Here is a 71,859-nt window from a genome sequence, read left to right as displayed (position 1 = left end):
AACTTTGCATCTTTTGGCTTCAATATTATGCAATATTATGAAAATGTGTATCGCCATGATCGAGATCCAACAAACCATTTTCGTTGGGTGTATGACCATAGAAGGTTTTATTCATGTAAACAGAACAACAATTATTCTCTAACTTACATGAATAACCGTATTGTAATAAACATGATCCAATCATATTTATGCTCAACGCAAACACTAAATAACACTTATTTAGGTTCAACACTAATCCCGAAAGTATAGGAAGTGTGCGATGATGATCATATCAATCTTGGAACTACTTCCAATACACATCGTCACTTCACCTTTAACTAGTCTCTGTTCATTCTGCAACTCCCGTTTCGAGTTACTACTCTTAGCAACTGAACCAGTATCAAATATCTAGGGGTTGCCATAAACACTAGTAAAGTACACATCAATAACATGTATATCAAATATAGCTTTGTTCACTTTGCCATCCTTCTTATCCACCAAATACTTAGGGCAGTTCTGCTTCCAGTGACCAGTCGCACTTAGTCTCAGGCTTAGGATCAGACTTGGGCTTCTTCACTTGAGTAGCAACTTGCTTGCCGTTCTTCTTGAAGTTCCCCTTCTTCCCTTTGCCCTTTTCCTTGAAACTAGTGGTCTTGTCAACCATCAACACTTGATGCTCTTTCTTGATTTCTACCTTCATCGATTTTTGCATCATGAAAAGCTTGGGAATTGTTTTCGTCATCCCTTGCATATTATAGTTCATCACTAAGTTTCTACTAACTTGGTGATGGTGACTAGAGAATTCTGTCAATCACTATTTTATCTGGATATTTTATCTAGAAGATTAACTTCCACTTGATTCAAGTGATTGTAGTACCCAGACAATCTGAGCACATGCTCACTGCTTGAGCTATTCTCCTCCATCTTTTAGCTATAGAACCTGTTGGAGACTTCATATCTCTCAACTCGGGTATTTGCTTGAAATATTAACTTCAACTCCTGGAACATCTCATATGGTCCATGACGTTCACAACGTCTTTGAAGTCCTGATTCTAAGCCGTATACAATCTGAGGAGGGGGCGGCGGCCAGGGGGTTTTCCTTGCCCCCCAAGGCAAGGGGGCGCCCCCCCTTTAGGGTTCCCCTTCAACCCTAGGCGCATGGGCCCTAGGGGGAGGCGCCCAGCCCACTAAGGGGCTGGTCCCTCTCCACACACAGCCCATAGGGCCCTCCGGGGCAGGTGGACCCTCCCGGTGGACCCCCGGAACCCCTTCGGTGGTCCCGGTACAATACCGGTAACCCCCCAAATTATTCCGGTGACCGTATTATGACTTCCCATATATAAATCTTTACCTCCGGACCATTCCAGAACTCCTCGTGACGTCCGGGATCTCATCCGAGACTCCGAACAACATTCGGTGACCACGTACATCTATTCCCTATAACCCTAGCGTCATCGAACCTTAAGTGTGTAGACCCTACGAGCTCGGGAGTCATGCAGACATGGCCGAGACAACTCTCCGGTCAATAACCAACAGCGGGATCTGGATACCCATGTTGGTTCCCACATGCTCCACGATGATCTCATCGGATGAACCACGATGTCAAGGATTCAATCAATCCCGTATACAATTCCCTTTGTCTATGGTACAATACTTGCCCGAGATTCGATCGTCGGTATCCCGATACCTTGTTCAATCTCGTTATCGGCAAGTCTCTTTACTCGTTCCGTAACACATCATCCCGTGATCAACTCCTTGGTCACATTGTGCACATTATGATGATGTCCTACCGAGTGGGCCCAGAGATACCTCTCCGTTACACGGAGTGACAAATCCCAGTCTCGATTCGTGCCAACCCAACAGACACTTTCGGAGATACCCGTAGTGCACCTTTATAGCCACCCAGTTATGTTGTGACGTTTGGCACACCCAAAGCACTCCTACGGTATCCGGGAGTTGCACAATCTCATGGTCTAAGGACAGGATACTTGACATTAGAAAAGCTTTAGCATACGAACTACACGATCTTGTGCTAGGCTTAGGATTGGGTCTTGTCCATCACATCATTCTCCTAATGATGTGATCCCATTATCAATGACATCCAATGTCCATGGTCAGGAAACCGTAACCATCTATTGATCAACGAGCTAGTCAACCAGAGGCATACTAGGGACATGGTGTTGTCTATGTATCCACACATGTATATGAGTTTCCTATCAATACAATTCTAGCATGGATAATAAACGATTATCATGAACAAGGAAATATAATAATAACCAATTTATTATTGCCTGTAGGGCATATTTCCAACAATAGGTCTGTCACCTAGCGGTGCATCAAGGACATAATTCTTCTGTGCAGCAATGAGGATAATCCTCAAGTTACGGACCCAGTCCGTGTAATTGCTACCATCATCTTTCAACTTTGCTTTCTCAAAGAACGCATTAAAATTCAACGGAACAACAGCACGGGCCATCTATCTACAATCAACATAGACAAGCAAGATACTATCAGGTACTAAGTTAATGATAAATTTAAGTTCAATTAATCATATTACCTAAGAACTCCAACTTAGATAGACATCCCTCTAATCCTCGAAGTGATCACGTGATCCAAATCAACTAAACCATGTCCGATCATCATGTGAGATTGAGTAGTTTCAATGGTGAACATCACTATGTTGATCATATCTACTATATGATTCACGCTCGACCTTTCGGTCTCCGTGTTCCGAGGCCATATCTGTTATATGCTAGGCTCGTCAAGTTTAACCTGAGTATTCCACGTGTGCAACTGTTTTGCACCCGTTGTATTTGAACATAGAGCCTATCACACCCGATCATCACGTGGTGTCTCAGCACGAAGAACTTTTGCAATGGTGCATACTCAGGGAGAGCACTTGTACCTTGATAATTTAGTGAGAGATCATCTTATAATGCTACTGTCAATCAAAGCAAGATAAGATGCATAAAAGATAAACATCACATGCAATCAATATAAGTGATATGATATGGCCATCATCATCTTGTGCTTGTGATCTCCATCTCCGAAGCACCTTCATGATCACCATTGTCACCGGCGCGGCACCTTGATCTCCATCGTAGCATCGTTGTCGTCTCGCCAACTTATGCTTCTACGACTATCGCTACCGCTTAGTGATAAAGTAAAGCATTACAGGGCGATTGCATTGCATACAATAAAGCGACAACCATATGGCTCCTGCCAGTTGCCGATAACTCGGTTACAAAACATGATCATCTCATACAATAAAATTTAGCATCATGTCTTGACCATATCACATCACAACATGCCCTGCAAAAACAAGTTAGACGTCCTCTACTTTATTGTTGCAAGTTTTACGTGGCTGCTACGGGCTTAGCAAGAACCATTCTTACCTACGCATCAAAACCACAACGATAGTTTGTCAAGTTGGTGCTGTTTTAACCTTCGCAAGGACCGGGCGTAGCCACACTCGGTTCAACTAAAGTTGGAGAAACTGACACCCACCAGCCACCTGTGTGCAAAGCACGTCGGTAGAACCAGTCTCGCGTAAGCGTACACGTAATGTCGGTCCGGGCCGCTTCATCCAACAATACCGCCGAACCAAAGTATGACATGCTGGTAAGAAGTATGACTTATATCGCCCACAACTCACTTGTGTTCTACTCGTGCACATAACATCAACGCATAAAACCTGGCTCGGATGCCACTGTTGGGGAACGTAGTAATTTCAAAAAATTTCCTACGCGCACGCAAGATCATGGTGGTGCATAGCAACGAGAGGGGAGAGTGTTATCTATGTACCCTCGTAGACCGAAAGCGGAAGCGTTAGCACAACGCGGTTGATGTAGTCGTACGTCTTCATGATCCGACCGATCAAGTACCGAACGTACGGCACCTCCGATTCAGCACACGTTCAACACGATGACGTCCCTCGAACTCCGATCTAGCCAAGTGTTGAGGGAGAGTTTCGTCAGCACGACGGCGTGGTGACAATGTTGATGTTCTACCGACGCAGGGCTTCGCCTAAGCACCGCTACAGTATTATCGAGGTGGACTATGGTGGAGGGGGGCACCGCACATGGCTAAGAGATCAATGATCAATTGTTGTATATCTAGGGTGCCCCTGCCCCCGTATATAAAGGAGCAAGGGGGAGGCCGGCCGGCCCTCTATGGCGCGCCCCCAAGAGGGGAATCCTACTAGGACTCCAAGTCCTAGTAGGTTTCCACCAAAAGGGAGGGGGGGGGGGGAGGAAGGAGAGGGAGAGGGAGAAAGAAAGGGGGCCCCGCCCCCCCTTCCTTGTCCAATTCGGACTCAAGGAGGAGGGGGCGCGCGGCCTGCCCTAGCCACCCCTCTCTCTATCCACTAAGGCCCATCGAGGCCCATTAGTTCCCCCGGGGTTTCCGATAACCCTCCGGCACTCCGGTTTTATCCGAAACTTCTCCGGAACACTTTCGGTGTCCGAATATAGTCGTCCAATATATCAATCTTTATGTCTCGACCATTTCGAGACTCCTCGTCATGTCCGTGTTCACATCCGGGACTCCGAACAACCTTCGGTACATCAAAACACATAAACTCATAATAAAATTGTCATCGTAACGTTAAGCGTGCGGACCCTATGGGTTCGAGAACTATGTAGACATGACCGAGACACGTCTCCGGTCAATAACCAATAGCGGAACCTAGATGCTCATATTGGCTCCCACATATTCTACGAAGATCTTTATTGGTCAGACCGCATAACAACATACATTGTTCCCTTTGTCATCGGTATGTTACTTGCCTGAGATTCGATCGTCGGTATCTCAATACCTAGTTCAATCTCGTTATCGGCAAGTCTCTTTACTCGTTCCGTAATACATCATCCCGCAACTAACTCATTAGTTGCAATGCTTGCAAGGCTTAAGTGATGTGCATTACCGAGAGGGCCCAGAGATACCTCTCCGATAATCGGAGTGACAAATCCTAATCTCGAAATACGCCAACCCAACAAGTACCTTTGGAGACACCTGTAGAGCACCTTTATAATCACCCAGTTATGTTGTGACGTTTGGTAGCACACAAAGTGTTCCTCCGGTAAATGGGAGTTGCATAATCTCATAGTCACAGGAACATGTATAAGTCATGAAGAAAGCAATAGCAACAAACTATACGATCAAGTGCTAAGCTAACGGAATGGGTCAAGTCAATCACATCATTCTCCTAATGATGTGATCCCGTTAATCAAATGACAACCCATGTCAATGGTTAGGAAACTTAACCATCTTTGATCAACGAGCTAGTCAAGTAGAGGCATACTAGTGACACTCTGTTTGTCTATGTATTCACACATGTATTATGTTTCCGGTTAATACAATTCTAGCATGAATAATAAAAATTTATCATGATATAAGGAAATAAATAATAACTTTATTTTTGCCTCTAGGGCATATTTCCTTCAAACTTAGCAGGAACAATATAAGGGAAATTCGTAGACATTGGATCGGTGGATTCGTTGGATGATATTCATCATATAACAGTCATAACCTAGGGCTATACAACACTAGCTCCAGTTTATAAATATAATGTAGGCATGAATTCCATAAATAGTCATACATGCTTATGGAAAGAACTTGCATGACATCTTTTGTCCTACCCTCTCGTGACAGTGGGTCCTTATGGAAACTAAGGGATATTAAGGCCTCCTTTTAATAGAGAACCGGAACAAAGCATTACCACATAGTGAATACATGAACTCCTCAAACTACGGTCATCACCAGAAAGTATCCCGACTACTGCCACTCCGGGGTTTACGGATCATAACACGTAATAGGTGAATATAACTTGCAAGATCGGATTTAGAACATAGATATAATGGCGATAACATAAACGGTTCAGATATGAAATCATGGCACCCGGGCCCAAAGTGACAAGAATTAAGCATGGCAAAGTCATATCAACATCAATCTCAGAACATAATGGATACTAGGGATCAAGCCCTAACAAAACTAACTCGATTACATGATGAATCTCATCCAACTCCTCACCGACCAGCGAACCTACGAAGGAATTACTCACTCCCGGTGGGGAGCATCATGGAATTGGCGATGGATAAGGGTTGGTGATGACGAAGATCGAAGATCCCCCTCTCTGGAGCCCCAAACGGACTCCAGATATGGCCTCCCGATGAAGAACAAGAGGTGGCGGCGGCTCCGTCTCGCGAAACACGATAATTCTTTCTCCCTTATTTTTCTCCAAAAATATGATTTTATAGCGTTGGAATCAGGGTCTACGGGGCCACCAGGTGGGGACAACCCACCTGGGCGCGCCAGGAGGGGGGGCACTCTGGTGGGTTGTGCTCACCCAGGCCCCCCCCTCCGGTGGTTCTTGGCTCTAGTATTATTCTTTTATTTCATAAAAAATCTCCAAAAAGTTTCGTGCCATTTCGAGAACTTTCATTCTGCACAAAAACAACACCATGGTAGTTCTGCTGAAAACAGCGTCAGTCCGGGTTAGTTTCATTCAAATAATGCAAATTAGAGTCCAAAACAAGAGGAAAAGCGTTAGGAAAAGTAGATACGACGGAGACGTATCACCCTCCTCCATGGCTGGTGCCCCGAATAAACCCGCAGTCGGCGACCCGGCCGCCACCACCGCCCGTCCTGTGACGAAGAAGAAGAAGCCACGGTCGGAGCTCATGCCGGCGAAGGGTCGCGCGGCTCGGCATTGAATCGGCCAAGATGAGGGAGCTTGACATGGAGGAGGCCGTCCAAATGAAGATTGACGAGAAGCGTGATGCGACATCTATCACCTTGCAAGAAACTTTGCATGGCATGATGACTCAAAAGGAAGTGAGGGACGAGAGGAAACACCAAGGAAAGGAGGAGCAAATGAAGATATACTTGGAGCTCCAAACGAAGAAGCTCGACATGGAGGATGCCGCCAAGAGGAGGAAGCTCGACATGGAGGAGGCTGTCCAAACGAAGAAGCTCGCGATCGAGGTCACCAATCACTAGTGCAGAACTGGGCAATAGCGCTGGTCCGTAAGGCCCTTTAGTGCTGGTTCGGTAACCGGCACTAAATTGTGGGCACTAAAGCCCCCCCCCCCTTTAGTACCGGTTCAGCACGAACCGGTGCTAAAGGGCAACCACGTGGCACGAGCCAGCTTCGGGGGCAGAGAGCCCTTTAGTACCGGTTGGGAAACCAACCGGCATTAAAATTTTGGGGGGGGGGGGGTTGGGTTTATGATTTCTTTTTCATTTAATTTTGTGTTTTCCATTTAATTCTTTTTCATTTACTAGTATTTTACGATACTACATATTGTACACGTTATGCATATATATATAAATATAATTTTTAGTAGAACCGATCATAATATATATATATATATCATTGAATGTCTCACAACCACCATTAATTAGTTCACACATATACACACACATGTATATATATATATACAATTAGCTAGCTATCTACAATTTCTCCTAATTGGTGCCTTCGGAGCCAGTGGCATTAGCCTAATTGGTGCCTTTGGAGCACGATAACAATTGGAAGTGGTTCATGGGGGCGGTAGCAGGTAATAGTATTCTCCTTTGGGATCTATGACCTGGTCGAGCAAAAATCCTGCTATTTCCTCTTGAATTGCTTCTATGCGGTCCTCTGCTAGGAGCTTCTCCCGCACCTCTTTGAACTGTTAAGAAGGAGATCAATATGCATGTGTATTAGTTGTGTGACTAGATATCGATAATGGTGTAAAAATTGTGAATAGTGTTCTGAAAAACGTACCCACTCCTGTCTTTGAGATCTGCTCCTTTCGGACGCCATCATGCGAATGTTCTCGCAAACGTAGTGTGCACACAGATTATTCCCCGGCGCCTGCTTCAGGGCCTTTACGAGAATGGAATTTGATCAGATAATAATTAATCAAGCATGATAATTAAAGAGATGGCAGCTAGCTAGTACTACTTAATTACTTACCTGGGGTCGATACCATTTCAGATTTTGTTTCCATGGGCCTGGAGTGGCCCTGATGAACTTTGCCCAAGCCCTGCCCGCCGACAAAGAAAATGAATAAATGGGTTATTGAATAGTTGTTATCAGGAAATGACGAACTAATTAAATAGGCCGAGATATAGTTAATAATGATTGAAATTACCTGTTGACTATCCCCTTCACAATGGTGTAGTCACTTGCTTTCTTAAGTAGTGAGTCTAGTACTTCAACTGTTCCTTCATCAACTTTAATGATTAACAAGATCCAGTGAAATCTGCATGCACACACGTTTGCATGTCTTAATTAAGCGGGCATATGTAAGCAAAAACATGTAGCTAGCTAGTAGGCAAAAACAGAATTTGTAGTACAAGACAGTGTGACTCACTCGAAGTTGTAAGGAAGTAGTATATCTTCATTGTATTTGAGGCGCTTGAAGAACTCTAGCATGCTTTCCTCTACACTTTTTTCGTAATATGAATCTAATTTCCATGTGTATTCATTAATGGTATTTGGGTCAACGAACCCAATGCCATAGCGTCCACCTTTTTTCATTTCATAAATCTTCATCCTGCATAATACCACAGAAAATAATATAGTGAGGATAATTACAGGTAATGATCGATCAAAATGATCACTACAGCTAGCTTGAGACTTAAATTACAGAAAGAAATCACTTACAGACAATAGCAACTGACGATATATTTGTCGAGTGCGTCTTGATTGTATAGCTGAAATAGTTCTGAATACTCAACGGTCACAGCTTTCTCATGGTAGTAATGATCCTTCTTGACATTCACCATGAGGGACTCTCGATTGGAAATCTTGGTAATGTCCATGTACCATTGATGCAATTCATACATTCTCGTTGGGAGCTTCTTGACCTCGTCTGGCTCGACCAAAGGTTGGCCCCGGACATATTTCCGTTTTATTTCCTCCTCTCTAGTCGGAGACATGGGCTCGATCGAGGAGTTGTCCAACAGTGATCATGAGCGTTTCAGCCTGCTCAATATGCTCCTCGGTTATTACCACATTGCCCAGCCCGGGAACGTTAACAGTTTGCCCACAATAATATTGGGCGCGCCTACTCTCATGTGTTGTTGGCACAACAAGCGGGGGGATTGATTGCGCCGCTTGTTCTCCCAGCTGGGGAATGGTTTTACTGCTCCTTTTGCCAGCTGGTTTGCTCGAGCTCGAGCTCGCCTCTTTCTGTAGACGTGCTCGATTTAACTTATTGATGTGGCGCTCATAGTCTGTGTCAACAGGCTTGGGAGCTGGTGCTCTAGCCATACGAATGAAGTGGTCAATCTTTTCCACAGGCACTTTCTCCCTTGGCGGCGGTGGCGGTTTCGGTGCAAAATGGGCTTCCACCTCGGCCTTCGATATGGCTACGTTTCCTCCTTGGACTTGTCGTAAGGCCTCTGCGAAAGAGGCGCGAGGCTTGGACCATATTGAAATCGCTTGCCTCCGCCTGTACCTCCAGTACTACCTCGACTTGTACCGCTACGCACCATAGCTGAGGCGGCTCTCTTCCGTGATTGCTGAGGCAGCGAAGACGGCTGATGTGGCTGAGTTGGAGGAGGAGGAGTGGCCTGAAGCTGTGCCGGACTTGGAGGAGGAGTGGCCTGAAGCTGTGCCGGACTTGGAGGAGGAGTGGCCTGACGCTTTGCCGGACTTGGAGGAGGAGGAGTGGCCTGAAGCTGTGCCGGACTTGGAGGAGGAGTGTCCTGACGCGTTGGTGGACTTGGAGGAGCGGGAGTCTGCTGACTCGGTGGCGGACTTCGACGAGGAGTCGAATGACGCGGTGTCGGTGGCCTTCGAAAGATGATGCAATCCTTTCTCCATAGGATGATATGATGGTTGGCCTCTCCCAGTGTGTGCTCATCGTCACCTCCAGGAATGTCAAGCTCTAGCCCCGAATATTGGTCCACCACCTCATCAACCAAGACACGAGCATAGCCCGCTGGAATCGGGTTGCAATGGAAGGTTGCCTCGGGGGGATTTGTAAAAGGAAGGGCGTCCACCACCTTCATGGATATGTTCTTCATTTTGAAGTGTAGCTCGCAGTTAGTGTTCTCCATGATGTCATCCACTGGGTAGCTATCCAGCAATGCATCGCCCGGGGCGGAACCCATGCTGCTTCTCGGCATGGATGAGACGATGCTATCCAATGGTGGATCATCCGCTAGCTGCTGAGACCCCCTTTGCTGGCTAAGTGAGTCGATCTGCTCCTGCTGCCGCTGGAATTTGACTGCCAAGTCCGCGTGCGCTGATTCTAGGCCTTGAAGGCGTTGATAGTCTAGCTTCCTCTACTCCTCCTCCATCTTCCTCTTCTTCTCCTCCGCAATCTTCTTTCTCGCACGGGTTCTGTAGTCGGCGTTCCAGTCCAAAAACCCCTCATACCACGGAATAGCGCCCATGCCTCATGTTCTTCCTGGGTGTTCAGGATTTCCCAGGGCACGCGTAAACTCGTCGTTCTCTCTGTTGGGCTGGAACACCCCCGATCGAGCCTCTTCTATTGCAACAAGTAGCTTATCTTCGGCTCCGTCCAGACATGCCTTCTTCGAAACTTTGCCTGTCTTCGGGTCCAACTCCCCCCATGCGCATAGAACCAGGTCCTGCACTTGGGGGGGCAGCTCAATGTTTCTGGAGTGACACCTGCATCATCCATCTCTTTCTCAGACTTATCCCACTTAGGCATTCCCACCGCATAGCCACCTGGCCCCAGCTTATGGAACTTATCCTTTTTTGCGGCATTGTCCTTGTTTATTCTCGACCGTTCCTTAGATAATTCCGAATCCTTGAATTTCATGAAATCGTCCCAATGAGCACTTTGCTTCTCTAGTGTTCCCTCGAATACTGGAGTCTTCCTTCCTCCCTTGACGTACTTGGCCCATTCATGATTCTTGTGGTTCTTAAATGCAACCGCCATCTTCCTAAGAGCAGCGTCCTTGACTTTCTCCACATCTGCATCTGTGAAATGATCTGGTAGGGTGAAATGTTCCATGAGCGTTTCCCAAAGCAGAAGTTTTTGTCTGTCGTCGACAAAAGTAACTCCTGGACGTGGCTTTGCTGGCTCTCTCCATTCTTGAAGGGACATCGGGAGTTGGTCCTTCACAAGAACTCCGCACTGATGAATGAACTTGTCCGCAATCTTCTTAGGTGCTAATGGTTCGCCATTAGGTTTGATGGCCTCGATATTGTACTTTACGCCCTCCTTCAACTTTTTGTTCAGGCCTTGTTTCCTGTTGCCTGAAGATTTGCTCGATCCAGATGGCTGAAAGAAGAAAGATCGATTCGTTAATATATCTTCAAGTCATTTAAAACATGTGATGATCACCAGATGCATGCTTATATAAATATATATACCTCGCCGGTCTTTGTTGTTTCAAGATCGACATTTTCTTCTTCATGTTCATAGTTCATGACTTCATCAATTCGGTCGTCGCGGTCGAATATCATATCACCCTCCCCGGTGTTGTTTAGATATTCGGAACCGTCATAATCTTCTTCATTCTGATCATCATCTGGCCCGCGAGGATTGCATATGATATTGAACAGGGCCTCTTCTCCCTCTCTGCCAGTATTGTCCGCCATAGGTTTTGTTTAACTAATCCAAAAGAAATATATTCAAATTACAATGCATGGATGCAATCAATTAATAAGGAAAAACTGAATCAATCATAGTACATAATAAGCATCATCGAATATAATCTCGAATACGTCGTCTCGAATAATAGACATAATCTCGAATACATCGTCTCGAATAATATATATAATCTCGAATAAATCATCTCGAATATTATATATCGAATACATCACTAGCTAGCTAGCTATCTAATAAAGATCGAATACTAGAGAGTAATCTAGGCGGTGGACAACCAAAGTGAAGGAACCATCACTGGATCATAGCTCGGGTGATCTCCCCAAAGAACCCGCCAAGTATTGGAGAACCTGACGTCCATAGCAGCCATGTAGCGATGGACGTGCTCGTCCTCCTCCCTGACACAGCGACGTACCACCTCCGGCGGGGCCGGCTCCCTCCGCACTGAAAGTGGCCCACGCGAACGCCACCAAAGGAGATGAGGGTCGACGACGGGACCCGGGGCCGGGTTCCTCACCAAGCGTCGCGCCCCTGAAGGTAGCACCTCCCAGTGCCAGCCCAGCGGAGCCCAGTCCCGGACATGGGTCCTCTGAAGCAGGACGTCGTCGCGAACGGGTCGACGGCGAGGATGCGGGCCGGGCATCGTCGACAACAAATACTATATGCCGCAAAAGTAAAGTAACATTTTTTAAATGATGGATTGTGGTTTCATATATGCAAATTCTAAATTTTATAACTAAAAATATAATAAACTAAAAAAACATCGATCATCGTCTAACAATTTGAAATTAATCTAATTCATCTAGCTAAAACTAACATTTCCAAAATTTCTAATGTTTCTATGTAACTAACATTTGTATAAAAAACAGAAAAAACCTTTGACATTATATATATTATAACTAACATTTCTATATACTATTTGACATTAATCTAATCTAATTAATTAATTCATCTAAAACTTTGTACGAAAAACAAAAAACAGAAAAAACTAAAAACTAAAAACAGAAAAATTGTGTGTGTGTGTGTGTGTGCGTGTTGTGTGTGTGTGTGCATGTAGTGTGTGTGTGTGTGTGCGCGCGCATGTGTGTGTGCTACGGCCGGCGTCGGCGCGCGGTGGCTTTGATCGATTGGAGGGAGGAGAGGGGCCGGGGGAGGGGCTCACAGCGCGCGCGGGCGAGGTCGAGGCGACGGCGACGGCGAGGCGAGGTCGCGATCCAAGGCGACGACGGCGAGGCGAGGTCGCGATCCAAGGCGACGACGGCGAGGCGAGGGGACGGCGACGGGCCGGTGCGGCGACTGGGACAGGCCGGCGACGGGGGCGCAGCGGAGTTGACGGGGACGATGCGACGAGGACGGGGGCGTCACGGAGTCGACGGGGACGGCGGGATAGGGGCGGCGACGGCGCGGGACGGGGCGGCGACAGAGAGAAGTGGGAGATGAGAAACTGAAACTTTTCGAAGTGTTTTCTTATATAGGGGACACCTTTAGTACCGGTTGGAGCCACCATCCGGTACTAAAGGTCTGTTTTGGCCAGGCCAAGCGGCGGGAAGCGCACCCCTTTAGTACCGGTTGGTGGCACCAACCGGTACTAAAGACCCCCTTTAGTACCGGTTGGAGCCACCAACCGGTACTAAAGGTGGTGCCCTGGCGCAGGTGCGGTGCGGCAATTTTAGTCCCACCTCGCTAGCCGAGGGGCGCCCGCACTGGTTTATAAGCCCCAGTGCGATAGCTCTCTCGAGCTCCTCTCTTAAGCAGGCCTTCCGGGCCTACGTCTGCTGCTATGCCCTGATGGGCCTATTGGGCTAGCGGGCCTGCATCCTGGCCCAATTACAATTTGGGTTTCTAGTCGTATGCAGGCCGCTGTGGCCCAGTAGGTGGGCTTTTTTCATTTAGTTTTTTCTTTTCTGTTTTATTTATTTTTAGTTGTTTTTTTTTCTGATTTAGAGTTTCTTTGTGAATATTTTCGCTTTAGGTACAAAAATTAGAAACTTTCTGTTAGTGCCGGTAGTTTTCAAATTTGAATAGTTTAAATTTTGAATTATTTGAAGTTTGTGTGAATCACTAGTTTATGAATAACTTAACTTTAAAAATACATTTTTCAGTGATTCTTTTTTATTATGTTTAATATTAGTGTATTTTATCATTGTATTCAATTTAGCTGAAAAAATTAGTAAAGGCATGAAAGAATTTGTTTGCACATAAAATTTCTTCGCGTTTCAAATGCCAAAACACATAACTACCCTAACTATTACAGAGATTCCCTCCTGGGTGTGAAACACAGAAGAAAGTGATGATAGTGAAGCCGATCACATCCCAGATCTTTGGGTGTGAAACTTTTTCTTCGCGTGTGTCCCTTTGCGCCGTAACCATGAAAAATCTTCATTATTTAACGGGATGCTCAGGTCAATATTCACTGTGAATGGAGCAATTTCATCAAACTTTTCATAATCTCCTGACATGTCTGTCTTGTCATCCACTCCCACGATGTTTCTCTTCCCAGAAAGAACTATGTGCCGCTTTGGCTCATCGTACGATGCATTTGCTTCCTTATCTTTTCTTTTTCTCGGCTTGGTAGACATGTCCTTCACATAGAAAACCTGTGCCACATCATTGGCTAGGACGAATGGTTCGTCTGCATACGCAAGATTGTTGAGATCCATATTGTCATTCCGTACTGCGGGTCTTCTGTTACCCCGCCTCGTGTCATATTGACCCATTTGCACCGAAACAAAGGGACCTTCAAACCACGTCGATAGTCAAGTTCCCATATGTCCTGTATATAACCATAATATGTTTCCTTTCCCGTCTTGGTTTCTGCATTAAAGCGGACACCACTGTTTTGGTTGGTGCTCTTCTTATCTTGGGCGATCGTGTAAAATGTATTACCATTTATCTCGTACCCTTTAAAAGTCATTATATTCGAAGATGGTAACTGGGACAGCAAGTACAGATCATCTTCAATAGAGGCGTCATGCATGGTACGTGTCTGCAACCAGCTGGCGAAACTCCTGGTTTGTTCACGTGTAATCCAGTCATCAGACCGCTCCGGGTGTTTGGAGCGTAGCAAATTCTTGTGTTCATCCATATACGGAGCCACCAAGGCGGAATTCTGTAGAACTGTGTAGTGTGCTTCAGTGAGAGAATGTTCGTCCATACATATTATTTGTTCCCCTCCTAGCGTGTCTTTTCCATCCAGTCTGCCCTTATGCCGCGATTCAGGAACACCAATCGGCTTAAGGTCAGGAATAAAGTCAATACAAAACTCAATGACCTCCTCATTTTCATGGCCCTTGGAGATGCTTCCTTCTGGCCTAGCACGGTTATGAACATATGTTTTAAGACTCCCATGAACCTCTCAAAGGGGAACATATTGTGTAGAAATACAGGACCCAAAACGTTAATCTCTTCACATAGGTGAACTAGGACGTGCGTCATGATGTTGAAGAAGGATGGTGGGAACACCAACTCGAAACTGACAAGACATTGCACCAAATCATTCTCTAACCTTGGTATGATTTCTGGATCGATTACCTTCTGAGAGATTGCATTAAGGAATGCACATAGCTTCACAATGGCTAATCGAACGTTTTCCGGTAGAAGCCCCCTCAATGCAACCGGAAGCAGTTGCGTCATAATCATGTGGCAGTCATGAGACTTTAGGTTCTGAAACTTTTTCTCTGTCATGTTTATTATTCCCTTTATATTCGACGAGAAGCCATACGGTACCTTAATACTGAGCAGGCATTCAAAGAAGATTTCCTTCTCTTCTTTGGTAAGAGCGTAGCTTGCATGACCCTGATGTATGCTGTCTTTTCCGTGCATACGTTGCTGGTCCTCCCGTGCCTCAGGTGTATCTTTTGTCTTCCCATACACGCCCAAGAAGCCAAGCAGGGTCACACAAAGATTCTTCGTCACGTGCATCACGTCGATTGCGAAGCGGACCTCTAGGTCTTTCCAATAGGGCAGGTCCCAAAATATAGATTTCTTCTTCCACATGGGTGCGTGTCCGTCAGCGTCATTCGGAACAGGTTGTCCACCAGGACCCTTTCCAAAGACCACCTTCAAATCCCTGACCATATCATGTACATCAGCACCAGTACGGTGGCGAGGCTTCGTCCGGTGATCCACCTCACCTTTGAAATTCTTGCCTTTCTTTCTTACGGGATGCCTGCTCGAAAGAAATCGACGATGTCCCAGGTACACATTCTTCTTACAATTAGCCAAATATATACTGTCGGTATCGTCCAAACAGTGCGTGCATGCGCGGTATCCCTTATTTATCTGTCCTGAAAGGTTACTGAGAGCAGGCCAATCATTGATGGTCATGAACAACAACGCCTTTAGGTCAAATTCTTCCCCCATGTGCTCATCCCACGCACGTACACCTGTTCCATTCCACAGTTGTAAGAGTTCTTCAACTAATGGCCTTAGGTACACATCAATGCCGTTGCCGTGTTGCTTAGGGCCTTGGATGAGCACTGGCATCATAATGAACTTCCGCTTCATGCACAACCAAGGAGGAAGGTTATACAAACATAGAGTCACAAGCCAGGTGCTATGGTTGCTGCTCTGCTCCCCAAAAGGATTAATGCCATCTGCGCTTAGACCAAACCATACGTTCCTTGCGTCATATGCAAACTCCTTCCCGTACTTTCTTTCGATTTTTCTCCACTGTGACCCGTCAGCGGGTACTCTTAACTTTCCGTCTTTCTTACGGTCTTCTCTGTGCCATCGCATCGCCTTGGCATGCTCTTTGTTTTGGAACAAACGTTTCAACCGTGGTATTATAGGAGCATACCACATCACCTTGGCAGGAATCTTCTTCCTGGGGCGCTCACCCTCGACATCACCAGGGTCATCGCGGCTGATCTTATAGCGCAATGCACCGCATACTGGGCAAGCGTTCAAATCCTCGTACTCACCGCGGTAGAGGATGCAATCATTAGGGCATGCATGTATCTTCTGCACCTCTAACCCTAGAGGGCAGACAGCCTTCTTTGCTTCGTACGTACTCTCGGGCAATTCGTTGTCCTTTGGAAGCATATTCTTTATCATTACCAGCAACTTTCCAAATCCCTTGTCAGATACACCATTCTCTACCTTTCATTGTAGCAATTCCAGTGTGGTGCCCAGCTTTCTCTTGTCACCTACGCAATTCGGGTACAACAATTTTTTGTGATCCTCTAACATGCGCTGCAACTTCTTCTTCTCCAAATCACGTGCGCAGTTTCTCTTTGCATCGGCAATGGCCCGACTTAGATCATCAACGGGCTCATCCGATGCCTCTTCTTCAACTTCTTCCCGCATTACCGGCTCAGCTTCTTCCCTCATTGTTGTATCATCGTATTCAGGAAACTCATGGCCAGGATAGCTGTCGTCGTCCTCTTCTTCTTCATTGTCTTCCATCATAACCCCTCTTTCTCCATGCTTGGTCCAAACATTATAGTGGGGCATGAAACTGGACTCAAACAGGTGGACGTGAATGGTTCTTGACATAGAGTAATTGTGACCATTCTTACAGCCAGCACATGGACAAGACATAAAACCATCCGCCCGCTTGTTTGCCTCAGCCGCAAGTAGAAAAGTATGCACGCCATTAATGAACTCGGGAGAGTATCGGTCATCATACATCCATTGCCGGCTCATCTTCAATACACAGCACCGAAAACACCAAATTAATACAATACATAAAGTTCATACATAAAGATCATACAACACTTAAATGCAACAAACAAATAACTCTCTAGCTAAAGAATTTAAATGCAACAACAAATGCGATCAAGATCGCAACTAAGGTAACAATTGATCCAACAGCATAATGATACCAAGCCTCACTATGAATGGCATATTTTCTAATCTTTCTAATCTTCAAGCGCATTTTCTCCATCTTAATCTTGTGATCATCGACGACATCGGCAACATGCAACTCCAATTCCATCTTCTCCCCCTCAATTCTTTTTAATTTTTCCTTCAAATCCTCGTTTTCTCTTTCAACTAAATTTAACCTCTCGACAATAGGGTCGGTTGGAATTTCCGGTTCAACTACCTCCTACATACAAATATCTATGTCAACTTGATGGGCATAATTTGTCATAAACACGAAATGCAATGAATAGTTTTAAAAGAGAATATACCACATCCGAACCATAACCCGGACGAGGGCCGACGGGGACGGATATCAAAACCATGGCACTATGTATAACAAACAGCGTATGGGTAAGATAATTATACGAGTAACTATATATCCAAATCACACAAACATCAATTTTTTTATATAAAACTTCATGAACAAGAGGCTCACCACAAGGTGGTGCCGGCGACGGGACGTTGCGAGCGATCGACGGTGGTTACGACGGAGATTTAGAAGGTACTAAGTAAACCACACCTACATATGCAAACTAAGTGTTATTTTTGACCTCAAATTGCATATAAATCAAATACTAGCACATATATATAATTCCTCCCAAATTACTAAACTCAAAAATCAATCACTATATAAAGCATTGCACGAGCTAATCTAGCAATGAGAGATGAAAGGACAAAGTTGCTAACCTTTGTGATCATTTGAATGGATGGGGGCCTTCAAATCTTGACAAATTTTGGGCAAAATGTGTGATGAGCTTGAGAGTAAGAGGGAAAAGAACAGAGAGGAGAGGGGAAAGGGGAAGAACAGAGCAAGCTCAGGTGGACGAAGGGTCTATGTAGGACGACCTTTAGTACCGGTTCGTGATACGACCCGGTACTAAAGGTGCTGGAGGGGCCCCGGACTGACAACATCCTGCCACCACTCACTTTAGTACCGGTTCATGGCACGAACCGGTGCTAAAGGTTCGCCACGAACCGGTACTAATGAGAGCGGCCGGCTAGCCGTTGGAACCGGCACTAATGCACACATTAGTGCCAGCTCAAATTCAAACCAGCACTAATGTGCTTCACATTTGACCCTTTTTCTACTAGTGAATGCTAACACCAAGGCAAAAGAGGTGGCGCTAGCAATCATGAGCGTGGTTCGAGAGCTGACAAAAGGAGATGTTTGACCAAGATGACATGAACTAGGCAGGAATCGGTCGTGGACTATGGCCGTTCTTTTTGAACGTTGGCAAGTGTGCCAGCCGCTGCCTTTGTTTCCGGCGAGAAAACTTGGGGGTTGTTCATTTTGAAGGCTGGCAACGGGTGTCGACCGTTGGCTTTGTTGCCGGCGAGAGAACTTGGGGGGTTGATCATTCTATAGGCTGGCAAGCATGCCAGCCGCTGGTTTTTTTTGCCGGCGTGAGAACTCGGGGGGAGGGGGGTTGATCATTTTGTAGGCTGGCATATGTATGCCGGCCGCTGGCGGTCTGGCTAGCATGAACTATGGCTGCTAGCATGAACTACGACCCTGGTGACAAAATTTCATTTCCATTGATCCATAGTTCCACACGAAACAAATATTGCCACAATACTTGTCAAAAGAAATGCTCATGTCCCTTACTAAAAACATCACACCAATACTTTGCAAAAGAATATGATATAACATCACACCACACGTATAGACATATGTAGAACCTGTTTTGCACTTACCGAAACAAAAACTCTCGCGTTTGCACCAGAAATCAAGATCTAGATGACAAAGCCACCACACTTAGTTCTCTCAGACCACATTGCATTCACTTCAAACATTATAGTAACCCAAACATAGGTTTCGAAGCATAATGTAATGATCCACAATTTCATGGGAAACTTACACCATAGAAGACTCCCCTACTTGTAAAAGCAAAGCATAACGCATGATCCGGGCATGCGTACATCGTTTGTGCATTTGGATTGGTCAATTGTTATTATCAAGTTCCACCACTGGCATAGCTTTTTTAGCCACATTGATAGGCATGCACCTTTCGACGTGCTACAATGGGTATTAACTGCTCGTCACGAGGATGGAGCATGCATGACACACACAGATGATGAAACAAATTAATTGTGCTTGTGAAATTGGAAGAATGAAAGATATTTGTTGTTGTAACTTCTTCTCTGCCTAATGGAGTGGGAGAATGAAGATATCAAGGGGGAGTGGGCGGTTCTAAAAAGAGCGAAGGGTCAAACATAGGAATACCCCATCTATTTTAGAGGAACTTGATGATTTCCCCGCGCGTTGCTACGGGATTTTAAATATTAATTTTGGATAAATTCTGTATAAATGAAATGATCTAAATCAAAAACTATTATTTTCAGAAGTAATTGTCTGTGGACAAAGAGTATGCATGTACGTTGAGTCATCGGAGATGGAAAAATTAAATTGGGGTACGCATGTGCCATAATTGTTTTAGTGGATGATGAAATGACACATTTGGTGACATGGAGGGTTGTATGTTGAGATAATTAGAGTTAGCGGGAAACAACTATTTAGATATAATAGATGAGGGAGTATGCTAGAATGTGCTTGGCTCGCGGGTGTATTGAGTTGCTGCTTGTCCTGCTTTTCAGGGCACTTGATGTAGGAAGGTGTTGTGGTGACGTGCCATAGTACAAGTCACATGTGTAATCAACACAGCAGCGAAGATGCAATAATTGTAAGCCTACCTTTCTCTTTTATAAAAGACTTGAGAGATACATAGCACAGAAATGACGTCATGTATCCTATGATAAGTGAATAGCCCAGAAACCTTTGATTATGAGATTGGTCCTCCTGTAGGCCACATGCTATGAGTACTTTGGACGAAGATTTCCCTGACCCTTTTCCTCTTCTAATTACTAGCACAAATGTTCGTGTGTTGTACAAAAATATATTTAATCACACTCCTCTATCTGAATAAGTATGACCTAAAACATAAGTGATTATTTGATTTATGATCCACATCTATTTCTAGTATGAAGAAAAAAAATATGATTTCAGCCTAAGAAATGTGTTCGGGTTGTGGCTTTCCTAGTTTTATCCCGCCTCCCTATTTCAGGTGCTATCCACCCACACTGGTATACTAATTGTATGTTTGTGCATCGCTATGGAGAAAAAAAGTATCCCCACATCTTTCTTGATAACAACCACCATGCACCAAAACACCCACTAGAACACCGTAGTTGCGGCACCACATCATCTTGATGGTGCCGTCTGACGAGGAGGTGGACGTGTCTTCTTATCTGACTGCCATCCATCCCGATGATGATGTATCAGAATTGCGCTACAGCGTGATATTATAAGATAGAGACATAGATATTAGATAGACATTCTTGCAATCCAAAAGTCAATGTGTCCTCCTGAATTGTTGGCCCATGTGCCTACGTACAAGCCCAGCTTCTCTCCCTCTCTCTCTCTCTCGCGCGCGCGCACACACTCCTTGCCGCTGCTTCCAATCTGAGGCACATCACCACATGTGTGCACATCGGCAGCGTAAATCCCCGCCCCACCGCCGCTGCATAATTCCCCGTGGCCACCAACTACATCTTCCTAGAGGACTCACTACCTGTGATACCATGTTTTCTCCTCTCGTCAGCCCACAATCACTATCTCTATCTCTACTACTTAAAAAAAATGTAAGGTTTCCGTTTCACCCTCTCCTTCGTCTAAACTCTCTATATATGGTCCCGTTTTCCCTTCTCATGTTTGATTTTTTGTCCCATCTTTGATTTTTCTCCCAAATAATAATATTCTTCTTTGGTAAGTTAACAAAGTCTTACCAAATATGTGCTCAACAATAAGATGGCGTTTTTCTTCCCACCTTTTATCTTTCTCCTAAATAATATTTTCTTTGGCAAATTAATAAATTCTTATCAAGTGCTTAACAATAATATGACATGTAAATCATAGCAATTGCATACAAAAACTTGCTAAGATTTTAGCGCACCAATTTAATAATTGACATTCAATCACGGCCTAATCTATTAGAATATTTTTTTCCAGGGATAATCTACTAGAATGTTTATACTCCTATTGCAACGCATAGACAATTATCTACTCGAGTTATAATCCGTCATTAAATTATCATGCACGTATGAGTGTCATGCAACGTGCAACCCATCTCTCCTTGCATGTGAGAATATATCCTTTGCAGTATGCGCATGCGCGCTCATTGCCAAGGGATCCGGCTTGCCTGCTCCCTCTCCATGCTCCCATCCGTACTCCCACTTAATCCTACAACTGTCTTTTTTCCTTTTTTCTTTCTAATCTAATCATCTCCCTCCTGATTTTAAGGGGGTGGGGGCGAGACTTATTTTGTTGCAATCAAATCAAGCCACATGGACGGGAGCACAAATGGGCATACGACGGGGGAGCAGGCAAGTCTCATCCATTGCCAAGTCCCTCGTCCATTCTCACAGTCCTTTTTAGGTGTCTTGATTGATGATATCCTAGGTAACTTGTGTATATGAGTTGGTGTGAATCGGTCTAAATGAGCGAGGTAGGACTATTTTTAACATGAAAATATCGATGCTGAGTTGGTTGCTTGAGCCACATTTCTTCGACCGGGCCGAAGGTCATGAGTTCAATTTTTCTCAGGTGACTCAGCGGCCCATAAGAAAAGGCCCAACGGTGGAACAACATGATCCAATACGGGTGATGTCTGTGTGTGCGGACGAAAACGCTACTTATGAACAGACTGCGGGTTGATATCTCACAAGTGTGAGGGTGTTTTCGGCAAAAGTGTATGACGGACCAAGAGTATCACCTTTCTTTATTAGTATGTATAAATATAAATTGTTCAAATCTCATGGAAAATAAAGTCAAGACAACCAATGTTCCATCCTTGAGAAAATGCAAGCTAAGTAGAACCAGCATTGCCAGTCCAAATGTCATGTTGCATTGTAGTACATACCAACGCCTCCTTTAGCCATGTGATACCTTCCTCATAGCCTTCCCCGCACGTGTTTCAAAATGGAATATGATGATGCATATTTGCACAGGAAAATATATACTACGACAACATTTCAACAGCTAGCAAAAAGAAACTCCAATTCATGTTTCCATATGTTTCGAAGTAGTGTCAGAGACATTCACAAAGGCTGGAACATCAATCAATCAATGTGATCACAATGGCACTGCGTGAGTACATCTAAATTCTCCAGATGATGATCAAGAGGATTAAGGGTCACACAATGGCCACACTCGTGGAATGAAGTTCACAACTCGCCACCAGGAGCAGTAGTAGTGGATAGATAACCGAACAAGTGGTTTTGCGAGTCTACGAAGCTGAAGGAGCATCTGAGTATTAGGTTCAATGACGACGATTGCATTTTTAGGGCGTTGGTCCCTAGGAGTACCTTCACAAAGACTTGCTAACTCACCAACATGGTTAGGCCAACACCGTTAGAAGAGCAACGATAGCAGCGCGTCGACGACTCATTCTGGTGGTGCTAGTGGTCGTTCGGTGGTCTGGGGACCTTGGTGGATTTTATTATTATTTTTTGTGTGCTTTGTACTTCTAGTGAACTTTTATAATAGGTCTGAATCTTTTGTTGCAAAAATAAAATGAAATAAAAGATGACACTACTACTATTCTCTAGATGACATGAGATGGCGTATAAAACAACCAAAACAAGGTGCGCAATGCTTACTAGGTGGACGATATGGAAAACACCCTCTCAGTAGCATAACAAGGAGTTCATGGCGGTTTCCAGCATGAAGGAGTGGATGTTGTGGTTTTGGGGATCCATGGGTAGTTCTTGGTGCCTTCCATGCCTCCACTATCAACTTTGGATCCCTATTGTGGGGATACAACAAATAAGGCACCCATAAGATTGGATAGTACTAAGAAAAGAAGTAATATGAGGAACATGCTATTCATCTTTTGCTCAGGGAAGCCTAGCTTGCTCCTTATGTAGGACTTGGTGGTAGCATTGAATCATAGTCATGGATCCTTCGGGTTCTGGTAGGTCAATAGTAAAGCATCCCTTGATTATGGGAATTTAAGCAAATGACAAATGACCTATATTTTTTTCCTTTTGAAAAGGAATTACTTTATTTAACTTTTAACATCCACATTAAGATGATGCACCTAGCCAGCACACAACTTGTTTGTTACAAAGTTCATGGAAAATAAAGGTTGTCGACTAATATTTCGTCCCCTAAGAAAGGATGCTAAGTAGAACCAACGCCACATTATCCAAATGTCACGTTGCATTGTGCAGACCCATGCCATCCTTGAGTCGCATGAGACCTGCTCAATGGTCTTCCCTTCATGGATTTTGAGATGGACACAGTTTCACATGGAACAAATATCATGACAATATTTGGCAAAAGAAAGGCCCTTTTGGTTGTTCCCCAACAAAAAGCCATTATGATAATACTTAGAAAAATGACATTGGAACTACTCCCTCCGAGCAAAAATGCAGGTGAGTTTTGGATTTGAAAGGTAAAAAATAATAAGTTTCACCATTACTATAGACCTAGTTAAATACCGTGCATTGCCATGGAATATGAGATAAAATATACAATATACATGTTGTTGAATGAATTCATATGCTTTGTTGCGATGAAACATTTGCCATCTAGTGTTGCCCCCCTTCGCCATTTTGTGTTGCTCCTCAATTCAAGTGATTATCCATCGGCGTTCCATTGACTTCAACGATAGTACGAAAGTACGTGGCCAATCTCATAAAATACAGATTGCTTTGCTCGTCAAATTCATCTCCGCCCCAACAGTTATGCTCATGGTCATCTAACATGAACACATTATTACAGAACCACAATAATAGGTTGCCCCCGACTAATAAGCTCATGGTCATCCAACATTTTTTTTTGCGAAATCATGGTCATCCAACATGAACACAGTATTATAGAACCACAATAATAGACTTGAAATTAGCTATCAACATTTCCACTTTGTTATAAAGAAGATCTTTTCAAACTCATGAACATTTTTTGAATTCCTGAAAAGTTTTTGAATTCATGAACATTTTTTGACTTTTCTGATATTGTTTTTTTAAATTTAATGTTTAAAAGAAAATCATGAACACTTTTAAGAAATCCCATTTTTTTAAAATTCAAGCACATTTTTTTGAAATTCGTGAACATTTTTTCAGAATCACAAACATTTTTAAAAATCGAGAATTTTTTTAAAGTCACAGTTTTTTGGAATTCATGTTTTTTTCTATTCACGAATATTTTTCCATAGTTGTGAATATTTATTGTTATTTGAATTTAAAATAAAAAAATAAAAAAGGAAACTTAAAAAATGAAGAAAAGAAGGGACGGCCCGCACCCCCGCACTGGTCGGGGAATAGGAGCTCCTCGAGCCCCGTCCGGCCTCTTCCTCCGGCGGTACCAGTAAACCCTCGCCCGTCTTCCTCCGTTCGCCGGCACCACCTCACGTCGCCATGGCCGGCGGCGGCGGCCCCCCGGGCTCCAAAAAGCGGAAGCGCGTGGCGGCGAGGAGGTCCAAGGCCAAGCGGGCCAAGGGGAAGAAGCCCTACGAAGCCTCCGCGGCGCGCGGCGGCGGCGGCGGCAGCTCCAAGGAGGAGCCGCAGCCCGTCACCGCCATGGACGAGCGGGTCGCAGCCGAGGTATGGACATGGTTGGAGCATGGGAATTGGTTTAGAGCATGGGCTGCTTGACTTTGAGCTGAAACCGGAGTCTTGACTCTCTGGCAGGAGATGTCCGAGTCGAGGGAGCCCGATTGCAACCTCGATAAGGTAATTTTTGCTTTCATCATGTTTAAAGTAGCATCAATTCCTGTATGTGATGCCATAATTTGATCCCAGCAGACGAATTGCAATTCCTGCTTCTGCTTGAATCGCCAACTCTGTTCATGATGATTCAGTACCATATTTTGGGCAACTCTAAGTTTGACTGCTCACGGCACCTAAATTTTAACAGGAACTGAAAGTACTATGTGTGAAGTTGAGATACCATAACATGAGCACGAACAGGAGAGGCAGGTAAGTGTCACTATCAAAGTCTTGTGAGTTGTGACATATGTTCAAGTTCTTATGCACATGGATTTGTCATCTGTGCAGGCTAGTTACCGAGGCTCTCCGTAAAATGGATGGGAAATATTTGGAAATTGCTAGATCCCCTACCGCATGTGTTCTTCAAGTGAGTTGATGATATTCATTCTCTATGAACTCGTTGCTTATGGTGTTTTGTTACTTATCCTGATAGCCACCATTTTTTGCCAGTTATGTGTGAAGTGGTGCTCACATTCAGAGAGGGATCCTGTTTTTGTTGCTCTGCAGCCACATTTGCTCGATCTTTCTCTTAATGAACACACTGTTTTCCTTGTGCATAATATCATAAAAATGGGTAAATTTCTCTACGATTCGCTAATAACTCATATGGGTTCATATGTGAGAATGTTGCTTGTTTGTTTGATTACCCTTAGCTTCACTAACACACCTCTTGTTTGTGACTGCAGCCACTAGAAAACAGTTTGCCTCGTTCATCTATTCCCTTCGTGGGCATGTCGCTTCCCTTCTTTGTCACACAATAGGGGCGGCAGGTATGTGTTATTGTCACAAATGGGTAGGAAATCGTCATGTATAGGAGCGGCATGAGTTAATTGTCGAATGCCATTGTATGCATCCGTTTTTATTTGCTATACAAATGGGGTACATGGTAATCTCACATTGAGATGCACTCTTTCTTGCAGTTCTTGACCATGCCTTTTGTCAGGCAACGCGACCTCATAAAAGAAGTTTGTTGTTGGAATTGTACTCCACTGAGCTTCAGCTGTCCAATGACCTGAAAGAAGAAAAACCATGCAGGTTCAGGTTGGCACGCTATAATGTCTTGCCATACATCTGCTTTGAAGTTTCCCCTTAACATTTGTTACTTTTCTGTACAAAACTTAAACTTGGGCGGAGGGAAATATTATTGTGGTCATCCAGTTATCCTGCCACAGGTGGCTGAAGTTATTTGTTTAGTTCAATATACTAAAATTCAACTCTCTTTTTCAGTTTGCTAAACATAATTTCCAAGCTTGGACTACAGAAATCATCTGTCCTGCAGCATATGACTACTGTTGTCCAGCCAGTTCTGGAAAAGGGTATTGTTGAGTATTCCATAGTACACACGGTCATATTGGAGTACTTAACAATTGCAGATAAGGTAAATGTATTTTATTGACGTGATTGACCTATCTTTATAATATAGCTTTCCTTTGTTGGTGAAATGTTTCTTCAGCTTATTGCAGTATCTAATATATGCATGTTCTACGTAGACATCAGCCTTGGACGTGATTCGTCAATTAATCCCCCATCTTACTCAAGGGACATACGCCGTAGATGAACTATCAGGTGTCGCCAGATTTCTAGGGAAATCAGAAGTGGAGAAGAAAAGATCTTCAAAACCACTTCTCATTCAGATCATGCAGACGAAGGAAGGATTAAAATTAGGGCTTGCTTGCCTCAAGCATGGCCTTGCGGAGGTACATTGTCTGTTTTTTTTTCTCTTTCTGTTTTCTTATTGTATATTAAGAGACAGATTTCAGACGGATCACTTGCTTTAACTTTGCCCACTCATCTGTTTTATCCTATGTTTATTTATTAACTTCTGTAGATTCCAGAGACACTAAATAGTCATGCAAATTGAACTGTGCATTACTTAGTGCCTCACGCTGCATATTCTGTAGTATATTTCTTCTCGCTTATTTCCATTGTGCTTTTGCCATTTAACATTGTAATGCATTTCAGGATAGGAAGAGGATTATCAAAAGCTTGAAGGGGAGGATTATGAAGCTTGCTCTCAGTGATTATGGATGCCTTGTAAGTGATGTCTATATATGTAATATATTTTAGTGTTTAAATAGGATCGTACTGTGTGAATTGTATGCTTTAACCTATACAAACATCCTCCCAGTGCACAGTAACTTCAGATGGTTTTATGCTTCCAAGCGATTAATCCTCAACTGAACTAACATGCTTTTTTCCTCCAGTTCGTTATTTGTCTTCTCTCCATTGTTGACAACACAGAACTTGTTACTGAGGTTAGTCAGCACCAATCGTTTGCTTGAAGCAATTGTTATGCTGCCATTACAAGCAATCTGAAGAGACAATGCTTATAGCTTGCTTTCAATATTTATAGGTTGTAATTGATGTGTTGAAAAAGCAGTTAAAGGAACTCATATTCGACAAGGTAAAAGCAATTCCAAGCTTCTGATGTGCTTACTTTTATTTGTCAGTTATATGCACATGAGACTATTTATGATGGAGCTCCTTGTTGGAACAGAACGGGAGACACCCATTGCTGCAGCTCTTTCACCCACTTTGTTCACGTTATCTGACTCTGGGTGAATTGTTTTATCTGAATTACAACGTGCCTTCCCTTGTTTCAAAGGCAAGTTACCTATTCTATTAACTCGTAAGTACTTTGAAGAGAAACAGCCCCCCTGAAATTTGCTTATTTTTGTTCAGGTTAACTTTGGTAGTAAGTTGGATGATGTAGCTGACAAAGAACATGGGGGTTCAGAAGACACACTGATTGCATCTGATAGCAAGGAGGACCCGATTAAACGGCGGCAAGAACTGTTGGTGAAAAGTGAGCTTTATGAGGTGATACTCAAAACATGTACTCCCTCCGATCTAAATTAATTGTCACAACTTTAGTACAAAGTTGTACTGAAGCTGCGACAATTGATTTGGATCTGAGGGAGTATTTAACTTTTGATTTATTTATTGAACGGCATTTCTCTTGGAGCATGTACTTCTCCCCCTCAAGGGATCTACATTTATTCTCGCAGCAGTGTAGTATATAGTGTAAAAAATGATCTTATATTTTGGGACGGAGGGAGTATATATAGTCGCAACCTTACCATGCCCCCATCAGTCACATAACACCCCTGATCCCAACATTACCATGCTCCCGTCAGACGCGTAACCCCTAATCCCAGCATTAATGTAGGTGTTCTTTTTTCCTTTGCAGGTTCTCATCGAGACTTGCATTGAAAATGTTGGACAGTTACTTCGAACAAACTTTGGCAAAGATGTACTATATGAGGTAATCTCCTTTGTTTTTGGTGTACACTTAATACAAATGACTCTTAATACGAATGAGTAGTCGACTATTGAAGAGCGTCATGATTGCACATAATTTTGCTTTATAAGAGGTACTGCTGTTATGCTTATGGAGGTTCTGTATTGCCATTTTCCAAGGTTGCTGTAGGTGGAAAAAATAACTTCTTGGAGGGGGTCACTGACAGGATCCACGTACTTCACAATGCTATAGCTTGTGACGCAGCACGCCCGAGGACAGATGACGGTGATGAGCACGCCTTTGATAACTACCACTCCAGCCGCACAATCAGGAGAATGATACTTGATTGTCCTGCATTTGCTGCTACCCTCTGGAAAACAGCCCTCGAAGGGAAATGCAAGTTATATGCAGATGGATTCAGGTACTTCAAAATGACTCATCATCGATATGTCAGTTCTTTAATCTGTTCATCAAATTTGTGAACCATGCAAATGCAACAACAACAAAGTCTTTCAGTCCCAAACAAGTAGGGGTAGGCTAGTGTTGAAACCCATAAGATGTTGAAACCAAGTCATGGTTCTGGCACGTGAACCATGCAAATGCGATGAATAAAGTTTCAACTATTGGTTGCAATTTACATACTACATTGCACTGGTTAGGTGATATTTTGAAGGACAAACAAAGGAATCACACGCTGATATTCTTTTGAATTTGTTGGTTGCTGCAGCTCCATGGTGCTGGCTACCTATCTGGAATCTCCAAATTCCGGGGTGAAGGATCTTGCGAAATCCGAGTTGCAACCGCTCATCGACGGTGGCATACTGAAGCCCCAGGACCATAAAGCAGAGGAGGAGAAGTGAGTTTTCTCGCCATCGCCATCGTCAGCGTCATACTTGAGGCGTATGTTGACTTTTGTCAATCATGTAGCCGAAATATAGTTAACACACTTCTTACGTTCATTGGTGAGGCTTGCGTACGCTTTGACCGGCTTAAGGTGAGGCACGAGCGCCTGCGTTGCCATAATTGGGCAGTGGCAAGCTCATGTGGCTCGCATCTAGCAAAGAACTTACGAGTAGGTTAGAGCATTAGTGTCTAGTCCACTTTCGAATATATTGTGGTGCAAGGTGCCTATTTAAGTAGTAGTTTATTGCTTTCTCTGATGAAAAAGGAGGTTATTCTTTCATTTGTGGTTTTTTAGGAGCATCCCATACCATGCTGCCTTCGTTTCCATAATTGGGCAATGGAACCTCATGTGGCTCGCAACTAGCAATGAACTTACCCTTGTTGCCATATTTTCAGGTCTGCCATGGAGTGTAGCTCCGACGAGTCGTCAGAGCTAAGCGATACAGATACTGGCTACCATGCCAAAAAAGCATACAAGGATTTGAAGTCTGGCAAGCTCGTGGCGAGGTTTGGCACTGACAGGTTTAGATGCCCGTTCTGCCCCGAGAAGAAGCAGCTGGACTACCGTTACCGTGAGCTGATTCGGCATGTCATTGTCGTGGGTGCATCCAGGCGTCCTTGGAAGGTGAGGGCAAACCACCGGGCCCTGGCTAAACATCTCGAGACGGACTATGCTGATGCACCAGGCTCATCCTCAATGCCTCTACGACAAGCTGAGGCACTGTACCTCTCTAAAATAAAGAGAAGTCAAGCTGGGGCAAGATCTACCTGCAAACTAAGCAGATAAGCTGCCGCCTACCTTTGCCCCCACTACTACTCGCGATCTGGAAAACCAAGAGGCAGAGCAAACTATTTTAGGCAGACACAATCAAGTCTACATAAACATATCTTTTACAAAGCCATTTCCATTTGGAAAGGCTCTCTTTTTTAGAACATGGAAAAATATTGGCACATGCAAGTAACACCTACCTCAAAATCACTCACAAGAAGAGGATATCGCTGCCAATTATTGCCTAACAATATATGGCCAAACTACCTTGTAATATAAAGAAAGCAGAAGGAATTAAGCAATGCAACGTACATGCGGTGTAGTTGGGCTCAGCGGCAACATAGCATTCCCCTCCAATGAGGCTGGAGAAGACAAACAAGGACACACGTGGAGTCGTGGGACCAGCACAATGTGGAAGAAAAACTCCGAGAAGTAGGCATGACTCCCCAGAGAAGAAGAGTGAGTTCAAGTCATAGAACCAGATGGTTTCCATGTCACGATGCTACACGGTAGCATTAAAATAGTTTCTGTTCAAAATAGGAGCAGCCCATGGAATGGCACATCTAATTGAGTGAGAGGGCCGAGACTCCCCCTCCCTCCGCAACCCCCGCACTAGTGGGGTTCAACATGGCATCCCCCGGGTTCGGGTAATGCTTGCCCAGACCTGTACCCGTCTCTATATTTTTCGTCCAAACCCATACCCATACATCGGTTTTCAAACTTTTCCGGTACCCGTACCTGGGCAGGTGCGGGTAATCCCCGTGGGTGAAAATACCCATCTCGGCTACCTTACCCAATTCACATTTCACCATGTATTTTTCAGCATTTCCGTATATATGCACAACATTTTAACATGTATACTTCAACATTTCAAATATACACACCACATTTTAGCATGTCAGCACATATATTTCACGATTTACCGGCGATTGAATAAGAAGAATGGTATTATTTCAGAAGTGGATAACAATAAGCATGAACTAGATGGCACTAAACAATGTCCAATTATATTCATGGATGAGTAGCATGTAAGTGAAGTTTTTAGGGAAACATTCATATATGTTATCTTTTCTCAATTACGAGACAAATAAGAGGGACATAATTTTCTCTATTGAAGATGCTTCTGGAACCTCTAAATGATAAAGTGAAAGAGACTATATAATAAGATCAACAAAGTCAGAAGCAAAATCATGAGTTTACAAAACATGATCAACACATTTAAACATGACCCTGCACATGGGGAAGGGGAGGAGATTTTGAGTCGAGGCTTGTATGCACGTACAGGGGTATGAGTATAGCCTTCCCATACCGGTACCGGCCTTACCCGATGGGTACAATTTTTTTCCCATTTATAAACCCACGGGTAATTATTTTTTCCAAACCCTTACCCTAATTAATAGGGTTTTTACCTGTAGGGTTCGTGGGTACCTATTGCCGTGTTGAAGTGGGGTGACGACATTGCAGTGACATCCCATGGTTTCTTCATGCTCGACGGTGTCTTGCTCTGCATTGCACTCTGCTTTTTTAGCTTTGCCCTCTTTGTTTCTTTTTGTGAGGACTGTCTGATTTTCTTTTATCTGCTTTCTAAGATAATTTCATCGACGCTTTCTATCATTTGGCTGTGTGGCTTTATTTATAAAGCGGGGTGCAAATCTGTTTGGAGAAATTCAGTTTCCATATTAGTCTTTTACTAATTTTCAGTCTAGTGATTAGTTTAGAAATGTCTGTAATTGTTAACCGCTAGAAAAGCTGGTTTGCTTTGTCATCCATTACAGACGGTAAATTTGTAACATATTGTGCAGAATAATGCAGTGTGAATTATGAGAAGTGGGTAGCCTAGACTTTCAGTGAGCGGGAGAAATATGAATAAAGATCTTCTGAGCTGTATCGTGTAGTAAAACGTGAGGGAGTTCAAAATGAGAATCCGACTGTCTGATGTCTGCTTCAAAATGAGAATCTGACTTCAAAATGAGAGGAAAAAGAGCGAGTTAATTGGTGCTGTCTGCTGTGACCTGTGAGGCTGTGAGCATATCATATCACCAAGGGCGGTTCGCCCTCGTGGCGTGCTCCGGCGCGGTCCTGACCTGGTACACCGGCGACTCGCAGCTGCCGTTTGTGCACCAGCTCTGGTGGTGCTGGCCCGCGCGGAGCTCCTCCTCCTCGAACGGCCGGCACTCGGCGAACGACGGCGGGGGCCGGGCGTGCGGGTAGTCCGGGAAGCGCTGCCTGTCGGACGGGTCGAAGAGCGGGAAGGACTGGCGCCTGCGCGCGCCGGCGGCGTTGGCGCGCAGGCAGCCGTCGATGACCCTGCACTCGTCCCGCAGCCGGTTCTGCACCTCCCGCAGCGCCTGCGTCGGCGCGGGCGGCCTCCTCCCGCCGCCACCCTGCTGCTTCGCGACGGAGCCACGGGCCTTGTTGTGCTGCTGCTGTGTGGACGCTGCCTCGGACGACGCCGGCGTCCTCCTGTCGCTGGCGCGCCGCCGGGTGGGCGCGCAGGGCGTCGTGGCGGCCCTCGCACGGTCATGGCACGCGGCGCAGAAGGCCGTGGCCCGCTCGGCGTCGAAGTTCCTCCGGCGCGCCTTGTCCGTCAGGCACGCGTGCGCCTGCGCAACGAAATGCACGCCACGTCAGCGCACTAATACACAGTACAAAGACTTATTTAACCGTTGATGCAACATTACCATCACGTTTGAACTAGTAAAATAATTGTAATTAATCAAATTGAATTGCGCATTCAACCGGAGTTGGTTGGCCTAAACAACAACTCGAATTCGAAGGTGGCCACGATCACGTAGACGTAACTGACGGATCCTCATGGACGACGGATCGATCAAGGTAACAAACGAACGAACAAACTGCCAATCTCTTCCCGTGCGTTTCGGGGCGATCGCAACAACCTACCACTACTCGAGTGATCATCGTCGTTATAAAACTAGTAGGAGGAGTGACAGAAAGGCAGCAGCAACAACATAGAAAGGCAAAGATTCCAAGTGAACCGCAACGCAAGATCATCATGAAAAGGGATGGCACCAGTAGCACCGCCCGACCCAATGCGCGCGCATGCGGAGAGGCGTGCGTAATTACGTACTGTACCTCGGAGACGAGCTTGAAGGCGACCTCCGCCTTGGGGTGCCTGTTCTTGTCCGGGTGCAGCTGCAGAGCTGCACATCACATGAATCAATCAATTTTATTTACCACCGTCAGTGTACAAATGTACGATCAGTAATTAAACGCGGCGATCAACGGTGGCGTGATGTATGCGTACCGAGGTGCCGGTACCGCCGCTTGATGGCGTCCTCCGACGCGGCCTCGCCGATCTGCCATACACGCAGGAGTTAATTAATTAACACGTCCTCCGAAAACAGAGGCGCAGCGAGGAGGAGGAAAGGCGTGCATGCGTAGGTATTGTATACGTACGGCGAGGACGAGGTACCAGTCGACGAAGATCGCGCGGCGCGGGGAGCGGCGGCGATGCGGGCAGGACGAGAAGGCCGCCGACGCCGCGCACACCTCGCGGGCCGCCTGCGCCTTCCCGGCCGCGTCCGCCATTGGCGTGACCGGCCGAGCCGGTCGATGGATCGACGTACGGCGGAGCCGAGCACGCGCGCGTGTGTGGTCAAGCAGTTTGTCTGTGTGAAGAGAGGTTTTTGTTGGCGTGACTTGTCCGCCTCGTGGAGTGGGGGTGGGGAGGAGATCGAGGCGAGAGGGAGTGGGAGTGGGAGGGGCGGTTCCGAGGAGGACGAAGGAGTGGAGCCGGAAAGAGCGGGGATTGCGGGTGCATGCAAGTCGTGTCGCCTGCCAGCTTTGTTTTCGAAACCAGGAACAAAAAGCCATCGCATCGCGTCTGTTGCACCGGAAATCGAGATCTACACGACCAAGCCAGCACGCCCGCTGCATTCCTCGGAACAAATTTTCAGGGACTTGCATAGCGTGGCAATGCGGATGCGTCGAGCAGCTGCCTGTCCTGCTTTCCCCGGCATTGTGGCACTCCGCGCTGGAAGGTGCAGGTCGCTGCGCTTCCAGTCACGGATGGGATCGAAGCAGCCGATGGCCACTTTCTGATTGTAGCAGCAGAAACTTACTGAGTTGGCAGCCGGCGATTTCCTCGTCGGCGTTGCTTCTTGTGAACCATCGAGCGAACACGGTTCCTCCTATAGAAGCCCTCCAGGATCCACGGATAATTTCTGATGCCTTCCGTGCCTACGCTGATTCAAATTCGTGTTGTGCGGATACAACATGTAAGGTTGGATAATTCTAACACAAAGAAGTACACGAGGAGCATACTATTCATCCTTTGCCTAGGGGTGCTGGCCTAGCTCGGGTGCACTTTATACAGACTTTAGTGATAGCATTGATATGATGAAGCGATGGATGCACCGGTAGTTCAATAGTTAGGCATCCATTTATTATATGTTCGGTCCTTCGATAGCTCAGAGGATTTTTTTTTTGAGCAAAAGAGAGGCCTCCCTCTTTGATTTCATATAATGAAACCATTTGATCTTAAACATAGTATAAACAATACACACAACATACGAAGTTACGAGCATGCAACAAGATTCAAACTAAGGTTCTATTACAAACCCGAACAACAGGAGACAAAATAAGGCTAAGCGCATGCTAAGGGCAACAAACATCAACCGGTTTTTGCAAGGACCAACACAAAAGGAACGCTAGGACAAAGCAACCTAGAGCCAACGAAACAACCAACAACCAACTTTACATCTCCGCCTCTCGAATTAGCCACCAAGTCGAGGGACTCCAGGTCTTCATCCCTGCAAAGCACGAAACACTTCACTTGCCACTTGCTCGACTAGTCTTGCTCCCAACATCAATATTTTTGCCCTTGCATCCTTTATCTTCAGAATGGACCAATCAGAGATCCAATTACACATTAGTTTCACCAGCACAATCGGATCATAAAATTTCTTTCTATTAAAAATCACGTCATTTCTACACTTCCAGAGAGACCAAAATAGAGCCAAGACCCCGACAAGAACAAGTTTTTTGCCAGGTTTCCGGAAAGTCTTGATCTATCTGTCAAAGAAATCATTAGATTTACAGGGGTAGAATTCAAATCAAAAGCACACTGCAGTAGGCTCCAAATCAACCTAGCAGCATAGCATGAGAGGGAGTTCTTTCTACGGTCTTTCCCACCTCCCCTCGCGTCTTTCCCAGGGAGGCGCCAACGGCACCCCTCGCGCTGCTAGCAACACCCCTACGACACCGGCCCCCCTCACCGTCGCTGCCGTTGACCCTCGTCACGGCGGTGGAGGCTCCCCTCGCCGTCGAAGGTGACTTGGGGTGGTGGAAGATGGAGTCCTCCGCTGGAGCTGCTGGAGCGGCGAGAGTCGGCGCGTCGCCGATCTTCGACGAGGGCGACGACCCTGCGTCAGGGTGGTGGCTGAGACGTTCTCCGAAGCGCCATGACTGGTGGCGGAAGCAGGGCTATGGTGGGTGGTGTTGGACGAAACCCAGATCTGATCTGGGTGGATCTCCCATGCCGCCTACCTAGTTCTTCTTCACAACGTGTTAGGGACGGATCCGGTGAAGTGTCGCTCCTGCGCTGTCGCCGCTTGTCCCGCTGCTGGCCCATGATCGCTGGTCTGTTTGGTATGGCAGATTATGCAGGGTGCCGACCGACGGCGTGGGATAAAGGCGGCGATCATAGGGCACCTCAAGTGACAAGACGAAGATCTGCCTGACGCCTGTTATCCTTGATCTGGCCGAAGTGTCAGGTTTCGGAAGGCTCCACCAGTGAAATTCCATGGGCGCGTTATGCCTGGAGATTGCTGGATCGGGTGGGATTCAGTTGTGCCCACTGGTTTTCCGTTCAGGAGGGAGCGATGTGAAGCTCCGCTATCTGTTGCCATCATGGGATGTGTTTAGTTCCATGGTGAAGTTAGAGGCAGAGAATGTCATGGAAGCCGAGATCGGAGGACTAGTACTGGTGATTGGAGCGTTTGTGGCGATGAGGAACTGATAACCCACAAGTATAGGGGATCGCAACAGTTTTCGAGGGTAGAGTACTCAACCCAAATTTATTGATTCGACACAAGGGGAGCCAAAGAATATTCTCAAGTATTAGCAGCTGAGCTGTCAATTCAACCACACCTGGAAACTTAATACATGCAACAAAGTATTTAGTAGCAAAGTAATATGGTAGTAGTGGTAACGGTAGCAAAGTAATATTTTTGGTTTTATAGTGATTGTAACAGTAGCAGCGGAAAAGTAAATAAGCGAAGAACAATATATGAAAAGCTCGTAGGCAATGGATCGGTGATGGAGAATTATGTCGGATGCGATTATTCATGCAACAGTTATAACATAGGGTGACACGGAACTAGCTCCAATTCATCAATGTAATGCAGGCATGTATTCCAAATATAGTCATACGTGCTTATGGAAAAGAACTTGCATGACATCTTTTGTCCTACCCTCCTGTGGCAGCGGGGTCCTATTGGAAACTAAGGGATATTAAGGCCTCCTTTTAATAGAGTACCGGACCAAAGCATTAACACATAGTGAATACATGAAGTCCTCAAACTACGGTCATCACCGGGAGTGGTCCCGATTATTGTCACTTCGGGGTTGCCGGATCATAACACATAGTAGGTGACTATAGACTTGCAAGATAGGATCAAGAACTCGCATATATTCATGAAAACATAATAGGTTCATATCTGAAATCATGGCACTCGGGCCCTAGTGACAAGCATTAAGCATAACAAAGTCATAGCAACATCAATCTCATAACATAGTGGACACTAGGGATCAAACCCTAACAAAACTAACTTGATTACATGATAAATCTCATCCAACCCATCACCGTCCAGCAAGCCTATGATGGAATTACTCACGCACGGCGGTGAGCATCATGAAATTGGTGATGGAGGAAGGTTGATGATGACGATGGCGACGGATTCCCCTCTCCGGAGCCCCGAACGGACTCCAGATCAGCCCTCCCGAGAGAGATTAGGGCTTGGCGGCGGCTCCGTATCGTAAAACGCGATGAATCCTTCTCTCTGATTTTTTTCTCCCCGAACACGAATATATGGAGTTGGAGTTGAGGTCGGTGGAGCGTCAGGGGGCCACGGGGCAGGGGGCGTGCCCAGGGGGGTAGGCACGCCCCCACCCTCGTGGACAGGGTGTGGGCCCCCTGACATGGATTCTTCTTCCAATATTTTTTATATATTCCAAAAATAATCTCTTTTCAGGTCATTTTGAGAACTTTTATTTCTGCACAAAAATAACACCATGGCAATTTTTCTGAAAACAACGTTAGTCCGGGTTAGTTCCATTCAAATCAGGCAAGTTAGAGTCTAAAACAAGGGAAAAAGTGTTTGGAAAAGTAGATACGACGAAGACGTATCAGGAACTTGTTTGGACTTTTAGGTTTCGTAGAAGCGGTATGTAAGTGGGGGCGACAACACAGGTGAAGCTCAAAGTCTTACTGTAGGAACAAAGTATGTCTACTAGAGGGGAGTGAGGGTGAATGGGAGTTTTCAAATTTCTTCCGAAAACTCAAAAACTCTCAGAACACAACAGCGGAAAGAAGGATAACAGATAGCAGTGAGTGAAAGTAAACTATCGAACTAAAACTAAACGCAATCATCGATGAGAATCACATGATGGTAAACATACTAGCAGGGTAACTCGAATGTAGTAGTACGAAGGAATAACCAATGAATCTCGGTGAAGAAAAGGTGTTTGGTAGACCAGTTCGACCTTCTACACAAGGACTACGTCTGGTTGGAGGGGTTGTGATTTAACACAGAAGATAAACTCTCTTCACCCTATTCTCCACGACAATTGGTTCGTCAGCAATGCCGATTACTCGTGGTAGATACTTGAGGTGATCTCTGAACCTTTACATACTGCTTCTTCAAGATCCAAAATCACTGTTGGTCTTTGAAGGAAATGACACCTAACCGTCTAGAGAGTTTGCAGCTCTTAAGAGTAATAGGTTGAGCGTACTGGACATAGATTTGAGTGATGCTAAACCACTATCTAATTCTCGGCTCTAGGTTTTTTTTTCCTGGTGGATTTTAAACTCAAATCACTCTGGAGAGGGGGGTGGCTCAAAAAACCCGTAAGAATCAAATGGAGCAGCCACCAGGCAAAGCCGGTGTGGGGTGGCTATTTATAGCCGCAACCTTCCCTAATGGGAAATGACCATTTTGGACACGCGGTCCAGCCAATGGCCAACTGACACGATTGCAACAGTCGGATTTTTGAAGCAATAGTAACATTACTTGAGGAACAAGTAATGCTAACTCTCCGGTCGGAGTCAAATCTCTCGCAGCGAAGAAGATCACAGTCTCTTCCTGGCAAGTATTTGCTCGAAGCACAAAGAGATTTCTCTCACAACTTTCATAGGGTTGAGTTTAGCATCAGAGAACCAAAGCTTCGAACACTATACCCCTCTTAATAGTACAGCAGTCCTATGACTCAATGAAAGAAAATAAGATAACGAAAAGAATACTACGTCTTTAACTTCCTTCGGCTGCAGTCACTTCCTTCGGAAACCACCGAACCAATTACTTTTGGTCAACAATTTTAGGGGTCACTCTTCACATCATAAACTTCGTGCATAATGCTCACTGCAGTGCATGGCATATTCTTCGGAGTTTATAGCAAACGCCTCATGACTTCAGGGACTTGTTACTCTGTGTGCACTAGCAAACACATTAGTCCCTTACTGTTTATGTCAACAATCTTCAAAACATAAGGAGGCAAATTATTGTACTAACAATCTCCCCCCTTTTGAACGATTTTGACAAAACATATAATCATTGAAGAGTGGAGCCGGAAAGATCAGAGATTGCGGGTGCATGCAAGTCGTGTCGCCTGCCAGCTTTGTTTTCGAATCGAAATGATAAAAACAAAAAGCCCTCGCATCGCGTCTAGCTTTCACCGGCAATCGAGATCTACACGACCGAGCCAGAACGCTCACTTCCAGCGGACCATATTTTCACGGACTTGGATCAGACGACCACACAGATGCGTTAAGATGCTGCTTGTCCTGCTTTTTCCGGCATTGTGGCACTCTATGCTGGAATGTGCAGGGTGAAGGAAATATGCCCTAGAGGCAATAATAAAGTTATTATTTATTTCCTTATATCATGATAAATGTTTATTATTCATGCTAGAATTGTATTAACCGGAAACATAATACATGTGTGAATACATAGACAAATAGAGTGTCACTAGTATGCCTCTACTTGACTAGCTCGTTAATCAAAGATGGTTATGTTTCCTAACCATGGACAAAGAGTTGTTATTTGATTAACGGGATCACATCATTAGGTGAATGATCTGATTGACATGACCCATTCCATTAGCTTAGCACCCGATCGTTTAGTATGTTGCTATTGCTTTCTTCATGACTTATACATGTTCCTATGACTATGAGATTATGCAACTCCCGTTTGCCGGAGGAACACTTTGTGTGCTACCAAACGTCACAACGTAACTGGGTGATTATAAAGGTGCTCTACAGGTGTCACCAAAGGTACATGTTGGTTTGGCGTATTTCGAGATTAGGATTTGTCACTCCGATTGTCGGAGAGGTATCTCTGGGCCCTCTCGGTAATGCACATCACATAAGCCTTGCAAGCATTGCAACTAATGAGTTAGTTGTGAGATGATGTATTACAGAACGAGTAAAGAGACTTGCCGGTAACGAGATTGAACTAGGTATTGAGATACCGACGATCGAGTCTCGGGCAAGTAACATACCGATGACAAAGGGAACAACGTATGTTGTTATGCGGTCTAACCGATAAAGATCTTCGTAGAATATGTAGGAACCAATATGAGCATCCAGGTTCCGCTATTGGTTATTGACCAGAGACGTGTCTCGGTCATGTCTACATTGTTCTCGAACCGTAGGGTCCGCACGCTTAACGTTACGATGACAGTTTCATTATGAGTTTATGTATTTTGATGTACCAAAGGTTGTTCGGAGTCCCGGATGTGATCATGGACATTATGAGGAGTCTCGAAATGGCCGAGACATAAAGATCGATATATTGGAAGCCTATATTTGGATATCGGAATCGTTCCGGGTGAAATCGGGATTTTACCGGAGTACCGGAGGGTTACCGGAACCCCCCCGGGGGTTATTGGGCCTACATGGGCCCTAAGGGAGAAGAGGAAAGGAGACAAGAGGTGGCCGCACGCCCCTCCCCTCCCTAGTCCGAATAGGACAAGGAGAGGGGGGCGGCGCCCCCCTTTCCTTTCCCTCTTCCTCCTCTTTCCCCCTTCTCCTTCTCCAACTAGGAAAGAAGGGAGTCCTACTCCCGGTGGGAGTAGGACTCCCCCTTGGCGCGCCCTCCTTGGCCGGCCGCCCCCTCCCCTTGGATCCTTTATATACGGGGGCAAGGGGGCACCGTAGGACACACAAGTTGATCTTCGTGATCGTTCCTTAGCCGTGTGCGATGCCCCCCTCCACCATATTCTACCTCGGTCGTATTGTAGCGGTGCTTAGGCGAAGCCCTGCGACGGTTTAACATCAAGATCATCACCACGCCGTCGTGCTGACGGAACTCCTCCCCGATGCTTTGCTGGATCGGAGCCCGGGGATCGTCATCGAGCTGAACGTGTGCCAAGAACTCGGAGGTGCCGGAGTAACGGTGCTTGGATCGGTTGGACCGGGAAGACGTACGACTACTTCCTCTACGTTGCGTCAACGCTTCCGCTTCGGTCTACGAGGGTATGTAGACAACACTCTCCCCTCTCGTTGCTATGCATCACCATGATCTTGCATGTGCGTAGGAATTTTTTTGAAATTACCACGTTTCCCAACAGTGGTATCAGAGCCAAGATTTTATGTGTTGATGTTATATGCACGAGTAGAACACAAGTGAGTTGTGGGCGATATAAGTCATACTGCTTACCAGCATGTCATACTTTGGTTCGGCGGTATTGTTGGATGAAGCGGCCCGGACCGACATTACGCGTACGCTTACGCGAGACTGGTTCTACCGACGTGCTTTGCACACAGGTGGCTGGCGGGTGTCAGTTTCTCCAACTTTAGTTGAACCAAGTGTGGCTACGCCCGGTCCTTGCGAAGGTTAAAACAGCACCAACTTGACAAACTATCGTTGTGGTTTTGATGCGTAGGTAAGAACGGTTCTTGCTAAGCCCGTAGCAGCCACGTAAAACTTGCAACAACAAAGTAGAGGACGTCTAACTTGTTTTTGCAGGGCATGTTGTGATGTGATATGGTCAAGATGTGATGAGATATAAGTTGTTGTATGAGATGATCATGTTTTGTTGAAGTTATCGGCAACTGGCAAAAGCCTTATGGTTATCTCTTGCATAAGATGCAAGCGCCAAATAATTGATTTACTTTATCGTTATGCGATAGCAATAGTTGCAAGAGCAATAGTTGGTGAGACGTCCACGTGACGACACATTGATATAGATCAAGATGATGGAGATCATGGTGTCATGCCGGTGACGATAGAGATCATGACGGTACTTTGGAGATGGAGATCAAAGGCACAAGATGATCATGGCCATATCATGTCACATATTTTGATTGCATGTGATGTTTATCTTGTATACATCTTATTTTGCTTATTTCGACGGTAGCTTTATAAGATGATCTCTCACTAAATTTCAAGATAAAAGTGTTCTCCCTGAGTATGCACCGTTGCCAAAGTTCGTCGTGCCCAGACACCACGTGATGATCGGGTGTGATAAGCTCTACGTCCATCTACAACGGGTGCAAGACAGTTTTGCACACGCGGAATACTCAGGTTAAACTTGACGAGCCTAGCATATGCAGATATGGCCTCGGAACACTGGAGACCGAAAGGTCGAGCGTGAATCATATAGTAGATATGATCAACATAGTGATGTTCACCATTGAAAACTACTCCATCTCACGTGATGATCGGACATGGTTTAGTTGATTTGGATCACGTGATCACTTAGATGATTAGAGGGATGTCTATCTAAGTGGGAGTTCTTAAGTAATATGATTAATTGAACTTAAATTTATCATGAACTTAGTCCTGGTAGTATTAGCATATCTATGTTGTAGATCAATAGCTCGCGTTGTTGCTTCCCTATGTTTGTTTTGATATGTTCCTAGAGAAAAACTATGTTGAAAGATGTTAGTAGCAATGATGCGGATTGGATCCGTGATATGAGGTTTATCCTCATTGCTGCACAGAAAAATTATGTTCTTGATGCACCTCTAGGTGACAGACCTATTGCAGGAGCAGATGCAGACGTTATGAACGTTTGGCTAGCTCAATATGATGACTACTTGATAGTTTAGTGCACCATGCTTAACGGCTTAGAATCAGGACTTCAAAGACGTTTTGAACGTCATGGACCATATGAGATGTTCCAGGAGTTGAAGTTAATATTTCAAGCAAATACCCGAGTTGAGAGATATGAAGTCTCCAACAAGTTCTATAGCTACAAGATGGAGGAGAATCGCTCAAGCAGTGAGCATGTACTCAGATTGTCTGGGTACTACAATCGCTTGAATCAAGTGGGAGTTAATCTTCCAGATAAGATAGTGATTGACAGAATTCTCTAGTCACCATCACCAAGTTAGTAGAACTTCGTGATGAACTATAGTATGCAAGGGATAACGGAAACGATTCTCAAGCTCTCCGTGATGCTAAAATCGACGAAGGTAGAAATGAAGAAAAACATCACGTGTTGATGGTAGACAAGACCACTAGTTTCAAGAAAAGGGCAAAAGGAAGAAGGGGGACTTCAAGAAGAACGACAAGCAAGTTGCTGCTCAAGTGAAGAAGCCCAAGTCTGGACCTAAGCCTGAGACTGAGTGCTTCTACTGCAAAGGGACTGGTCACTAGAAGCGGAACTACCCCAAGTAATTGGTGGATAAGAAGGATGGCAAAGTGAACAAAGGTATATTTGATATACATGTTATTGATGTGTACTTTACTAGTGTTTATAGCAACCCCTCGGCATTTGATACTGGTTCAGTTGCTAAGAGTAGTAACTCGAGACGGGAGTTGCAGAATAAACAGAGACTAGTTAAAGGTGAAGTGACGATGTGTATTGGAAGTAGTTCCAAGATTGATATGATCATCATCGCACACTTCCTATACTTTCGGGATTAGTGTTGAACCTAAATAAGTGTTATTTAGTGTTTGCGTTGAGCATAAATATGATTGGATCATGTTTATTACAATACGGTTATTCATGTAAGTTAGAGAATAATTGTTGTTCTGTTTACATGAATAAAACCTTCTATGGTCATACACCCAACGAAAATGGTTTGTTGGATCTCGATCATGGCGATACACATTTTCATAATATTGAAGCCAACAGATGCAAAGTTAATGATGATAGTGCAACTTATTTGTGGCACTGACGTTTATGTCATATTGGTGTAAAGCGCATGAAGAAAAGTCATGCTGATGGGCTTTTGGAATCACTTGATTATGAATCAGTTGATGCTTGCGAACCATGCCTCATGGGCAAGATGACTAAGACTCCGTTCTCCAGAACAATGGAGCGAGCAACAGATTTGTTGGAAATCATACATACTGATGTATGTGGTCCGATGAATATTAAGGCTCGCGGTAGGTATCATTATTTTCTGATCTTCACAGATGATTTAAGCATATATGTGTATATCTACTTAATGAAGCATAAGTCTGAAACATTTGAAAAGTTCAAAGAATTTCAGAGTGAAGTTGAAAATCATCGTAACAAGAAAATAAAGTTTCTACGATCTGGTCGTGGAGGAGAATATTTGAGTTATGAGTTTGGTCTTCATTTGAAAAAATGCAGAATAGTTTCGCAACTCACGCCACCTGGAACACCACAGCGTAATGGTGTGTCCGAACGTCCTAATCGTACTTTACTAGATATGGTGCGATCGATGATGTCTCTTACTGATTTACCGCTATCGTTTTGGGGTTATGCTTTAGAGACAGCCGCATTCACGTTAAATAGGGCACCATCGAAATCCATTGAGACAACGCCTTATGAATTGTGGTTTGGCAAGAAACCAAAGTTGTCGTTTCTTAAAGTTTGGGGCTGCGATGCTTATGTGAAAAAGCTTCAACCTGATAAGCTCGAACCCAAATCGGAGAAATGTGTCTTCATAGGATACCCAAAAGAGACTATTGGGTACACCTTCTATCACAGATCCGAAGGCAAGACTTTTGTTGCTAAATTCGGAACATTTCTGGAGAAGGAGTTTCTCTCGAAAGAAGTAAGTGGGAGGAAAGTAGAACTTGATGAGGTAACTGTACCTGCTCACTTATTGGAAAGTAGTTCATCGCAGAAACCGGTTTCTACGACACCTACACCAATTAGTGAAGAAGTTAATGATGATGACCATGAAACTTCAGATCAAGTTGTTACTGAACCTCGTAGATCAACCAGAGTAAGATCCGCACCAGAGTGGTACGGTAATCCTGTTCTGGAAGTTATGTTACTAGACCATGACGAACCTATGAACTATGAAGAAGTGATGGTGAGCCCAGATTCCGCAAAATGGCTTGAGGCCATGAAATCTGAGATGGGATCCATGTATGAGAACAAAGTATGGAATTTGGTTGACTTGCCCGATGATCGGCAAGCCATAGAAAATAAATGGATTTTCAGGAGGAAGACGGACGCTGATAGTAGTGTTACTATCTACAAAGCTAGACTTGTCGAAAAAAGGTTTTTGACAAAGTTCAAGGTGTTGACTATGATGAGATTTTCTCACTCGTAGCGATGCTTAAGTCTGTCCGAATCATGTTAGCAAATTGCCGCATTTTATGAAATTTGGCAAATGGATGTCAAAACTGCAATCCTAAATGGATTTCTGGAAGAAGAATTATATATGATGCAAGGAAGGTTTTGTCAATCCAAAGGGAGCTAACAAAGTGTGCAAGCTCCAGCGATCCATTTATGGACTGGTGCAAGCCTCTCGGAGTTGGAATAAATGCTTTGATAGTGTCATCAAAGCATTTGGTTTTGTACAGACTTTTGGAGAAGCCTGTATTTACAAGAAAGTGAGTGGGAGCTCTGTAGCATTTCTGATATTATATGTGGATGACATATTGCTGATTGGAAATAATATAGAATTTCTGGATAGCATAAAGGGATACTTGAATAAGAGTTTTTCTATGAAAGACCTCGGTGGAGCTGCTTACATATTGGGCATCAAGATATATAGAGATAGATCAAGACGCTTAATTGGACTTTCACAAAGCACATACCTTGACAAAGTTTTGAAAAAGTTCAAAATGGATCAAGCAAAGAAAGGGTTCTTGCCTGTGTTACAAGGTGTGAAGTTGAGTAAGACTCAATGCCCGACCACTGCAGAAGATAGAGAGAAGATGAAAGATGTTCCCTATGCTTCAGCCATAGGCTCTATCATGTATGCAATGTTGTGTACCAGACCTGATGTGTGCCTTGCTATAAGTCTAGCGGGGAGGTACCAAAGTAATCCAGGAGTGGATCACTGGACAGCGGTCAAGAACATCCTAAAATACCTGAAAAGGATTAAGGATATGTTTCTCGTTTATGAAGGTGACAAAGAGCTCATCGTAAATGGTTACGTTGACGCAAGCTTTGACACTGATCCGGACGATTCTAAATCGCAAACCGGATACGTGTTTATATTAAACGGTGGAGCTGTCAATTGGTGCAGATCTAAATAAAGCGTCGTGGCGGGGTCTACGTGTGAAGCGGAGTACATAGCTGCTTCGGAAGCAGCAAATGAAGGAGTCTGGATGAAGGAGTTCATGTCCGATCTAGGTGTCATACCTAGTGCATTGGGTCCAATGAAAATCTTTTGTGACAATACTAGTGCAATTGCCTTGGCGAAGGAATCCAGATTTCACAAGAGAACCAAGCACATCAAGAGACGCTTCAATTCCATCCGGGATCTAGTCCAGGTGGGAGACATAGAAATTTGCAAGATACATACGGATCTGAATGTTGCAGACCCGTTGACTAAGCCTCTTCCACGAGCAAAACAAGATCAGCACCAAGGCTCCATGGGTGTTAGAATCATTACTGTGTAATCTAGATTATTAAATCTAGTGCAAGTGGGAGACTGAAGGAAATATGCCCTAGAGGCAATAATAAAGTTATTATTTATTTCCTTATATAATGATAAATGTTTATTATTCATGCTAGAATTGTATTAACCGGAAACATAATACATGCGTGAATACATAGACAAACAGAGTGTCACTAGTATGCCTCTACTTGACTAGCTCGTTGATCAAAGATGGTTAAGTTTCCTAACCATTGACATGGGTTGTCATTTGATTAACGAGATCACATCATTAGGAGAATGATGTGATTGACTTGACCCATTCCGTTAGCTTAGCACTTGATCGTATAGTTTGTTGATATTGCTTTCTTCATGACTTATACATGTTCCTATGACTATGAGATTATGCAACTCCCGTTTACCGGAGGAACACTTTGTGTGCTATCAAACGTCACAACGTAACTGGGTGATTATAAAGGTGCTCTACAGGTGTCTCCAAAGGTACTTGTTGGGTTGGCGTATTTCGAGATTAGGATTTGTCACTCCGATTGTCGGAGAGGTATCTCTGGGCCCTCTCGGTAATGCACATCACTTAAGCCCTGCAAGCATTGCAACTAATGAGTTAGTTGCGGGATGATGTATTACGGAACGAGTAAAGGGACTTGCCGGTAACGAGATTGAACTAGGTATTGAGATACCGACGATCGAATCTCAGGCAAGTAACATACCGATGACAAAGGGAACAACGTATGTTATTATGCGGTCTGACCGATAAAGATCTTAGTAGAATATGTGGGAGCCAATATGAGCATCCAGGTTCCGCTATTGGTTATTGACCGGAGACGTGTCTCGGTCATGTCTACATAGTTCTCGAACTCGTAGTGTCCGCACGCTTAACGTTACGATGACAGATTTATTATGAGTTTATGTGTTTTGATATACCGAAGGTTGTTCGGAGTCCCGGATGTGATCATGGACATGACGAGGAGTCTCGAAATGGTCGAGACATAAAGATTGATATATTGGACGACTATATTCGGACACCTGAAATGTTCCGGAGAAGTTTCGGATAAAACCGAAGTGCCGGAGGGTTACCGGAAACCCCGGGGGAACTAATGGGCCTCGATGGGCCTTAGTGGAGAGAGAGAGAGAGGGGCAGTCAGGGCAGGCCGCGTGCCCCCTCCCCCTTGAGTCCGAATTGGACAAGGAAGGGGGGGCGGCGCCCCCCTTTCCTTCTCCCTCTCCCTCTCCTTCCTTCCCCCTCTCTCCCTTTTGGTGGAAACCTACTAGGACTTGGAGTCCTAGTAGGATTCCCCTCTTGGGGGCGCGCCATAGAGGGCCGGCCGGCCTCCCCCTTGCTCCTTTATATACGGGGGCAGGGGCACCCTAGATATACAACAATTGATCATTGATCTCTTAGCCGTGTGCGGTGCCCCCCTCCACCATAGTCCACCTTGATAATACTGTAGCGGTGCTTAGGCGAAGCCCTGCGTCGGTAGAACATCAACATCGTCACCACGCCATCGTGCTGACGAAACTCTCCCTCAACACTCGGCTGGATCGGAGTTCGAGGGACGTCATCGGGCTGAACGTGTGCTGAACTCGGAGGTGCCGTACGTTCGATACTTGATCGGTCGGATCGTGAAGACGTACGACTACATCAACCGTGTTGTGCTAACGCTTTCGCTTTCGGTCTACGAGGGTACGTAGATAACACTCTCCCCTCTCGTTGCTATGCATCACCATGATCTTGCGTGTGCGTAGGAAATTTTTTGAAATTACTACGTTCCCCAACAAAGTTAGTACTGCTATTGTTAGTGTTACACTTGCTACAAAATGATTGCTATCACTGTTACTCTTACTATTGATGTGGCTACTATTATCAAAACTATCATACTAATTTGCTACTGATCACTTTGCTGCAGATAATTAATCTTCAGGTGTGGTTGAATTGACAACTCAGCTGTTAATACTTGCAAATATTCTTTGGCTCCCCTTGTGTCGAATCAATAAATTTGGGTTGAATACTCTGTCCTCGAAAACTGTTGTGATCCCCTATACTTGTGGGTTATCAGAGGGAGGGGATGGGGAGTGTGGGAGAGTTTTGGGGAATGAGAGGGAAAGTGGCCACGATGTGTCCCCAACAGGCAGGCCAGGGGAGGACAAGGGCACGCATCTTGCCCGTCCGCACGATGTCTGTTTCAACGCAAACGCGGCCCCATTTTGGGTCGGGAATGGACCGGCGGTGGACAAAAAACAGACGTTTGTCCGTTTGCTCCCGTGCTTTGGGACGCGGTTTGTGTCCGTTTACTCCCAAACGGACGCTACCGGACCATTTGGGGTCATGCGCTGGAGTTGGCCTTACGAACAATCGGAAAAAATTATGCTATATTCAGGATTTATAAATGGAACAAAACAAGATGATATGAGAATAAGCATTAAACATGTGAATCGTGCATACAAAAGATCCAAAAAAAATAAATTTTGGACAAGATATAAATGGAGATATCCAGTAAGATCATTATTTTATGGATGAGTCCAAAATACATTCAAAACACATGTGTGTGCAAATATATATGCAACACATACAAGCACTTGTAAGTCATAGCACACCCTCTTACCGCATCCATCAAAAACCAAAAAGAAATGAATAAGTGACCAGCAAGGAATAAGGTTATCAATGAAAGAAAAGCAGTTTCTGGCGTGTATAAGTTTCTAAGTGGAAAATATTCATCACAATTTGCATCCACAAAGAAGCTTGCGGACATAAGCTAGTTGCTGGAGATAAGAACATGATATCCATGAGTGAATTCATTAGACACACGGCACAAAATGGCCTTTGCATAATAGTGAATTACCAGGCATAAGAAAAATACCACAATTAAAGAGAGTATTTTTTGCAATTTCATCAATATTGCACGTGAGAGCACTTTGAGGAATTGTTATGCAAAAATTGCTTAATTTTCGTCATATTTGGGATAAATAGATGATTTATAAATGCCCCTGGTATGCTTCTTCTCAAATGTCACACATGTTTCGACAACTCAAAACGGTGCCAAGGCTCATCTACGCATGGTGAATAGTAATTTTTGAAATAATAGTGAATAATTTCCACAAAAAAACTAAAAACTTTAGGCATCCATGATGCTCATGTGGGCAAGGTGCATGCAAAAATTTGTGACTTTTGGACATCTGAGGAGCCACATGTTCTAACTATCTCGAGGTTTAAAGCTATCGCGGAAAACACAAATTCCCCAAGTACTTTTCATGCCATGAGGCAACTCGCCGGATTAAAATGTAAAGGAACCGCGCCATATATGACACGTGAGCTGACATTGCCTCACATAAATTTTGGAAATTTCCAAATTACTTGTATTGGGATCATGTTGATGTACATGCTATTCTTCGTCCTCCACTCCTCTCTGTTCTCTCTTTCCCCTCTGCATTAGCTCGGGTGACATGAAAACGGAATTGAAGATTTTAGAGAGAGAAAAAGTCAAGCTAATTGCAGAACCACCATGAAATCCATGTTCCATCAATATCTGATATGGCAACAACAAACCTTAGCAGCTAACTTTCTAAACACCGATTTTTCTTTTTCAGATTAAAGGTGGATCAGGTGGAGAATGCATCGTGGACCTTGTTCTCAACAGCAGCACACAGCGAGAGGTGCAGCTTTTAGCATGCCAATATGCAAATGAAATCTACTTTGGTCACATCGTCTGCTTAGATGTGATGGCGAACGGTCAAACTTATGCCACATCACACGAATATATCGCAGCAAACCTCCCCAGTAACAGTCAAGTATTAACCTAAACCCTTAACGACTGTATGTATTTCGAGTCCATTGGTATCCAGTGCCAAAATTGAACATACACCTCGAGTAGGATGACCACGGATGTATGTATTACACTCTTTCATCCACAACAGGCAAGCACGGACGCCGCCTTGGCCTGCTTGTGTTGCTGGCGATGGCGAGAGGCCCGTCGAGAGAAGACTCACTTCTTCTCCGCTGCTTTATGGTCTGGAATCTTCAGTATGCCACTGTCGATGAGCAGCTGCACCTCGGATTTCGCAAGATCCTTCACCTTGGAATCCGGAGATTCCAGATAGGCAGCCACCACCTTGGAGCTGCAGCAGCGACCAACAAGTTCAACAGAGTATCAGCGCATGATTCCTTTTTTTTCATCCTTCAAAATACAACCTCAGCAGTGCAATGTTGTGCGTAAATTGCAACAAATAGTTGAAATTTTATTCATCGCATTTCCATGGTCCACAAACTAGATGAACAGATTAAACAACTGACATATCGATGACGAGTCATTCTGAGGTACCTGAATCCATCTGCAAATGACTTGCACTTCCCTTTGAGGGCTTTTTTCCATAGGGTAGCGGCAAACTCAGGGCAATCAAGTATCATCTTTCTGATTACGCGGCTCGAGTGGTAGTTATCAAAGGCGTGCTCAACATCTTCTGTCCTCGGGCGTGCTGCGTCAGAAGCTATAGCATTGTGAAGCACGTGGATCCTGTCGGTGACCCCCTCCAAGACATTATTTTTTCCACCTACAGCAACCTTGGAAAATTGGGAATACAGAATCTCAGCAGGTGCAATCATGAAGCTCTTCAATAGTCAATTACTCATTTGTATCAAGAGTTAGACCAAGAAAACAGTCATTAAGGTAGTAGGTTTGTGTGTAGACTGGAGTGCCGTTTTCTTTTACGGGAGGTTGATTCATCATTAAGGAACAGTGAATAACAGTAATACTACGCACGGGCATAAGGACCAGCACATCCAGAGAAAAGGTCCCATCAACTCATAAGAATATTTTCAAATTGTCAAATAATAATCAGGGACAATGCTCGTCTCTTGTGATGGTCATGGAAGTAAAAGCATATTTATCACAAGTAGCTCCTTTCACGAAGAAATAGCATAGATGAATGAATATTCTCCCAAGATACTGGCTATACAGGTACAGGTAGAAGCATGGAGCATTGACCAAGGAGATTACCTCGTATAATACATCTTTGCCGAAGTTTGTTCTAAGTAACTCTCCAACATTTTCAATGCAAGTCTCGATGAGAACCTGCAAAGGAAAAATAACACCTACATTATTGCTTGGATTAGGGGATACGTGACTGTGGGAGCATAGTAATGTCGGGATCAGGGTGTTATGTGACTAATGGGGGCGGAGTAATGTTGCGACTAGGTTTTCTTTGACAAATGGTCACCTTTAAATCATACTCCCTCCATCCCAAAATAAGTGTCGCTGATTTAGTACAACTTTATATTACCTTTGTACTAAATCAACGACACTTATTTTTGTACGGAGGGAGTACTAAACTACTGCAACAATAAATGTAGATCTCTTGAGGTGGAAAACTACATACTACAAAAGAAATAACGTTGAATAAATAAATAAAAAGTTAAATACATATTACAAGTATCACCTCAAAAAGCTCGCTTTTCACCAACAGTTCTTGCCGCCGTTTAAACGGGTCCTTCTTGCTATCAGATGCAACCAGTGTGTCTTCTGAACCCCCATGTTCTTTGTCAGCTACATCATCCAACTTACTATCCAAGTTAACTTTAGTAGCACTCTCTGATGCCTCATCCTGAAACAAAAAAAGCAAATTTCTGGGGGCCTGTCTCTCTTCAAAGTACTTAACAGTTAATAGAGTAGGTAACTTGCCTTTGAAACAAGGGAAGGCACACTGTACTTCAGACAATTCAAATCAGTCGGAGTCAGATAACGTGAGCAAAGTGGGTGAAGTAGCTGCAGCAATGGGCGTCTCCCGTTCTGTTCCAGCAAGGAGCTCAATCATAAACAGTCTCATCTCTCATGTGGGTATAACTAATAGCAAATAAAAATAAGGATATCAGAAGCTCGTTATTCCTTTTACCTTGTCAAATATGAGTTCCTTTAAATGCTTTGTCAGCTCATCAATTACAACCTACAAATATTGAAAGTAAGCTATAATAAGCACATGAACAGCTGCCTCTTCAGATTGCTTGTAATGGCAGCATAACACTTGCTTCAAGCAAACGATTGGTGCTGGCTAACCTTAGTAACAAGTTTTGTGTCATCAACAATGGAGAGAAGACAAGCAAGGAACTGGAGAAAATAAGAAATGTTAGTTTAGTTGATGATTAACCACTTGGAAGCATAAAACCATCTGAAATTACTGTGGATAGGAGAATGTTTATAAAGGTTAAAGCATAAAATTTACACAGTACCATCCTATTTAAACACTAAAATAAGCTACTCCCTCCGTTCACTTTTATAAGTCATTTCAGACAACTGAAAATAGGCTATTTTGCACATTGTCTGAAATGTCTTTAAGGCCTTATAAAAGTGAACAGAGGGAGTATTACATATATAGACATCACTTACAAGGCATCCATAATCACCAAGAGCAAGCTTCATATTCTGCCCCTTCAAGCTTTTGATAATTTTCTTCCTATCCTGAAATGCATTACCATGTTAAATGACAAAACCACACTGGAAATAAGCAAGAATGAAAAGAAATACTACTGGAATAAGCAAGAATGAAAAGAAATACTACTGGGTATGCAGCATGAGGCACTAACTAATGCACGGGTCAATTTGCATGACTATTTAGTGTCTCTGAAATCTACAGAAGTTATTAATAGATAAACATTGGAAAAAGCAGATGAGTGGGCAAAGTTAAACCAAGTGATCACTCTGAAATCTCTCTCTTTTAGATACAAATAAGAAAATGGAAAGAGACAAGAAAAAAGAAAATGTACCTTCGCACTGCCATGCTTGAGGCAAGCAAGTCCTATTTTTAAACCTTCCCTCGTCTGCATGATCCGAATGAGAAGTGGTTCTGAAGATCTTTTCTTCTTAGCTTTTGATTTCGTTGCTACTTCAGCGACCCCTGATAGTTCATCTCCATCTACGACAGATGACCCTTGGGTAAGATGGGGGATTAACTGACGAATCACGTCCAAGGCTGATGTCTACAAAACACATGCATATATTAGATAGTGCGATATACTGAAGAAACATTTCACCAGAAAAGGAGAGCTTTGTTATAAAGATAGGACAATCACGTCAATGAAATCCATTTACCTTATCCGCAATTGTTAAGTACTCCAATATGACCGTGTGAACTATGGAATACTCAACAATACCCTTCTCCAAAAGTGGCTGGATAACAGTAGTCATATACTGCAGGACAGATGATTTCTGTAGTCCAAGCTTGGAAATTGTTTCTAACAAACTGAAAAAGAAAGTTGAACTTTAGTATATTGAACTAGACAAATAACTGCAGCCACCGATGGCAGGATAAATGGGTGACCACAAAAATATTTCCCTCCGCCCAAGTTAAGTTTTGTACAGAGATGTAACAAAAGTTAACAGGACACTACAAAGCAGATGTATGACAAGACATTAAATACCAACCTGCATGATTTTTGTTCAGTCAAGTCTTTGAACAGCTGAAGCTCAGTGGAGTACAATTCCAACAACAAACTTCTTTTCTGAGGCGGTGTCGCCTGATGAAAGGTGCAATCAACAACTGCAAGAAAGAGTGCATCTCAATGTGAGATTACCATGTACCACCCCTTTACTTGTATAGCAAATAGAAACGCATGAGTACAATGGCATTCAACAATTAACTCCTGTTGCTCTTATAAACGACAAGTTCCTACCCCTTATGACAATAACACATAGCAACACATACCTGCGGCTCCTATTGTGTGACGAAGTAGAGAAGCGACATGACCATGAAGGGAAGAGATGAACAAGGCAAGCTGTTTTTTAGTGGCTGCAGTCACACAAAAAAAGGTATGTTAGCCAAGCAAGGGTTATCAAATAAACGACCAACATTCTCACATAAGAACCCATACGAGTTTTTAGCAAATCATGGAGAAATTTACCAAGTTTTATGAGCTTCTTCACAAGGAAAACAGCGTATTTCTTGCGAGAAAGATGGAGCAAATGTGGCTGCAGGGCAACAAAAACAGCATCCCTCTCTGGCTGTGAGCACCACTTGACACATGTCTGGAAAAAGAATGGTGGCTATCGGAATAAGCACCAAAACACCATAAGCAGCGCACTCATAAAGACTGATCATCGTCAACTTACTTGAAGAACACGTGCGGTTACATGGGATCCAGCAATTTCGAAATATTTGCCATCCATTTTACGGAGAGCCTCGGTTACTAGCCTGTAGAGATGATGACAAACCCATCAGCATAAGAAGTTGAACATAAGTTGCAACTAACAAGACTTTAATAGTGACACTTACTTGGATCTATTCTCCTTGCTCACATCACGACATCTCATCTTTTCCCATAGTACTGCGAGTTCCTGTCAATATTAGGGGTCGACAGCACACCAAGTCAGAGTTGCCCAAAGTATGGTGCTGAATCATCACAAACAGAGGAGACGGTTCAAGCAGGCACTGCTACTGTCTATTACTGGGATTACTGGGATCAAAACCAGTTTTTGCTTCACTATCAAAATTAAGTAATGCTATCAGCATAACTCAAGTCCAAAACTAAAAATCCAGAAGATGTAACACTCAGATTTCTGTTATTTTGGTTTAGGCTACAAGCAATATTAAGTGATTGATTATTATGTACTCCCTCCATTCCAAAATAGATGACCCAACTTTATACTAACTTTAGTACAAAGTTAATACAAAGTTGGGTCATCTATTTTGGAACGGAGGGAGTATGCAGCAAGTGCAATCTGAACTTTGAACATACAAGGAAACGTGATCAGACGCACAGCCAGGAGTTGAGATGCACATGCATAATCTGAGCATACAGAGCGGATAGCGTAGATTACCTTCTCGAGGTTGTAATTGGGCTTCCGCTTCATCTTCCTGGACTCGGACATTTCCTGCCACAACCAACGCCAGTCCACAGTTTCAGCTCAAACTCAAGCAGCAGCAGCCGACACTCTAAACCAACACCCATGCTCCGGCTATCACGGCAAAAGGAAAGGAGCGCCGTTAAAATACCTTGGCTGCGACCCGCTTTTCCTTGGCGGTGACGGGCTGCGGCTTGGGCTTGGCGGCGGGGGCGTCGTAGGTCTTCTTCCGCTTGGCGGCGTCGCCGGGGCCGGCCCCCTTGGAGGGCGCCTTGGGCCTCCCCGCGGCCTCGCGCTTCCGCTTGTTGGCGCCCGGGTGGTCGCCGCCGCCGGCCATGGCTGCGCGAGGCGGTGTCGGCGAACGGAGGAGCGGGCGAGCGAGGGTTTACCTGGTAGCGCCGGAGGTAGAGGCCGGGACAGGTTGTTCGAGCTAGGGTTTATTATTGCACGCATTCCCGGCGCGAGTGGGCTTGCGGCACGGCCTGGCCCGCATTCACGCAGCAACGCATTGGGCCTGCGACACTTGTCGGCCCGCGCAGCGTCACCCGGCCGCTTAGACCGAGAACCCATGTGCGCGTCACGAAGCTCTGGCCTCGCACCGGGTCCATCTAACTGGGTCGGCCCATGTGCTGGAACAATGTAGCGGGACGATACTGTACCATTCGGTTCACTGTAAGCGTCACGTTTTATTCTCGGATTTTATTTTCAGATATTTTGAATATATGAAAATATACGCTGAGAATAATTTAGAATACACGATGAGCATTTTTTATTGTATGATGAACAATTTTCAAATATGCATGGAACATTTTGAACAATTTTCAAATATGCATGGAACAATGTTTGAATATGCATTGAACACTTGTGTAATGTACATTGGACAAATTTTTTATACACATTGAACTTTTTGTAATATACACTGAAAAAATTCAAATATACAGTGACCATTTGTAGTATTCGTTGAACAAATTCTTAATATACAATTAACATTTTATAATGCACAGTGAACCTTTTTGTAATATACTATGAACATTTTCTTATTACACAATGAACATTTGTAATACACAAAAAATTTGAAAAAATAAAGGAAAAACATAAAGAAAAGAATATAGATATAAAATGGAAAAGAAAAAGAAAAAGGGGAAAGGAAAAAAATAAAAGAAACATAAAAGAGATGGAAACAGTGAAGCCGACTATGGTCCGGCCCAAACAGGGGCGTCGGATGGGACGCCTTCAGCGAAGCCTCACCTGTATGACGCATGCGGGCTTATATAGGATTCGTCCTTAGGCCAACTCCAACATAGGAACCATCATGTCCGTTTAGGCCGAAACGAACATACGACACAGCCCAGCGCGCAGCTGCATCCGCATTTTTTGTCGTTTGGCATCCGGACCGTCCATTCCTGGCGCCCGTTTGCGTCCACGCGGATGTCGAACGGACGCCCATGCGCTTGCTCGTCGTCCGTCTCGGGGACGCGTGGCGGCCGTCCACCTATCTCCACCGTGCAATATCAATGCGCACGCACGGCGGGCCCTAGCTGTCGGGCATAGTGGGTCATCATCCTTCTTGATGTGGAAGCCATGGACCAGCCACTCCATAACATCCACTTCCTAGCTGGGTTGCCTCCTCAAGCCCCGACACGAGCAAACCCTAGTCACCGTCGTCGCATCCCACTCGCCCACCTCCCCGTCGGTGTCATGGGCTGGCATTGGATCACCAAGGGGAAGCACGACCAGGAGGTCGGCTCCTCCTTTGGTCGACGCCACTCCATCAGGTCCTCCCCGCGCGCACCACCTCCTCCTCCCCGCATTTGAGATCGCGCCGCCAGCGGCCAGCCACTGCAATAAGTCGTACGTCCACATCGACATCTTCCGGCGCTACTGGGAGATGACGACACCGCTACCGCGGGGAGATGTCCACCTGCTGAACAATCGGCATCTCTCCGCGGATCGCGTGCCAATCCCACCAGTGCCGGTGAGCGGCTGCGCCTGCCGCGACAAGATCAACTGAAGCCGCAGGCGCCTACAACCGGATCTGCTCCACACCCCCAGGTACGCCATGGATCCGTCGTTGTGGGATACGTGGTTCCACAACGAGATCAACCGACGCCACGGGCGCCTGCCACCAGATCTCCTCCACGACCCCAGGTACGCCATGGATCCGCAGTTGTTGGATACATGGCTCCGCGACGAGATCAATCGACGTCGTGGGCGCCTGCCACCAGATCTACTCCACGCCCCCAGGTACGCCATGGATTCACCGTTGTGGGATACGTGGCTCCCGACCTACGGCAGCAATCCTTTTTTACCGGACATCCTCCAAGCCCACGTCGCCCGCGTCCGGCTCTTGCTGACAACCCGCCCCAAACGCGTGGTCGTAGGCGTGTGCGTGGCATCACGCCGACGCCATCTCCGTCCCCGCCACCGCCAGCTCCCATGACTGAGGAGGATGAGGCCCAACTCATGAGGCGGGTAATGGAGGACTCTGTGAACACCCCGATGAGCGGCAACGGGAGAGCCTGGAAACCATGTTGGGCCCCTCTGCGACCAGCAACGTGGCCATCCCGGAGCTACACATGGTCATCATGAAAGCACAAGTGCTCCCTAGGTGGTTTTGGTAATTAATGCCAACATATCTCTTGTTGGACTAACATTTTTATCTAGTATGTTTCAGATAAGTTCAACAGTGAAGTGGCATGGACTAGAGGATGTGAAACCCCTTCAAGATGCTAAGGACAAAGGATTGGCTCAAGCTCAAAGCTCAAGACTCTACATTTTCTATTTTAGTGATCCAAGATCACATTGAGTCTATAGGAAAAGCCAATACTATCAAGGAGGGATGAGGTGTTGCTTAATGAGGTTCTTGCTCAAAATGCTTAGTGATACGCTCCAAAACCCTCAACTACTTTCTCACATCCACATATGACCTAAACCAAAAGTCAACCTCGGCCCCACCGATTCTTTCTATCTGGCGCCACCGAGTTTCAAATGTCATAGCCACTGCCACAAACCCTAGGCAAATCGGTCTCACCGATAGGGATCTCGATCTCACCGAGATGGGATTGCAAACTCTCTGTTGCCTATTGCAATACTTTCGGTCTCACCGAAACTTGCGGTCGGTCCCACCGAAACTGCAATGTAAACTCTCTGGTTCCCTTTTGTAACATTTCGGTCTCACCGAAATGAGCGATCGGTCCCACCGAGTTTAACTGACCAACTCTCTGGTTAGCTTATTACCAAAATCGGTCTCACCGAGTTTGTGTAATCGGTCTCACCGAGATTACATTATGCCCTAGCCCTAATCATATCGGTCGTACCGAGTTGCATGTCGGTCCCACCGAAAACCCTAACGGTCACTAGCTTTGCTGAATCGGTCCGACCGAGTTTAATCATTCGGTCCCACCGAGTTTGGAAAGTTATGTGTAACAGTTAGATTTTGTGTGGAAGCTATATATAACCTTCCACCTCCTCTTCATTCGTGGAGAGAGCCATCAGAACAAACCTACACTTCCAACCTATATGTTCTGAGAGAGAACCACCTACACTTGTGTTGAGACCAAGATATTCCATTCCTACCATATGAATCTTGATCTCTAGCCTTCCCCAAGTTGCTTTCCACTCAAATCTTCTTTCCACCAAATCCATATCCTGTGAGAGAGAGTTGAGTGTTGGGGAGACTATCATTTGAAGCACAAGAGCAAGGAGTTCATCATCAACACACCATTTGTTACTTCTTGGAGAGTGGTGTCTCCTAGATTGGCTAGGTGTCACTTGGGAGCCTCCGACAAGATTGTGGAGTTGAACCAAGGAGTTTGTAAGGGCAAGGAGATCGCCTACTCGTGAAGATCTACCGCTAGTGAGGCAAGTCCTTCGTGGGCGATGGCCATGGTGGGATAGATAAGGTTGCTTCTTCGTGGACCCTTTGTGGGTGGAGCCCTCCGTGGACTCGCGCAACCGTTACCCTTCGTGGGTTGAAATCTCCATCAACGTGGATGTATGATAGCACCACCTATCGGAACCACGACAAAAACATCTGTGTCTCCAATTGCGTTTGAATCATCCAAACCCTTCTCTTTACATTCTTGCAAGTTGCATGCTTTAATTTCCGCTGCTCATACACTCTTTGCATGCTTGCTTGATATGTATTGTGTTTGTTAAACTTGTGCCAAAAATCCACTTCAACCTAAAGAATTTAAAAACTGCAACTTTTAGCACCTAGTGTCTAATCACCCCCCCCCTCCAGACACCTCTTCTCGATCCTTTCAATTGGTATCAGAGCATTGGTCTCCATTGCTTTGGTTTAAACACCATTGGAGGAAGATAGATGAGTCTACTTTGGGGAGTCTTAGACGTAGAGTGCCTATTCTTGATGAAGAATATTTTCATGAGTGGAAAAATGAAATGCTTGAGATTTTCAATGAATATCATTTGAACAAGTATATTGCTAGCCCTTGTGCACCTCATGTTGATCCCATGCATCCTACCCTTGATGAGTCAATTGACATGATTCGCAATCTTAGAACTGTTAATCTTATCACTAGAGGCTTGCCTGGAAACTTGGTTGGATGTTTGCCTACTCTTAAGTGTGCCTAAACCATATGGAAATTTCTTGAGGAACTCTTTCCAAATTATTCCTTGAAAGATCTATATGAAATTCTCCATAAATCCATTGCCTTGATTAAGATGAATTCCAATGATCCCAATTTTGGTGACTGCTTATTTGAGCTCACTAATCTTATGAGTGCCAAAGGAGATGTTGGAATCATTAGAAATATCATTTCCAGAGCTATTAGAATTCATAAATATAACTATAGAAATGATCATTTATCTAATGAATTACCCTCTCTAGGAATTGATCAATCACAAGATGATGTTGAACATGGATACTCTGATGAGGATGATGATGATAGTGACTATGACCTTGATGATGCGATGAGACACTTTGGTCTTGTGGCAAATCTTCGTGGCTACATGGCCGGAGGAAAGGAATGGGTTCTCGATAGTGGATGTACTGATCATATGACCGGAGATAAAGATATGTTCCGTGAGCTCGCTGAAAATAGCGGCCCTCGAAAATATGTCACCTTTGGTGATAACTCAAAGGGTAAGGTGGTTGGCCTCGGTAAGGTTGCCATCTCACATGATAGCTCCATACAAAATGTCATGCTCGTTGAATCTCTTGGGTACAACTTACTTTCAGTATCTAGACTTGCTGATTTCAGTTTCAATGTTCTATTCACTGAAGTAGATTGCCAAGTGTTTCATAGAGACAATCGTAAAGTGGTCTTTACCGGTATACGTAGAGGTGATCTTTACATTGTTGATTTCACTAAAAAGGCTCAACCTAGAACTTGCTTAATTGCTAAATCTTCTAAAGGTTGGTTATGGCATAGACGATTAGGTCATGTTGGTATGCGAAACCTTGACAAGCTTATTAAAGGTTTGGAGTAAAAGATGTTATATTTGACAAGGATAGACTTTGCAGTGCTTGTCAGGCAGGGAAACAAGTTGGAGGAAGTCATCGCGCAAAGAACATCATGACCACGAGAAGACCACTCGAGCTACTTCACATGGATCTCTTTGGTCCAAATGCCTACAAGAGTCTCGGTGGTAACTCATTTGGACTAGTCATAGTTGATGATTTTTCAAGATTTACATGGGTGTTCTTTCTTGATGACAAATCGCAGGTCCAAAAGATCTTCAAAAACTTCACTAGGAAGGCCCAAAATCAATTTTACGTGAAGATCAAGAAGGTTCGAAGCGACAACAGAACGGAGTTCAAGAACGCAAATGTGGATACCTTTCTTGACGAAGAAGGGATTTCACATGAGTTCTCGGCTACGTACACACCTCAACAAAATGGAGTTGTTGAGAGGAAGAACCGGACACTCATCGAAATGGCAAAGAACGATGCTTGATGAGTACAAGATGCCAAAACACTTTTGGGCGGAAGCGGTTGAGACAGTTTGTCATGCAACAAATCGCTTGTATCTTCACAAGCTACTCGGCAAGACGGCATACGAGCTCCTCACCGGTAACAAACCACAAGTTGGATACTTTCGAGTATTCGGCTCAAAGTGCTACATTCTTGATAAGCATTGTCGGTGTCAAAACCGGCGGATCTCGGGTAGGGGGTCCCGAACTGTGCGTCTAAGGCGGATGGTAACAGGAGGTAGGGGACACGATGTTTTACCCAAGTTCAGGCCCTCTTGATGGAGGTAAAACCCTACGTCCTGCTTGATTATTCTTGATAATATGAGTAGTACAAGAGTTGATCTACCATGGGATCGGAGAGGCTAAACCCTAGAAGCTAGCCTATGGTATGATTGTCTGTTGTCCTACGGACTAAAACCCTTCGGTTTATATAGACACCGGAGGGGGCTAGGGTTACACAGAGTCGGTTACAAGGAGATCTGCATATCTGTATTGCCAAGCTTGCCTTCCACGCCAAGGAGAGTCCCATCTGGACACGGGACGAAGTCTTCAATCTTGTATCTTCACAGTCCAACAGTCCCGCCAAAGGATATAGTCCGGCTGTAGGATACCCCCTAATCCAGGACTCCCTTAGTAGCCACTGAACCAGGCTTCAATGACGATGAGTCCGGCGCGCAGATTGTCTTCGGCATTGCAAGGCGGGTTCCTCCTCCGAATACTTCATAGAAGATTTTGAACACGAGGATCATGTCTGACTCTGCAAAACAAGTTCCACATACCACCGTAGAGAGAATAATATTTCCACAAATCTGATCTACTAACGTACCCCATAGCGTGGCATCACACCACAGCCAGGTCTTTATTCGAATCGTTTTTCCTAACCTATCTCAGTGTGTTCCGCGAGGCGGTTTCCTTGGCGGGTCTTGTCGAAGCAGAGATCGTGTCCCCTTATTACGGGATTCCCATCAACACGGACGTGGGTAGCCCAACCGCGCCATCAATTACGGCGCTTGGGGGATAAGCGAGTTTTACCAGGCTGGTGGGGGCGCATAGTTTCGTCCGCCCTTATAAAGGGATAAGGTTTCACCTTCTTCTACCCACGCCTTCTTCCTTCTTGCTCATCCATTTTCGCGCACTCGAGCTCCAGCACCCAAGTCCACATCATTCTCCTCAACTCTCTCCAAACATGTCTGGAGTGGGAGGCAAGTGGATGGCCTCCTCCGTCACGGAGGGACACATCAAAAAACTACGTGGAGCCGGATACTTAGCCGCGGATATCGCGCACCGGCTGCCAGCCACGGGGCAGATCGTCCCTACCCCGGAACCTCACGATAGGGTGGTTTTCCTCCCCCACTTCGTCCGCGGACTGGGGTTTCCCCTCCATCCATTCGTCCGCGGCCTCGTGTTCTATTATGGGCTGGACTTTCATGATCTGGCCCCGAATTTCATCCTCAACATCTCGGCGATCATCGTCGTGTGCGAGGCTTTCCTCTGCATCCGGCCCCACTTCGGCCTATGGCTGAAGACCTTCAATATCAAGCCGAAGGTAGTAGGCGGCCAACAAGCGGAATGCGGCGGGGCCATGGTGGGCAAAATGCCCAAAGTTACATGGCTCGAGGGCTCCTTCATGGAGACCATAAAGGGGTGGCTATCGGGGTGGTTCTACATCACCGAGCCACGCGACACCAACTGGGTGGCGGCCCCCGAGTTTCGATCCGGAATCCCCACACGGCTCACTTCCTGGAAGGAGAAGGGCCTGTCTTGGGGCTCATCGGTGGAGCTGGACGGACTCCAGAAGTGTATCCAGAACATGACAAGCAAGAAACTTAAGCTTGTCAACATAGTCCAGGCCATGCTCTTCCGCCGGATCCTCCCGTGTCAACAACAGGCTTTCAACTTATGGGAGTTCGACCCGGCCTAGCACCAGACTCTGCGCGAGCTCTTCGACATGACGCATAAGGACATCTGGAAGGTGTTGTTCAAAGGCGCCGAGGTCCCCCTTCTCTTACCGAGGACCGTGGGTTAAGCGCGAAGTGCCCTGCGAATCCGGTAAGTTCTGTACACCGGGTAGGGTATTTATTTCCCATAGCTTAACCATGTGCAAGGTCTGAGCTCCCATGCCTTTGACAGGACTGGGTGGAGACATCGAAGCAGATTAACTGTCTGGCCCCTCTGCCCGAAGAACCTGCAGACGCTCTCCTGACGGAGATGCGGACTCCAGCTCCTTATGAGGTGCCGGAGAAGACCAAGAAGAAGGCCACGGGAACCCGAAAGAGTTTCCGGCGCCAGGTGGTATCGGACACATCGTCCGATAACTCCGAGACACACTCCTCCCGTGAAAACGAGGAGAAGGAAGATGAAGATTCTCCCCCTCCAGCCGGGGGAGACAAGAAAAGGAAGGCTGCCCCAACCGGGGAGGCCGAAGGGTCCAAGAAGGGAAGGACTCTCCTTCCGGACTGCTCCACCACCGCCGCCGACGGCGAAGACGAGTGGCTGCTCAGGGCCAATCCCCTGGCGAAGTCGTAAGTCTTCGGATACCAGAGTAACTCATATCATACTTTTGTTGCACTGCTTCTCCTAACGTCGAATATGATTATGCAGTCCGCCCCAAGCCCGTATCGACGTATCCTCGTCGGACGGTTCCTTGGACTCGTCGGAAATGAATAGTGATACACTGAGGCGCCTTAAGGCGACCTTCCGGACTCCATGAGCAAAGGGAGCAAGGCTCCCAGGGGCTCCAAGTTCGGCCCTCAGCTGGACACCGCGCCGGAACCTCCAGTGGTTCCGGACTCGGGCAGGCGGCCCCCTTCCAAGAGGGGCAAGCCATCCGTGCCGGTGACCCCTGTCCATCCAGAGGCACCGGACGACCTGCTGGGAGCGCTTTGCGGCGCTTCCCTCGACGAAGAGCACCGCACTATCATGAGTGCGGTGATCAAGAAGGTTCGGTCTGCCAAGAGCGGACTGACTGAAGCCTGTGCCAGCCTTCTAACAGGCTTTGAGGTAAGTATTTAAAATATAGGAAAAATATTACCGCATAGATAGTAGCCCCTGATGCTCTGTTTGGTGTTCACAAAGAAAAGCCGAATAGAGGATCAAATAATATCTGCATGAGTCTAATATAAGTATGTCTGTATGTGTATGCAGGCTTCGCTGCTGACCTCTACCGCACTGACGGCGGAGGTCGCCGCACTGAAGCAGAACCTCGAGCGGTCTGAGAAAGAGCTCGGCCTTGCCAAGAGGCAACTCGAGGAGAACAAAGGTAAGTAATACCTTGTCTATATAAAAAAGTAAATGTGGTTGCGAAATGACAGGATCATCATGAATGTGCCAGGGGCCACGACCGAAGTGGTGACCCTGAAGCAATCATTGTCCGAGGCCGAAAACAAAGCGGCCAAGAAGCGCACCGAGTGGGAGAAACAAGAGGCACAGGTGGGCGAGGTGCAGCAAGAGCTCCAAGCTCTCATGAAGAAACACGAGACTTTGGAGCTTGACTCGAAGACGCGAGAGTCCGAGCTTGCTGCGGCCCTCGAGAGCACAAAGCATGCCAAGGCTGAAGCCCAAAAGGCCCTCCAGGAAATTGAGGCGATGAGGAAGATAGCGGCGGGTAAGGCATTCAATATGCAAAGCAATCATGTGAAAGTAAATTACTTGTTACTTACCCGAGTCCGGAGCTCTTCAGGAGCATTTGCAGATTTTCCCCGCAGCGTGTCGGATGCCGCGAAATATTACCAGGCGGAGGAGGGAAGCTCGACGGAGAAGTTGTTCTGGTCTCAACACCCGATGCCTATGAGCGGCCAACTGAAGCAACTGGTCGAGCTGCACAAGGTGGCCGAACATGCCATGAGGGGCCTTATAGTCCGGATGTGGCCTGACGACTCCCTTCCCAACAGCTACTTCGGCCTGGTGAGGCGGCTTGTGGACGCCTGCCCCCGGCTGGAAGTCATCAAGCGGTCCGTCTGCATCGAAGGTGCCCGCCGAGCTTTTGCCCGTGCGAAGGTGCACTGGGCCAAGATGGACGCCGAGAAGCTGGTGAAGGAGGGGCCGCCGCAGGGCAAGGAGCATCGCCACCCCGAAATGTATTATGAGGGTGTCCTGAAGGGTGCCCGTCTTGTGGCGGACGAGTGTGTGAAGGATGTAATTTTTGAATGAACTTGCTCGTGTGATCCTGTATTATGAAAACTTGTTCATATGCGCTATGCAACGCTTGTTTGAATTAAAAATATTACCTTCTACGCGGCTGTTTATTAAATCTGAGAGATGGCCAGTCGTCGGCTTCTGCCCCCATGCCCTGAGTGCTGGGGTGTTCGGGATAAATCTGAGCACTCTTTTTCCCATTGTTGGGTCCTTCGAGGGAGGTGCTCAGCACAACGAACAAGGCAATCGGACTATAATGCTTTATCACTCTCACTTAGCCATAGAAGTCTACAATTTAAAATTTTGGCGAAGCCCCTAGTATTCGGAAGGCCGAATTCGGGGCGCTATACACGCCTTTAAGCCGGACAAAGCAGACTCCTCGCTCTAAGCGGCATAAGTCTTTAGGGACCCGAGACCTCTCGAACAGCGACCAGCTCTCGCCTTATCATGACAGTCAGTTTTAGCTTTCTCTACTGATGTGCTTGCCCAGATGAACCGGGGCACAATCGCAGTAGTTCTCCCAGTGCTACCTTAGCCGATATAGCGGAACGTAAGGTACCAAAACATGGGAGCCGGGCAAACCCAACTATTGACCCAAGACATGATTCGGAGCTGATGCATATAATGCTATAAGTTCGGGGTGCCGCACTGTTGAAAGTGTTCGGACTTCTCACGCCGTATTATGGGGTACGCTTAAGCCCCTGGCATATTGGCCGTACCAAAGTGTACGGGTGCTGAATGTTGTGAATGAACATATATATATATATATAAAGAAGAATAGAGAATGCGGTAATAGTCTAGTGCTATGCATTGTTTATTCAAAAATGTGCGTCGAAGCAGAATGATACAAGTAGTGCGATAAGCAAAAAGTAGGACTATTTGACATGTCCCCTCCAAGGACAACCTGAGGAATGGTATTTGAAGCAAGTATTTCACTCGTTATCAAAGACCACCTGGGAGTTCCATGGTGCGACGTAGCTTTCTGCCTCCTTGGTTGTTGCATTGTGTGTCCGGCAATCGTACTGCCGAACGGGGTTTCCAGAGATTAACGTCATGAAAGATAGAAAAATAACAAAGCGGGAAGCCCCTAGTGCGGTTGAGCCACGTCTTAGGACGTGCCGTAGTCGTGCCCCCCTCCCCACCTATGCCCATGGTATTTTCAATGCGTAATTATGTACGCGTGGCACAGATTTCGCCGTTTGGCTGGGACTAGGGTGGGGGCCGCATTGCTATGCGAGCTCGGAATGTGCCAGGCGGTCTTGTTGTCGATTACTCCGGGCACGCTTGAAGGTGTCCGGGTCTTTAATCGCCGAACTGGTTGATTGCCTTAAGAGGCTGCTTTGCGCTTCTGTTGCGAGGGCCGCAGTGGACTCCTCCGTGCGGAGAGAGCGCTTTGTGTTTCCATTAACTGTGATGACCCCCCGAGGTCCTGGCATCTTGAGCTTGAGATATGCATAGTGCGGTACCGCATTGAATCTCGCAAATGCGGTTCGCCCGAGCAGTGCATGATAGCCACTGCGGAACGGGACTATATCGAAGATTAACTCCTCGCTTCGGAAGTTATCCCGGGATCCGAAGACCACTTCTAGTGTGACTGAGCCTATACAATGGGCCTCTACACCTGGTATGACGCCTTTGAAGGTCGTTTTTGTGGGTTTGATCCTTGAGGGGTCTATACCCATTTTGGGCACTGTGTCCTGATAAAGCAGGTCCAGGCTGCTGCCGGCGTCCATAAGGACTCGAGTGAGGTGAAATCCGTCGATGATTGGGTCTAGGACCAGTGCAGCGAATCCGCTATGACGGATACTAGTGGGATGGTCCATGCGATCGAAGATGATCGGACAGGAGGACCATGGGTTGAACTTTGGGGCGACTGGCTCCAACGCATATACATCCCTTAACGCACGCTTTCGCTCCCTCTTGGGGATGTGGGTTGCGTATATCATGTTCACCGTCCGCGCTTGTGGGGGAACCTCTTCTGTCCTCCGGTGTTCGGCTGCCGGGGCTCTTCCTCGTCATCGCTATGTAGCCCCTTATCTTTGTTTTCGGCGTTTAACTTGCCGGCTTGCTTGAACACCCAACATTCTCTGTTGGTGTGGTTGGCTGGCTTGTCGGGGGTGCCATGTATTTGGCACGAGCGATCGAGTATACGGTCCAAACTAGACGGGCCTAGAGTGCTTCTTTTGAATGGATTTTTCCGCTAACCGGGTTTAGAGCCTCTGCATCCGGCATTGACTGTCGTATCCTCGGTATTGTCGCTATTGATGCGGCGCTTATGTTTGTTGCGACGTGACCTGCCATTGCTATCCTTGGTATCTGAAGTACAGTGGTTCTTTGATATGTTATTGCTGCGAGCCAGCCAGCTGTCTTCTCCCCGCAAAAGCGGGTCATGAGTGTCGTGAGGGCTGCCATAGATTTCAGCTTTTCCTGGCCAAGGCGTCGGGCGAGCCACTCATCGCGGATGTTGTGCTCAAAAGCTGCTAGGGCCTCTGCATCCGGACAGACGACGATTTGATTTTTCTTTGTCAGGAACCGTGTCCAGAATTGCTTGGTCAATTCCTCTGGCTGCTGAATTATGTGGCTCAAGTCATCGCATCTGGTGGTCGCACATAAGTGCCCTGGAAGTTGTCGAGGAATGCAGCTTCCAGATCTTCCCAACAGCCGATGGATTCTGCTGGCAGGCTGTTGAGCCAATGCCGAGCTGGTCCTTTGAGCTTGAGTGGGAGGTATTTGATGGCGTGTAGATCGTCACCGCGGGCCATGTGGATGTGCAGGAGGAAGTCTTCGATCCATACCGCAGGATCTGTTGTGACGTCGTATGATTCGATATTTACGGGTTTGAAACCCTCTGGGATTTGGTGAGCCATTACTTCGTCTGTGAAGCATATGGGGTGTGCGGCACCTCTGTAGTGGGCTATGTCGCGACGTAGCTCGAATGAGTCTTGTCCGCTGTGTTCGGCCCGACCGGATTTACTTTTACTGTATCCGGTGTGACGGTTATCGTCTCGCGTAGTGGCGCACCCTCGTGATCCGTAGATCGATCTTGCGTGTTTCGCTTTATCCTCCAATACGTCTCGCAGGTCTAGCGTGTTTCCCCATGCCTTGTCATTTTTATTTGAGTGGCGTCGGGGTGCGGGCTGAGTTTTTGGCTGAAATGCCTCTCTGTCGCGGCCACGAGGTGGCCGATCAGCCACGTCATATGCTGGAGATGTAGGTTTTAATGCTTCCTCCTTCAGTCGGGGTAGCAACCTGTGCTTTGGCTAACTCTTGGAGGGGCGTTCGAGTTCATATTCCTCGGTCGCAAGGACTTCAGTCCATCTGTCAGCTAGCAAATCTTGATCAGCTTGAAGCTGCTGCTGCTTTTTCTTAAGGCTATTTGCTGTGGCTATAAGCCGGCGCTTGAAGCGCTCTTGCTCGACGGGATCCTCCGGCACGACAAATTAGTCATCGTCGCGGCTTGCCTCGTCTTTGGAGGGAGGCATGTAATTATCATCCTCCGCCTCTCCATCTGCCGCTCTCTCGGGAGGGCTGGCTTCTCCATCCTACTTCTCTAAATCTTGCTGGAGGGGATTGTTGTCGTCTTCGGCACTGTCCGGAGTGCTATTATCTCCTGTGCTGGTGTCACCGTTTTTGCTTTGGCGAGACTTAGAGCGGCGCCGCTGACGTCGGCACTTGGGTTGCTTCTTGGAGGGGTCATCCTCCGCTGTCCCATCACCATTGCCTTCTTTGGGTGTGTCCACCATGTATATATCATATGATGAGGTGGTTGTCCAGTGCCCTGTGGGCAGTGGTTCCTCTTCATCTCCCGCATCGTCGTCCATACCGTCGATGTCTTCAGAGTCGAAGTCGAGCATGTCGGTCAAATTGTCGACAATGGCTACTAAGTGGGTGGTGGGTGGGCCGCGAATTTCTTCGTCATCCGCATCCCAATCCTGCCGAACATAGTTCGACCAGGACTCTCCTGACAGGGAGAGAGACCTTAATGAGTTCAGCATGTCGCTGAAGGGCGAGTGCCGAAAGATATCCGCGGAGGTGAATCCATGATCGGCGCCCAGTCGGATTCGATAGGCACGGGCGCAGGCGGTTCGGAGTCCGTGGCCGGGGAAGAATCCGGCAATTTGGCGTCACGGCTCTCGTGAAGGGTAAGATCGGTGCTCGGCTCGGTCGCCGCTGAGAATGCGGCCTCCGTGGCGGGGTCTATCCCCCCGTCCGTGGATTGCGCAATCGGCTCCGAATTGAGGGTCGGAGCGGTTGCCAGTGCGATCTCCTGCACATTGTCCGATGGTAGAGCTAAATCATGCTCATCGTGACCATGCGGCGTGCTCGGAGGGGCTCGAATCCGTCGAAGATCAAGTCTCTGCGGATGTCGGGCGTGTAATTTAAGATTCCAAACCTGACCTGGCGGCCAGGGGCGTAACTCTCGATCTGCTCCAGATGGCCAAGCGAGTTGGCCCGCAGTGCGAAGCCGTCGAATACAAAGATCTGTCCGGGGAGAAAAGTCTCACCCTGGACTGCATCGCTATCGATGATCGAAGGAGCCATCAAGCCTAATGATGACGACACAGAGGAACTCTCGATGAAAGCACCAATGTCGGTGTCAAAACCGGCGGATCTCGGGTAGGGGGTCCCGAACTGTGCGTCTAAGGCAGATGGTAACAGGAGGCAGGGGACATGATGTTTTACCCAGGTTCGGGCCCTCTTGATGGAGGTAAAACCCTATGTCCTGCTTGATTATTCTTGATAATATGAGTAGTACAAGAGTTGATCTACCACGAGATCAGAGAGGCTAAACCCTAGAAGCTAGCCTATGGTATGATTGTCTGTTGTCCTACGGACTAAAACCCTCCGGTTTATATAGACACTGGAGGGGGCTAGGGTTACACAGAGTCGGTTACAAGGAAGGAGATCTGCATATCCGTATTGCCAAGCTTGCCTTCCATGCCAAGGAGAGCCCCATCTGGACACGGGACGAAGTCTTCAATCTTGTATCTTCATAGTCCAACAGTCCGGCCAAAGGATATAGTCCGGTTGTCCGGATACCCCCTAATCCAGGACTCCCTCAAGCATCGTCGTTCTAAATTTGCTCCTAAGTCTCATGAAGGTTTTCTACTTGGTTATGGCTCAAACTCTCACACATACCGTGTCTACAATAATTTCACCCGAAAGGTTGAAGAGACGGTAGATGTGAAGTTTGATGAATCTAACGGCTCGCAAGTAGAGTAATTGCCAATTGATGTAGGAGACAAAGACCCTTCGGAGGCAATCCAAGACTTGTCTATTGGCAAGATTCGTCCAACAGAGGTGAAGGAGAGTACCTCGTCCGTCCAAGTGGAAGCTTCTACATCACGACAAGGTGAGCCAAGAGTTGATACGGAAGCATCCACAAGTGGGACACATCAAGATGAAGAAAACGAGGAAGTGCATCAAGAGGAACGCCAACAACCTCCTTCTCCACCACGACAAGAGAATGACAATGTCAACAATGAAGAAGGCCAAGAAGAAGAACAAGATGAAGAAGACGTTCAACCAAGATCCAAGCAAAAGCTTTCACGAGTTCGAGCAAGAATTGATAAAGATCATCCCATCGAGCAAATCTACAATGATATCCAAACCGGGAGAATCACTCGCTCAAAAACTCGTTTAGCTAACTTTTGTGAACATTACTCATTCATCTCTCGCATTGAACCTATGAAGGTTTAAGAAGCATTGGAAGATCCGGATTGGATAAACGCTATGCATGAGGAGCTACACAACTTTGAGAGAAATCAAGTGTGGACATTGGTTGAAAAGCCCGACAACAACCACAACATCATTGGTACCAAATGGGTGTTTCGCAACAAGCAAGATGAAGATGGTCAAGTTGTCCGCAACAAAGCACGCCTGGTCGCCCAAGGCTACACTCAAGTCGAAGGTATGGACTATGGTGAGACATATGCCCCCGTTGCTAGACTTGAGTCCATACGCATCTTACTTGCCTATGCTAATCATCATGATATCACCTTATACCAAATGGACATTAAAAGTGCCTTTCTGAATGATGAAATTGAGGAGGAAGTCTATGTTAAGCAACCTCCCGGATTTGTCAATCCTAAGAAACCTAATCATGTTTACAAACTTCACAAAGCTCCTTATGGTCTTAAACAAGCTCCTAGAGCATCGTATAAATGCTTGACCAAGTTTCTTATTGAAAAAGGCTTTGAAATTGGAAAAATAGATTCTACTCTTTTTACTAAAAGTGTTAATGGAGAACTATTTGTATGCCAAATTTATGTCGGTGTATTATATTTGGATCAACTAACCCTCATTTTTAGTGAAAAGTTTGGAAAGCTAATGTCGGAGAAGTTTGAGATGTCGATGATGAGTGAACTCAAATTCTTTCTCGGTTTGCAAATCAAGCAAACTAAGGAAGGCACCTTTGTATCCCAAACGAAGTACACCAAGGACTTATTCAAGAAGTTCAATATGCAAGAATGCAAAGGTATGACTACACCCATGCCTACTAGTGGACATCTTGATTTAACCAAAGATGGTGAACCGGTTGATCAAAAGGTTTATCGCTCTATGATTGGTTCATTGTTATATCTATGTGCTTCACGTCCCGATATTATGCTAAGTGTGTGCAAGTGTGCATGATATCAAGCTGCTCCTAAAGAATGTCATCTTAAGGCTGTGAAAAGGATAGTGAGATACTTAATCCATGCACCAAATTTTGGCATTTGGTATCCAAAGAGGGCTTCATTTGATCTTGTTGGCTACTCCGATTCGGACTATGCCGGTGAAAAGGTTGACAGAAAGTCAACTTCGGGTACTTGTCAATTTCTTGGTAGATCTCTTGTCTCTTGTTCCTCCAA

The 71,859-nt window shown here is 45.6% G+C and overlaps 3 protein-coding genes across 4 annotated transcripts; 1 reads left to right on the top strand and 2 right to left on the bottom strand.

Annotated features, from left to right (window-relative positions):
• The first annotated feature begins 24,711 nt into the window (after positions 1–24,711).
• LOC125552966 (pumilio homolog 24-like) lies at positions 24,712–30,310 on the top strand. Of its 2 annotated transcripts, none has more exons than XM_048716692.1 (18): positions 24,712–25,022; positions 25,110–25,151; positions 25,336–25,397; positions 25,476–25,554; positions 25,638–25,761; positions 25,874–25,957; positions 26,108–26,222; positions 26,415–26,565; positions 26,678–26,884; positions 27,150–27,221; positions 27,392–27,442; positions 27,541–27,591; positions 27,685–27,792; positions 27,870–28,007; positions 28,378–28,452; positions 28,608–28,849; positions 29,156–29,284; positions 29,728–30,310. In XM_048716692.1, exons 1-18 carry the CDS (start codon positions 24,837–24,839, stop codon positions 30,116–30,118), a joined length of 2,307 nt encoding a protein of 768 aa, XP_048572649.1. In that variant the 5' UTR covers positions 24,712–24,836; the 3' UTR covers positions 30,119–30,310. The 2 variants fall into 2 exon arrangements, with proteins under 2 accessions (XP_048572649.1, XP_048572648.1); XM_048716691.1 differs by having other exon boundaries at positions 26,108–26,228.
• A 253-nt stretch (positions 30,311–30,563) lies between these two features.
• On the bottom strand, positions 30,564–34,383 carry LOC125552967. Its single transcript, XM_048716693.1, has 4 exons — positions 33,518–34,383; positions 33,366–33,417; positions 33,194–33,261; positions 30,564–32,703 (listed from the first exon to the last, which is right to left on the bottom strand). Exons 1-4 carry the CDS (start codon positions 34,025–34,027, stop codon positions 32,137–32,139), a joined length of 1,197 nt encoding a protein of 398 aa, XP_048572650.1. The 5' UTR covers positions 34,028–34,383; the 3' UTR covers positions 30,564–32,136.
• A 15,406-nt stretch (positions 34,384–49,789) lies between these two features.
• LOC125552965 (pumilio homolog 24-like) lies at positions 49,790–55,364 on the bottom strand. The gene is made up of 17 exons (XM_048716690.1): positions 55,092–55,364; positions 54,917–54,970; positions 54,372–54,433; positions 54,209–54,290; positions 54,001–54,124; positions 53,805–53,888; positions 53,525–53,639; positions 53,192–53,342; positions 52,867–53,079; positions 52,490–52,561; positions 52,160–52,210; positions 51,999–52,049; positions 51,788–51,895; positions 51,546–51,710; positions 51,107–51,181; positions 50,432–50,670; positions 49,790–50,228 (listed from the first exon to the last, which is right to left on the bottom strand). Exons 1-17 carry the CDS (start codon positions 55,275–55,277, stop codon positions 50,096–50,098), a joined length of 1,965 nt encoding a protein of 654 aa, XP_048572647.1. The 5' UTR covers positions 55,278–55,364; the 3' UTR covers positions 49,790–50,095.
• Between the last annotated feature and the right edge of the window lie 16,495 nt (positions 55,365–71,859).

This window comes from Triticum urartu, chromosome 4, assembly GCF_003073215.2.
Source record: "Triticum urartu cultivar G1812 chromosome 4, Tu2.1, whole genome shotgun sequence".
Taxonomy (NCBI): domain Eukaryota; kingdom Viridiplantae; phylum Streptophyta; class Magnoliopsida; order Poales; family Poaceae; genus Triticum; species Triticum urartu.
The sequence above is the reverse complement of the archived record's forward strand: the minus strand, read 5'-3'. Positions and strand labels throughout refer to the sequence as shown.

Bases quoted from the DNA above. Each gene is read 5' to 3' on its own strand.
- LOC125552967 (XM_048716693.1), bottom strand. From the start codon at position 34,027: ATGCAAGTCCCTGAAAATTTGTTCCGAGGAATGCAGCGGGCGTGCTGG. The intron at 33,418-33,517 runs GTACGTATACAA...CGTGTATGGCAG, and splicing joins ACTGGTACCTCGTCCTCGCC to ATCGGCGAGGCCGCGTCGGA. The intron at 33,262-33,365 runs GTACGCATACAT...TGTGATGTGCAG, and splicing joins GCGGCGGTACCGGCACCTCG to CTCTGCAGCTGCACCCGGAC.
- LOC125552965 (XM_048716690.1), bottom strand. From the start codon at position 55,277: ATGGCCGGCGGCGGCGACCACCCGGGCGCCAACAAGCGGAAGCGCGAG. The intron at 51,182-51,545 runs GTGATACTTGTA...TTTCCTTTGCAG, and splicing joins TGAAAAGCGAGCTTTTTGAG to GTTCTCATCGAGACTTGCAT. The intron at 50,229-50,431 runs GTACCTCAGAAT...TCGCTGCTGCAG, and splicing joins TCATTTGCAGATGGATTCAG to CTCCAAGGTGGTGGCTGCCT.
- LOC125552966 (XM_048716691.1), top strand. From the start codon at position 24,837: ATGGCCGGCGGCGGCGGCCCCCCGGGCTCCAAAAAGCGGAAGCGCGTG. The intron at 26,229-26,414 runs GTTGGCACGCTA...TCTCTTTTTCAG, and splicing joins GAAAAACCATGCAGGTTCAG to TTTGCTAAACATAATTTCCA. The intron at 27,443-27,540 runs GTTAGTCAGCAC...CAATATTTATAG, and splicing joins ACACAGAACTTGTTACTGAG to GTTGTAATTGATGTGTTGAA.